At 38.5% G+C, this 65,898-nt stretch overlaps 2 protein-coding genes across 4 annotated transcripts; both read right to left on the reverse strand.

Moving 5' to 3' along the window:
* Positions 1-6,991: 6,991 nt before the first annotated feature.
* DDX46 (DEAD-box helicase 46) lies at positions 6,992-47,789 on the reverse strand. Of its 3 annotated transcripts, XM_083352686.1 has the most exons (25): positions 47,628-47,788; positions 46,112-46,144; positions 45,805-45,837; positions 43,860-44,048; positions 43,439-43,579; positions 41,328-41,424; positions 40,537-40,702; positions 39,149-39,300; positions 38,880-38,993; positions 34,133-34,298; positions 32,488-32,608; positions 31,509-31,684; positions 29,729-29,850; positions 27,890-27,968; positions 25,653-25,735; positions 25,068-25,232; positions 23,601-23,763; positions 23,316-23,509; positions 21,650-21,787; positions 19,854-20,003; positions 19,233-19,433; positions 16,121-16,339; positions 12,700-12,844; positions 8,576-8,649; positions 6,992-7,427 (listed from the first exon to the last, which is right to left on the reverse strand). In XM_083352686.1, the coding sequence occupies exons 1-25, from the start codon at positions 47,642-47,644 to the stop codon at positions 7,380-7,382; spliced, it is 3,186 nt and encodes a 1,061-aa protein (XP_083208812.1). In that variant the 5' UTR covers positions 47,645-47,788; the 3' UTR covers positions 6,992-7,379. The 3 variants fall into 3 exon arrangements, with proteins under 3 accessions (XP_083208812.1, XP_083208813.1, XP_083208814.1); XM_083352687.1 differs by lacking the exon at positions 45,805-45,837 and having other exon boundaries at positions 47,628-47,789; XM_083352688.1 differs by lacking the exon at positions 46,112-46,144 and having other exon boundaries at positions 47,628-47,754.
* A 2,716-nt stretch (positions 47,790-50,505) lies between these two features.
* Positions 50,506-59,365, reverse strand: CAMLG (calcium modulating ligand). The gene is made up of 4 exons (XM_083354366.1): positions 58,946-59,365; positions 55,302-55,753; positions 54,215-54,280; positions 50,506-53,929 (listed from the first exon to the last, which is right to left on the reverse strand). Exons 1-4 carry the CDS (start codon positions 59,130-59,132, stop codon positions 53,735-53,737), a joined length of 900 nt encoding a protein of 299 aa, XP_083210492.1. The 5' UTR covers positions 59,133-59,365; the 3' UTR covers positions 50,506-53,734.
* Positions 59,366-65,898: the final 6,533 nt, after the last annotated feature.

A 65,898-nucleotide genomic window follows, 5' to 3' on the forward strand; every position in this document is an offset into this window, starting at 1 on the left:
ACGGCAGGAGTCTCAAACATGTAGCCTCAAGTTGTTTTCTTAGGCCCACACTGATTGATACTTTGTCCAGCAAGGCCAGGATACCCTGGAAGATGCACAGGCTGGGCCATGGAAACCTACCAGGGATCTGAGGGGCCTGGGGTCGGGTTGAGTAGTTCACCTTGATTCATGCCTGAAGGACTTCTGGCTACAGGGAGTTCAGAGTTGGTGCCTTGAAGTCTATCGTTCTGGGAAAGTAAGTGCAGTTTCTGGAGCTGGTCTGGGGTCTTTGAGCAAAGGCAAAGGGAGGCAAGGCTTAGCCAGGAAAGTGGGCCAAGCGGCTGGAGGTATTCAAGGAAAGGAAGAAAGCCATAGGGGAGGAAAATGAGAAGGAGGAGGACCAGGTCTGACTGCTGAACAAGGAGCTGGAAAGATAGCAACAGAATAAAATCTCTCCTAGGCAGAGGCAGAAAAGAAGCCCCCTTATTTATTTTTTATTTTATTTTAATCCCATTTATATCCCGCCCTTCTCCGAAGACTCAGGGCGGCTTACAAGCTTAGCAGTAGCCTTCATTCTATGTATATTCCTGCTTATTAGGGCTTTCACACCCCCCCCCAAGCGGCATTATTACAAAGTCAGCTTAATTGCCCCCAACAATCTGGGTCCTCATTTTACCTACCTCGGAAGGATGGAAGGCTGAGTCAACCTTGAGCCTGGTGGGACTCGAACCTGCACTAATTGCAGGCAGCTGGCAAGAAGAGTGGGGAGAGCAAACAAGACACAGAATTCTGTTCAGCCAGAAGAGAAAAGGAGGATTTCACCATCCTTGTTTGATGGATTTGCTAGATTGTATCATTCATTCTGGGTATATCTTGGGGGGTGGGGGGAAACAACCCAGCAATAAAACCAAGTCTAGGGATCTGGTCTGAAAAATATTGCTAGGTATCACACTGAGATACTTTTCATTTTTCACCCAGTACAGCAGTGTTTCTGAAACTCAGCAACTTTTAAGATGTGTGGACTTCGGCTCCCAAAAACCCCCAGCCGGTATGGCATCTGGAGAATTCTGAAGGTTGAAAGCCTCACATCTTAAGGTTGCTGAGGTTGAGAAGCACTGCTTTAGAGACTTTTGTAATAATATATGAAAAAAATCAGTCATGCAGCCTGATGAACTTTAGGCTAATGAACTAATCCTCCTCCAGCATTTGGGAAGATTTTGGATGGACAGCCCTGCTTGATTTCAATGTGCCATATTCTCTATAGGAAACTGATAGTAGAACATCCAGGTATGTGCATCCTATACCTCTTGCATATATCCTGTACTGTGGCAGACTATTTTCATAATTTAGGTTTTCCTGTTGAAGTAAAAATAAGAATCCTTCGTGTCAATCCTTTTTTTCCATTCAGTTCTAATGGTATTGGTTCTGACTCACAAATCTGGTTTGCAATAAATTAATATTAAGTGCCTCTAGAACTTTTAATTTGCCCAGTGTCCATTTTTGTTTGATGTTATATGCAGCTCCCAGATTCTAGACATATACCAATATGTTGATTTTTAACAGCATCAGCTACAGACAAATTTAAAACTCTTCTTATGGATGTAGCCATAGGAAAGTTAAACGCAATGGAAAACCAACATTTGGAACATTTGTTTTAAAGAAATCTGTTCAAAAGAAACTCCTTTTCTCCCCTCCTATAATGCACTACAAATAAGCATTAAGATTATTTTAAAGCAAGTCATTGTAGGTTGTTGGGGTTATATTTTTAGCCATCTTGTGCTTTTGAATAGAGAAGACATCATCTGTTCCCCTGCTGGCACACATTACATTTAAGTAGCTGGATACATACAGCATGAGACAGTGGAGTCTCTGCAGCAGCAAACAAACAATTAAATATTAATCTACTGCACTTTTCATGATAATGCTTGTAGTTGAATGGAGCCAGAATGCAGTTTCTTTACTATTTTTTTTAAAGGGAAGCTTGTTACAAAATGGACTCCCAGTCTTGCTCAGCTATTTAGGATAATTGGCTGAAACACAAAATCAGTAATGCTAAACTCTTCAACTTAGTATCAAAATCTTCTTTACGGATTATATAAATGTTAATTTCTTTATGCACATTCCTGGTGGCAGCTGCAGTTTAATATTTATGTTTCTTTAAAGAAATCTTTAATATTTATGTTTCTTTAAACAAATATTTACAAATCTCTGTTCCTAATTTAATGACCTAAATAGAAACGTGCATGTATATAAATGAATATGCAGAAGAATTTGGTGAGATTTACATAAATAGACCACTATGTTAGTTTATGATAGCCAAAAAATCAGGAGGAATCTGGTAGTCCTTTTCAGACCAACACATTTCAATAAAGGGCGTAAGCTTTCATGAGCTATGGCTCACTTCACCAGATGTGTGGGGTGATTAAATTAATCAGTTTTGCCCCTGCATATGAAATGAGCTCATGAAAGCTTATAACTTTTAATAAAATGTTACATTGAGAAAGGGCTACCAGACGACTCCTGATTTTGTACAAATATAGAATCCTGTACAAATATACCTGTTTGCAGAGCTAGGTTGGTGTAGTGGTTATGGCACCAAGCCATAACAGTGTCTAACAAGAAGACTGAATTCTACTGTAAATTCTACTATAGTCCTGCTCTAGACACCAAGCCAGCTGCATTTTCCAGTCTACATTTGCAAAGGTCATTCTTGGAAACTTTTAATTTTTTTTTATTTCCTGCTACTAGAACTACTAAACATTGGAACGTGCATTGCGTCTGTCATGGGAAGGACTATTAAAACCATTTGGCTTTTCTTCAAACTGGATTCTTTTCCAGGATTCCTTGTAGCCCAAAAAGGTACCAGTTTTACTGGGAAGAGGAATTGTTCCAGCAATCAGTGTTTTAGACCATAATATTACATGCACAGTCTTGAGCCATTCTGGAGGAATATTATGGGAGGTGGGCAAATCACATATTATTATTTAAAAAGTACACACACACACACACACACACACACACACACTTATTGCTCTTGTAATGCAGTAATCTAAACCAAATCCTTGATTAAAAAATTAAGAAAGATTTGGAATAGCAATGACATGGCTGCCTTACCTATATCGGTCCACTAAATAATAGAAGCAATATAAAATGGTTTCAGCGAAACCTACTTTTGTACTCCATAATGATTTTGTTAATTATGTATGAGATCTCTTTCTGCCTCACTGATTTTAATCTCCTATCTCTGGCCTCCATTGAGGCTGCAGCAAAACAGCAAGCATTGAAATCCTACAATCAGTTGAATGTGGACATGACAACCCTGCCTCTTAGAAAAGCTTTCTCTCTCTTAAAGAGTAATATAAATCTGAAAGCCGAATGCCTTTTTAACTGTTCTTACTTTCTTGTAAGACTTGGACCACCTTGCATATTATAATCACATAGATTTCTTCCTTTTCTTAAAACAAAATTTTTCAGTGCTTCAGGCCTCAATAAAGAATCAATACCAGTTGCTGAAAATCAAAGCAGCTTTTTTTAATGTAAAGTGATCTTTTCATCATCTTGCAAATTTCTCTCTGTGGCTGGGGTTTGTGGGGGGGCCCCTCCTCCTTACAACCAGATGCTGAATTGACCTTCAATTTAGCAGATCTCAATTTTAGTTCTGAACAGTTGTTTACCTACAGTAATACTGGTTATGTGCCATGAAATCAGTGTTGATTCTTTTATCAACCAGTTTTTCCAGGATTTTGTGATGCATTTTCTTCAGGAAACTCTTCTACTGTCTGCTTCTTTTTCTTACACAGGATTACCTTGAGATAATTAGCTACGTATACTATGTAAGGCTTCCCACATGAAATTTTATTTTCAGATATTTCTAACTAGACCGACAGTGGGGATGCCCAAATTTACAGAATATTTATGAAATGTGAAATCCAATATTTAATAAAGGTTAGTATACTATATTATTAGCTGTGTAGGGCGTACCCACAGAGATTTTAGCAGTTCATTTTGAGCTAACCTATCAAGCTAAGTGACAAAAATATGGATCCATAATTATCATTTATCTAAAAGCAATCTGAAATATATAATATTGTATCTAATGTCCCATAATCTTTTTCCAACTATTGTTAAGACATATTTTTTCAGTTAACTGTGCTGAACAGAAAGGCATTCTTCCTGTCCTAAAGCAGGGTGAACCAGCAGTTAGAAATTTCTTCTACAAAAACCTACCCTTTAAGAACACAAAGTTGTTTAAGTAGATACCATATTTGGAAGTGATCTTGGTCAAGAAAAATAATCACAAGAGCAGCACATTCCTTTTCACTCATGTGACTGGGAAAAGTAAGCAAGCAAACTTGTCTTAAAAGGTGGGGCTGAAATAGATCATACAAATCACAAATGTGCATGCACACACAGGCATCATCGTACACTTCTCTTAAAATCTGTTAAATTTAAATGATTCCTGTAAGGGGAAGCAGGATAACATGAGAATATATCTATAGAATCTTCTAAGTCTAATCACTTTACTGTATAAAGGTCTCATCAGCTGAGTTACAATCTTAGGCAAAACACAGCAGGAAAAGGGACTGGAGGCAAAAGGATATATGTGTGGGATTAATAAGAAAATGCCATTGTAAAAAAAGATTCCAAAATCAGGAATTTAATTTATGTAAAAAATTGCACACCTTGCCCTTATCCAGTAGCTTCCTGTGGAAGCCTTGTCTTTACTATGCACATAAAATTTCCATACTCCGGTAGATCTGGCTCCTACCACTCATACATATGCAAATAATTCTTCTAAGCAGACATTTTGATGTTTATTTAAAATATTTTTATTCCACTTTTCTACTTAAAAAGTATTCAGAGGGTAAATCAACCGAGTCAACAAAATCTAACATAGTCTTGCATTAAAACACTCATTTGCAGATGACAAAACAAAATAGTTTAAATAGTGCTAAGGTTTCTAGATTGCAGGTTGTATCCAATTAAATCAATTGTTCTGTAAACCATTGGGTCTGTGTTGATTTAGTGGTATATAAGTAGAATGACTACAGTAAATATATTTCTGCTATAAAAACAAAATACCTCTCCCAAACCTTTAATTCAATGGACGCTTCCGTGAACAGAAAAATAGATGTTTTCTGCAAATTTCTTCTCCCATTTTACTTTCCACACTGCTCCAAAGTATTCTCCAACTCTGTGGAGTATGCTTGGAGAGAAGAAGTTTGAGGGGTTGAAGCACCAAAGGAGAATTAGCAAAAATATCTCACTGGAATCTCTGCTGAATCAGAGCTTCCCATCAACAGAACAGACACAACTGGACAGATCTTGAAGTGCAGTACAAATTTATCACTGAAGGTTTTTAAAACCAACAGACTTTTTAAATGAAATGATTGTGTATAAATACTGGTCTGTAGCCATGAAAGCAGGACATTTTTTCCCCTTATTCAATATGTACAGAAAAGAATGAGACAATTTTATTTATTTAATGAAGCAGTTAGAAAACATGTATATAGTGAAACACATTTTTTTTACAAAGACTTGCATTCCTTCTAAAACTGAAAGTGTGTTTTTATGATTAGCTTTATATTCAACTTCTAGTCCAGAAACGCAAGGCAGACACCTAATAGTCCCATCTCCAACTCCCCCCCCCAACATTAATCCTGTGTAGAAAGTTGACTTGTGAGAGACAAGACAGGGAGGCGGAGAGAGACTCAGCAGTGAGCTTCTACAGCTGACGATGGATTTGATCTGTTTCTCCCTGGTCCTAGTCAACAACTAAACCACTGTAACACATTTTTAAATATAACAAGAATTAATCCCCCCCCCCCGGCCCCTAATATTGAAGTGCCATCAGGGCTTTTCTAAGAAATTTCCCGACACAAGAGTATTTCAAATCAAAACCATACTCTCACCTTTTCTCTTTCTGGTACTTCAAAATTACGTGTTAGCTTTAGAACAAAAACATAGAAGAGCCACAATATACCACAAAGAAAGGTGTCACTGTCTAACAGCTCTCAATCTAGTTAACTTAATGTTTTGAAAAATATGAGTGTTCGACATTTTAGAGAGGACGTCCCAGTGTCATCTGCCTGGGTTGACAACAGAAAACTTTGCTGAAAAAGCTGCCACATTGGCAATGCCAGTGTAATAGGTAATAGGGACAAAAAAGTTTGAGATTCATTGGATGCACCTTCCCTCGATTCCTCAGACACCCCAGCACTTGGAATGGGGTACAAAATTAGAATTGACATATTTTTTCTTCCTTCCACTAAAATCTAAAGAAAGTTTTAAAAGCTGGTGAGCAAATGAATACCTAATGTGAATCCTCCCTTCTGTTTTTTTCTCCTGGAGAATGTGAGACAAGTAGGTTTGGGAATTGGCAATTCCTTTATCAATAATTCCCTCCCCATTGCCATAGATTTCTCCCCTTCCTTCCAATTTCTGGGAATGGTCTGTATGCTTTTAAATTTAGATCTCTGCTCATATTTTACATTGAAAATTTGTACAGAGGAACATGCTTTTTCATAGGACATTTCCAAACTGGACTATTAAATGCCTACTGATACCTCCAATTATAGAATAATACTAAAATTAAAACTACAGGAATTTGAAAAAATTATTTTGTAACAATTCATATGGGTACCGATGGTTAGGCACTCCGAAATCAAATGTGATCCTCAAATAGGTTGCTGTCTTCCAAGAAAACAGTCATCAATGCGGAAGGTACTTGAATAATTATTTTTATGTAATCATGAAAAAAAATCTGTTAAAATAAAACTACCCCATCTATGCAGTGAGTAAGATTAAATCTATACTTCTGTCCAAAAAAGACTTCTTATATTACAGAAGTACAATACTCCCCTTAATTAAATATATATTTGTATTAATTGGCCATTTTCTAAAATGTGATACTGTTATCCATCAGCATCATGCCAATTCTTTTTTGGCATGACATTCTAGATCATAACATTCTTAATATGACGAGGAAGTGAAGGAAAGGAGGAAAAAAATCTAACACACACCAGAGGAAATTTTAATCGTCATTGTAAATAATTTTTCTTTTCCTAAAAGGTGAACAAGAAATAGCTGTAACATCCCACTCCTGCCTAAAATATTTTGAACTGAGATTGTACTATATATTTTTCATGAAGATTATTAACTGACTTTATTTAGTTAGTTGAAAATGAAAACAATACAAATTAAAAATATATAATTATGCCCATTTGAAACTGTGGTCCTATATGCAGAAAACAATCCCCCACCAAAATAATTTTGATCTTGATCTTTAATCAAATCACAGTATTTTTAAAAAGCAATGTACAAATAAGCAGTAAACAACAAAGGTAAACAAAAATGTTTCACAAATGAGAAACTAGTAGAGAGAAAGTTGCTCCAAATATTTATAAAACTTTGTATCTTCCTTTGTTGGTTGGTTGGTATGAATTTTGCTGCAAGAGAACAAATGAGTATGTTATTAATCAAAGATGCAATTGATAATGATTAAGAGAACAGTAAGTCAATCTGAGTATAAAAAGCAACAAAACACATGTTTAATTCAGAGTTGCACAGAACAGACCTCCACAAATTGGATTATTGTGAAGCAGAGCTTTCATTAATTCCTCCCAATAGTCTTGAAAATCCATACTAAATGATGAAACGTCTTTAAACTATTGTATGAACTAGCATTTGGGGGTGGGGAATACTGCTGAAGCAAGCAGAAACTGGGGGGAAATTGCCATCTTCTTCCAATACAGAAAATCTGTCTGTCATCAGAAGGACCTTTCTGTTGAAACAGACAATTCTGAATGCAGTCTTATGAAAAGAAGTAGTATAAAACAAAGTTCAATAAGCATTTAATTGTGTTAAAGCTATTTTGGTCACTGCATCATCACTGGAATAAGACTCCTTCAAAATAACACTATACAGGTGAATTAGAAATACAATGATGCATAAAATAAGCATATATATTGTTACTGAAAATATATACAGAAAGAAAATTGCTCTTTTACAGAAAAATGTAATGTTATTCTAAAAACACTTCCCAGATTTTAACTGTAGAAAAATATAGTTTGTTTGTAACAAAATTCTCTTGATATCGTGCTTCAGCAGTGGCTAATATAAATTATAAACTAGAAATTCAACACTCCAAGACTTCAGGTTTTGCAATATTGAATAAGTAAGATTTAAGATGTTGCAATAGTTTTTTGTTATCTTGTCATCAAAAAATCAGTAAAAATGGCGCAATGTGTTAAATCAAGAGAATTCTGAAGTGACAGCATCATCACAGAAAAACAACATCTTCTTATTTTAATCTGCCTCAACCACTGGAAGTGCCAAAACAGCTGTACCAGCAGCTGTTCTTTACAAAATCTTACAAGCTGATTCTGTTTGGAACAGGTCGTCCCGCAGGTATCTAGGTGTGTCAAGCCATGAAGGGCTTTATAGGTCAAAATATCTTAAATTGAATTTTAAAACTGATCAACAGCCAGTGCAGGCTTTGCAAAATTAGTATTAGAGCATATAATCATTAGGAGTTTGTACATACAGATGCCTTTTAATGTTTTCTACAGAAATCATGAAATCATATGTTACCTACCAATCGAATAAGCTCTTCTTTGATAAGCCTGGTGATTTCTGCCTTTGCTTTCTGAACAGCCAATTCGTTGGCACCTGAAAATGCAAAGCAATACCCCCCCCCCAAAAAAACACATTTAACTATCTAAACATAGGAGAGTAGCCTTAAAGACTTTTAAATAATCCACACGTTGCATGTTAAATGTATACTTTAAAACTGATTAGTATCATTTTGTACTATCTCACAACAGTTGGCTAGAGTTGTTAGCAGTTAGGCAGCCTATCCAGTGTACAAACAAGCATGCAAATAGATAAAATAATCAAAAGTTCTTTTGCACCAGGATATACTCATTTAGGTAAATATAAATGACTGATATAAAGCAACAGTTTACCAAGTTTCTTATGTGGCTTTAAAAGTCTCCTTAACTTTAAAGAGCACATTTCCTGAGGCTATACATCTCTGGAAACTTTTTCTTTTCCACATCCCTTAGCACAGAAGCCTTTAAAAGCAGAAATATGGCATGTTGGTATGCACAGAAGGTTCAAGCACTTGTTTCAGATCATGTCTGAAGAGAGTGTAGCCTTAGCTCTTGGTCCATCAAATAGAGCTAAATTGATTATTCCAATTACCTAGGCCCCAATTTAAAAGGTTACTTCATTGTATTCTAATCTGTTTTATGTTTGTTGGTACAACTTTGTTAGATACTTTTTATACATATAAATCTAAACCAAAATCTTTACTCAGATTATTTTTTTATGGAATGATAGTGATGGATACATTGTAACATGGATCTACATTTCAGTATCTTTACCTTAACTCTTAATATTAATTAAATTAATTGTCTTTGTGTAATTACAAATTATAATACTGGACTTCTAGCTTCTTTATCATAGCATACAGTGCAGTTGAATAAATAATCTTCTGCTTTTTAAACTACTTATGTATCAATTTATATATGTCATTACATGTATATAGAAAGTAATCAATTGCAGAATTGTTAGAATATTGACTAGTCATGACATTGCCAAAGAGAAAAATAGATACTAATCTGTTTATGACCCTGTCCCCATGACCTAGCAATTTACAAAAAATATTTTTAGAGATACATCATCTATGGATTAAAAATATTTTCATTTATTTCAAGGGTCATGTTTTTTACCAGAGCACCGGAGGGCGGGACAAGAAACAATGGTTGGAAACTGATCAAAGAGAGAAGCAACCTGGAACTGAGAAACTTCCTGATGGTGAGGACAATTAACCAGCGGAACAGCTTGCCCCCAGAAATCGTGGGCGCTCCATCACTGGAGATTTTTAAAAAGAGGCTAGACACTTGTCTGAGATGGTATAAGACTTATATAAGTCTTATACCATCTTATACTATAAGTTCTTCTGCTTGAGCAGGGGGCTGGACTAGAAGACCTCCATGTCCCTTCCAGCTCTATTCTATTCTAAAATATATTCAGCACGCATATGTTTTTCATCAATAATTATCTCATTCCATAAAATATTCTATCTTCCCATTCCTTTTACTAAATACATTTACTCTGACTGAAAAATGAGAGAAAATGAGAAAAGTCAGGAGGCGGAGATTGTTTGTTTTTTCTCCAAATATTTAAAAAAAGTCTTAAGAATATTTTTGTGTTTGTAGATATTAATTTCTTAGTGACAGGCAGACACAGAGTCATTTTAAAGAACAGAGAGCTCAATGCTAGTACAATTTGCAACTACTGGACAATATCCGAATAAATGATAGGACCTGTCTTTCTTGAAAGGCATCAAACTAATGTTTCAAATATCATATGACTAAACTTCTATCATACTTTTGTTTATATTGAATGGTCACTTTAAATGCTGATAGAAAATTCTATCAGATCAAGATAATGAAAAATATTAACATGAACTAAGTTCCATTTGAGGGGTAAAGAACACATAAAAACCATAATCCATACTATAGACTATGTGTGTCATGCACACACATGTGAAAATCCCCCAAATTTCTTCTCCAAACAGCCACTTCCACTATTTATTACACTATTTCTATACTATCCAATACCAAATTGACTCTTAAGCATTTTACAACAAAACAAACATAAAAAGCACTAAACCAAACAGATTAAAAGCAACGATTCCATAAAACTTTCAAAATAAAAATTACATGTCCATAAAAATATTAGATGCAGGCTTATGAGCACAAAAGGTTGCTCCTGTTGCAGTTAAGTTCACTTCCTTTGTATTTACAGTCAAATTCTACTCTAGGGAATGTGCAGCTAATTCCATTTGAGTTTATATTCATACTTGAAAATAAATCTTAACATATCTGGAACAGGTTGTTCTTAGTAAATAGCCATTACACTACATTATCCTTTTTTATAATTTTACAAAAGAGCAACAAGGAAATGCCCTAGGAAAAAGTAAGAAATATCCCCTTGCCTCTTACAAGTGACGCAAGAGGCAAAAAAAATAATCAGAATGCAATTGTCAAAAATGAACAGAAACCATACGCTTACTCAAGGATAAAAGCTGTGGTTCACGACACCAAGAGAGAGTAGCCTACACATCAGGTTACAAGCTAGAAATAGCCTGTGCTTCAAGCTAGAAATAAAAACAATCTGTTACTAAGCTATCACAGGAGACAGAAAAAAGTAAACTCTAGACAACAAGAAGTTTCTGCAAAAATAGACAGCTGAATCCCCAGCTGCCTCCCGTGCAGGAAGCCAGATTCCCTTATCTTTCAACAAAACTGGGAAAAGATACGTATTGCTCCCTAAGACTCCCATGAGTGAAATGTAACTTGGCTGGTACAAGAAGATGACAAGGACAGCTGCTGATTAAAGCACAATGCACTATTTCAACAATTGGGCCAGTAAGGCTGGATTTTAATGTTTATAGGCCATATTTGGGGCAGGTAGTGGAGAGACAAACCCTATGATCTTTCTCTATCCTTAGGGGGAACAATTGAGAAAATATCAATCGCTATGTAAGTTACTGGTTCCTCATCAGATAGCAAATGTGACCAGTGCCAAGAATGAAGAAAACCAACAAACCAAACCTGCTGCCCTGCTGCTATTCTTTGGTTTACTCAGCTGGACAGAACTTACAACAAAAAGGACAAAACAGAGTTAGTTCTCTCGCAGTCAAAATGTGCAAGCTTGCTCTGCTGAAATGTAAAACTGCCCGTTTTTGTGGCTTTTTGTCACCCTGTCTTGATGTCTTTCTCCATTTCTGTTGTGCCTGTGCACACCCTGCTCTCTTCTTTAAAAGAGCATACTGAATCATCAAAAGATTAACCAACAGGGAAATGGAATCTGGGGCAGAATTGAAAGGGAAAGCTATTATTGTTTATTTTGCTCAGAGCCTTGGTGGAGCAGTGGGCTAATGCCTCCTTAAGTAACACCAGCTGCCTGCAATTAGCGCAGGTTCGAGTCCCACCAGGCTCAGGGTTGACTCAGCCTTCCATCCTTCCCAGGTAGGTAAAATGAGGACCCAGATTGTTGGGGGCAATTAAGCTGACTTTGTAATAATGCCGCTTGGGGTGTGTGTGTGAAAGCCCTAATAAGCAGGCATATACATAGAATGAAGGCTACTGCTAAGCTTGTAAGCCGCCCTGAGTCTTCGGAGAAGGGCGGGATATAAATGGAATTAAAATAAAAAAATAAAAATAAAATAAACTTGATAATTTTCTTTCTTCACAGCAACACTTTCAAGATTCTGGTTAGCAGTGGACCATTTACCAATGGGGAGGGCGCTTATCATAAGCACTGAACACCTGCTTACGTAACGGGTAAATCAGGAAACATGCAAAGCAAAGTTCAGTTTCCCAAGCACCAGCTTGATGCCGTAGTTGACATAACGTATAATAAATACTATACTTTTTCTCCATGCCTCTTTGATCAACAGCATATACCGTCTCGGGCTGCTTCAGACTCTTCTAGAACAAGTTCAGATAACTTTACTTGTATTTTATAGAAGCAGCCAGAAATGGGTCTAAGCACTCTTCTTTAGTAATTATTTTCTGAGGAACAACTTGGCTCGACTTTTGTTAACTTCATTAAGAAAAAAGTATTTCTTAACTTCCTTTTCAGATTACGTAAGAGAGGGTATTAGTCATACTCACTCTAATATTCAACAATGTTAGTCATACTCACTCTCAATAGCCAAGTAAATTTTTCTTTCCCCCTCCTTGGGTTCTTTGCCTGGGGGAAAATAGGTTCCTCTGATTGTAATGGCAGCTTCAGAATATTCACTTATTCTGTGCAATGCTTCCTTTGAAGTCACTTTCCATCTAGCAGTCTGCAAAAGAACGTGACACAAAATAAGAAAATGCCAAGGAAATTTAAAATAAGATGAATTTTGTAAAGTTGCATGACAAAGTTATCAGATACTTAAAACTGCATCTATGTATTTAAATTCTATTCATTGAAAAAAACTAATTAAGATCCATCTGCACAGCATTTCATAAAAATTGTTAATAAAGCTTGATTTAATACATTTATCTTTCTGGAAACACTGTTTGAGCTAACTGTTAAAAAACTTTAGCATTTTTTCTATGCCAGAGTTCATCTTTGCACTGTTATCATGTTATTATTTTATAGCTTCATCTCACTTCAAAGAATAAAATTTCCCCCACAGGATTTCATTTACTAAAGAGAGAATTTTTATTTACATAGTTATTTATTATATAGTTAAGCAGTTTTCAGCCAAACAGTACAATTTGGAAGTGTTAAAAGGCACTACAGAGCTTTATGCTTGAAAGAATGAGACCGGACTTTGTATTCCTGCTAAAGTTTATGTAACAATCTGGTTAAGGGCTATGTTTTGGGCATGTGTGCTGTCAAACAGCAAGCAACATAAAGTAAAACAACTGAATAAAGAGCCATAGCAATGAAGAGTGCACACTAATGATTTTGCAATACTAAAAAAGGCAAATACCTTCCTTCCTCTGTACACCGCCCCGAGTCCCTCGGGAGAAGGGCGGTTTATAAAAACTAATAAATAAATAAATAAATAAATAGGAACCACTCACATATCAAAGCTGCTTTGGATGCTAAACAAGTATCTCCAAATTGCATATTACAAACAGACCCAATTGCTTGCAGCATTTTTCTGAATACATATAAGACTGGAGGCTAGAATTCTAGGAGAGCAACTGCAATTTCCAAAGACAATGCTTTCATTGCCAATATGACCGAATTGATTTATGTGCTGCTGAATGGCATCCAAGTGCCCCTCATCATAAAGAGAATCTTTTGTCTTTTAAACACTCCACCATTCTTCAAATTTTATTTAGGATAATAATAATTAATAATAATAATAATAATAATAATAATAATAATAATAATAATAATAATAATAATAATAATAATAATAAAATTTAATTTCTATACCGCCCTTTTCCCGAAGGACTCAGGGCGGTGTACAGGGCAATACAATAAAATACAATATACAAAAGTTAAAAAAAATATTAAATACTACAGCCCAATTCAATAAGTTAATACAATAATATTAAAATACCCTTAAATCCATCAGACCAGGCCGGCTTGTTCAAATAAGTATGGTTTTAGGTCACGTCAGAAGGAGCGAAGGTCGGGAGCCATCCGGAGCTCAACCGGTAAACGGTTCCAAAGGTCTGGCGCGCCCACAGAGAATGCCCTCCCCCTGGGGGCCACCAGTCGACACTCTTTGACCGACGGCACCCTAAGGAGGCCCTCTCTGTGGGAGCGCACTGGACGAAGGGAAGTTGATGCCGGCCGCAGGTGCTCCCGTAAGAAACCCGGACCCATGCCATTTAGGGCTTTATAGGTCATAACCAGCACCTTGAATCTTACCCGGAGGACAACCGGAAGCCAATGCAGCTCGTGGAGTAGAGGTGTTACATGGGAGTATCGGGAAACCCCCACCACCACTCACGCGGCCGCATTCTGCACCAGCTGGAGCTTCCGAGTAGTCCTCAAGGGCAGCCCCATGTAGAGAGTGTTGCAGTAGTCCAAACGGGAGGTCATGAGTGCATGAGTGACTGTGCGCAAGGCATCCCGGTCCAGATAGGGCCGCAACTGGCGCACCAGGCGAACCTGGGCGAAGGCCCCCCTAGTCACAGCTCCTATATGATCTTCCAAAGAGAGCTGTGAATCTAGGAGGACACCCAAGTTGCGAGCCCTATCTACGGGGGGGGGGTAATATCTCACCCCCCATAGTTAACGATGGAATAATCTCTCATATTGAGAGCAAGTCTGGTCTAGTGGTTAGGTCATCAGACTAGGAAGCAGAAGACCATGAGTTCAAGTCCTGCCTTAGCCATGAAAGCCAGCTTGGGTGACTTTGGGCCAAACACTCTCTCAGCCCAACCCACCTTACAAGGTTGTTGTTGTGGGGAAAAGTAGAGAATAATATTCTACTTAAGCTAGAAAATCTGAAAGAAAGTGAAGTACATTTGCTACAGTTTAGCCACTTATAGATCTTGTTTCCTTTTTCTTTCTATCTATCTATCTATCTATCTATCTATCTATCTATCTATCTATCTATCTATCTTTTTCTTTCTCTCTCTCTCTCTCTCTCTCTCTCTCTTAATTTTTATACTGCTCATTTCACCTATGTGAATCTACACACTTTGCAAATAAAACCCTGGAACAGATGATTTCCCCTCAGTAGTGAAGGCAATAGTAGTATATCATCTTTTAAAATATAGCTCCCTAGACCCTCATTAGCCAGCAGGAGAGCATGGGAGACAGTGTCAGGCTATCCATATAACTGAGGAGTTTTCTTCGTTTAGTGACACTGGTTGCAGAATTGTTGATTAAAATAAAAGGTTCTTCAAGGCAACCCTCATTGGATGCTGCTAATTTTGATTACCTAGGCCAGGGGTAGGCAACATTGGCTCTTTTATGACTCGTGAACTTCAACTCCCATGCTGGCTCAGGAATTCTGGGAGTTGAAGTCCACGAGTCATAAAAGAGCCAAGGTTGCCTACCCCTGACCTAGGCCAAGATCCCCAGGCACAGATGCAGGATCTGTAAGAAATAAATGTTAGCAGAGACCTGGTTGCCTGTCGCTGGTTTTAAAATCATCACAATGACTTTACATCTCTAGCTTGTGAAAATCAAGCCACACAACTGGCCCTGAATGATGATACAATCTCTTTTTTTATCCTGGAATATTGCAGGTTGGTCAATAACATTAGAAGATCAATTTTTTTTGAGGATTTATCATGTGATATTCTTTTCCCGTAGGAATTCTATGTTATATCAGAGATGGTATTGAATAATTACTGGATTAACTCAATCCTTCTACATCTAGAAAGACAGAAGGAAGACCCAAGGGCAGTATTGTGAGTATAGTTAGTACTGCCTTACAAGCCAATTTTTATTCTGATACTAAGCTTGAAAAATGTGATTATAATCAACAACATTCTTTAAAAACTAAATGTGCAGTTGAATTATACAAATCAAACAAGCAACATAAACACAACAGAAAAAAGTTACACGGGAGCAGAAAAGCATTATTATAGGACCAAGAGTTATAGCAATTAAGAACCTCTGCAATTTAAATGAAAATGAGAAAAGCAATCCTTGCCTGAGGGAAATCATTGATCTCCAGTTCTTCCTCATATCTCTTAAAAGATTCATTTTGCCCGCCCTCCTGCTTCTCCTCTTCTTGTTTTTCGATGGGTACATAATTGAGTTTGGCATTGATCTTCTCAGCAAGTTGCTCCGCAATAGTTTTTGCAGAAACTGTTGGCGCCTGAATTGTGCCACCCCTCAGGATAGCGTTTGTAGCTTGCTGCATCACATCCTGAAATAGGGTATTTAAAATAAAATAAAATAAACTAATTTCAGAAACATACCACTTGCAATTTAATATATCAAGATTTTGGTAAAAGTTATAAAGCAATTGAGAAATGGAAAGCTTTTCAAATAAACAAAGCTGGACGTGGATACTACCTAAGGGTAGTATGCTAATATGACTTTGCTTGCAGAAATAAAGGCCTTTACAGTGTTTCAGTCTCTTAATTATTCAAAGATCACTGTGATTTAAAAATATGATACTTCAATCACCGATCTGTCAATGCTGGCAGATGGGAATAGGAAACAGATTGCTGCTTCATACTGCAACCATAGCATCGGCTCCCATGCTGTCTAGTACAGAGAAGGAAGATGTAAAGAACAAGCAAAATTGGAAAAGTCAACTCTTTCCCTTCTCTACTTATAACCACAATGATAGTTTCAAATCAGAAACCTGCTTTCAGAACTTTTCATATAACATTATAAGCAACAGTTGCCAACTCGTGTCTCTATTCCAATTATCTCATTTCCCAATCTCCAAATAGGTAAGAAAACAGAGATAAAACAAAGGGTTTTATTATAAATAAATCACCAGTTGTACAAAGAAGAACAGGGCTTGCAATACCTTAGAGACCAACTAATTTATTCTGGCAGAAATTCTATCTATTTCACTAAAATAAATTTGTTAGTCTTTATAAGAATCTTCGTTGTTTTTGCTGTAACAGACAATATTACCACCCCTCTAGAAATTAACTGGCTGCAGATAATTACAGCATTCAAATTGGCATTTTTTTTTCAGGCAAGAAAAAACAGGCACAGCACAAGACACGTAAACAAATCAGGTGCAGGGCCACCAGAAACGCACAATGTTAAGAAACATCACACACGCTCAGGGCTCGGCAGAATCAACTAGGGGGAACACCGCAGGCCTTGTTTCCTTCACATTGTCAGCTAAACAGCTCCCAGGAAAGGCCCAAACTCAGCCTGGCTAAGACCTCAATGAAAGATTAAGCTTTTCCTCCAAATAATTACCAATGACTTTGGGGAAAGCTGAGAGTAGTTTGTATGTTCTAAATAAGAAAAACAGTGACAGAAGTGGTGGGAACTGCAAATAATGAAAGACGATGGCTAAAATAGGGAGGAAATAATGGAGGAAAGGCCCTACGGTCTCTTCAATGGCTATGCAAGGGAGCATCCTAGCCTTTTCCTCCTGTTTTTTTTGTTTGTTTTGCCTTTTGCTTGTGAGAGTCTCACACTGAAGAATTTTGCCTTTCTGTGGAAGCTGTCCACATGAATAGGTACTCTGAAAAGTCAGAATCCCTGATCGCTAGGCAATCTCCATGCAAGAAGAGGCTTACTACTGCAGACATTCACCATATCTATGGAAGGGGACAAGAGAAAAATGAAGCCGCTAAACTGAATGTTATCCTAAATAGACTTACGAGAAAATAAGATTCATGATATGATTTACTTACAACACAACTTATCCTATAATAAATAAGAAAGCAGACACAGGGCCCTGTGCTTACAGCTTGACACATCTAACCAAACTGTACAGATACATTATGTGTATTGATATCCACAGGAGGAGGAGGAGGAGGAGGAGGAGGAGGAGGAGGAGGAGGAGGAAGAAGAAGAAGAAGAAGAAGAAGAAGAAGAAGAAGAAGAAGAAGAAGAAGAAGAAGAAGACAAAATAAAATTTTAGAATTGTTTTCAGAGAGAATTGGCAACCCTAGCTGTCAAGGTAGGGAAGCTGGACAGTATATAACAATGCAAGGCATGAAAAAAATTGAAAAACTCTTCTTTTTATATCCACTTATTTGTGGTGTAAAAATACATGCATAAATATGTGCAACTAGGCCATCTTATCAGGTTTAGCTCTTAAAAGGTTCTCTACTTGTAACCTTTTCCACTTAAACATTGAAAACGTAGGAAAAATAGTCCCAAGCTCTTATTTACTTTGGGACAGATATAAAGATACGTGCACTTTTCCAAACTAATTCACAATGTAAGAAAAATCTCGTGTGTTCAAGCCAAAAGCTACTTATGGGAAGATCACAGATTTTGCAAAGGGCAGGGAGAGGTCCTGAAGGTAACACAGACATTTTTGCACAGTATGGGCTTGGTTCAAAATCAAATGGCTCTTCAAATTAAGAAAAAAAAGCCACCTGGTATAGTTTCAAACACTTCCCAAAACAAAAGTATTCATATATAATTGTAAATGTAAATTCTTATGCCTATTTATCAGTGGTTGATCTCAAGCATGTAAACAGCCATCTATAAAAATGTTCATGCAAAAAATAACATTCCAGTTTCTTTTTATATCAGAATAGTTTTCCTTCCAAAAACATTTAATGCCAATCAAATCATGTTTATTAGATATTTTTATGTCTTTGCAAAGCAGTAAAATAAATTTCTTTTGTTAATGATAAAACTATATTTTGAACTTACGGATCAACAATCAGATTAACAGCATTTCAAATATTACCAATAAATGCATAGTAAAATTTAAGTTATCTGGACCTCCCATGTACATGTTTTTGAATACCAACCCATATACCTATATGGTGCTTTGCTTTTATACCAAATACATTTATTACATAGATGTTATTCAAAATATTTTGAATTATTTGTGATAATTTCATGTATCTACACAGTTAAGAGGTGTTTATAATTTATAATGGAGTGATTCATATTTTTCTGAATACAAATTCAAATTGTGTTTCTAGTTCAACAGCAACAATTTTTTAAAACAAATGAAATAAATAATTCATCCCTCTTTCCTGCTAATGTCTATGTCTGCAGAGCTGTCCAGATAGTGAAGATTGTACTATACACAATTAGCAAAACATAAAGCATTTAATGTAAGACTATAATAAAATTGATTTGTAGAAGAGGATGACCTTAAACTGAAAAGAGACCAATACTTGTGCTTCGGCTCCAAGATTCTTCTGTGCATTGATTCTCAATGCCAATCTCTTAGCAATTTCTAATTTCTCTGCATTTCCTGCTGTTGGGGCAGGAACGTTAGATGAACCACCGGATGATGCCATGTCCTTCACTCTTTTCTTTGAATTGAACATGCTTTCAATCTGCTCGTCAATCTAGCCAAAAAGAAAAGTGAAAGTTCATACTTTTAGGGTAAACACAGTAAATGATTAGAAACAGCATGCTAACTATTTAGATACCTAAGCAACTGGTTTCTTTTTTCAAGCACTAACCTGAAAAAAAATCATCCAAAATAAAAATTGCTCAAAAAATATCCAAAGTAAAAAAGTAGAAAAAACTGCGGTTCATTTTTGTGGCAACATCAAATGGTTCACAGATTGTGAAAATGATAGACAGATATTGATGAATAAAAAATAATACAGTATTTGACTACACTTTAAAAGAAACGGGCTCACAAATTCACTCCAATATAACAAATGCCCATAAGATCAGTCAGAGGAGGGGGGGGGGGAGTGGTATGCCAGCACGTTTTGCATCCGAAATATCTAACTAAAAGTAATGTACGGAATACTTACATCAACTGCTGTATCTTCATCATCTGAATCCTGCAAGCCAAGTGCCGCTTTTTGTAACTTCTTCCGCTCATTAGCCAAAGCTTCTTCTGTTTCATCAAACTTGAATCCTTTACCGGAGAAGCCGCTACTCTTTTTAATTGTTTTTCCCTCCTGAATATGCATATTAAAAAGTCAGCCCCAAAATATAAAAATGTTCTAAATGTTTATTGGCGAAAGTTTTAAAATTTACCATGTGAGGTATCTTAATGTGGCATTTTAAAGAAATGGGGGTGCCTTGGGTGATACCAGCTTGGCTGCACATACTTAATAAGTTGGGTTCTCTGGGCTTTGGGAGATGAATACTGAGGTACTGATGAGATTTCCCGCCAGCGTTTTGCACTGCATCCCAGAGAGTCTTCCTCAGAAGCAAGGGTTTGCCTTGCAGTCTTTGTAGACTGTAAGATATGAACTCAGAGAGTTGGTTGGTGATTGGAGGTTTCCTGGGAGCTACTGATTAATGATTGCTGGAAATTTGACTAGTTCACTTCATCTCTTTGTTGTGTCTGGTTTGGATCAGCTGCCTATGTGGCAGATTCCTAACAACCTCCCAACTGGGCCACAGATGAAACATCTGGAGAAAACCCGATCAGTACCTCCGTATTAATTTCCTGAAGACCAACTATTAAACAGATGAAGAAATGTGATAATTTAGTATCTACCATAAACCTAAAAAATTATACATTTAAGACTGGAATTTTAAGAGATAAATTAAATTTAACCATCATTCAAAGAACAACATATATTAGTTGAACAAATTCACCTACCCATTCCTCCCTGCCTGTTGGGCTCTCCTTCCATAGCCTCTTCTCTGTCCCCTTCTTTCCCTGTCGGTTTTTTTTGTCCCTCTCCTGCCAAAATCTGCTCCTTTTATATCCTCTCCTCTCTCCCCCCTCCTTTTCTCTTCAGTGCACCTCCAGCTGACCTCTCTCCTCAAGAATGCGCTTCTCCATCTTTCTCCATCCCCTTCTCTTTTCCCCATTGTCTTTTTTCCCCTCTCCCTTTCCTGCCAAAATCTCCTTTTATATCCTCTCCTCTCTCCCCTCCATTTTCTCTTTGGTGCAACTCCAACTACGCGCTGCTTCTGGAAGCGCCAATCAGCTGGAGCCTGGTGCTGATCCTAGATGCTCGGTAGAGCCCCGAGAACACCGGAGCTCCAGCTGGCTCTCCCACAGGCCTGTGCGGTGCTACCACTACTTTAGCTCATCCCCCTGCTACACTTTTTACACTTTTTTACAGGTTTTTTTAACAGTGCTTTTCAACCCGTTGTACGTGTACCACCTACCAGGTGCTGAAGTACCACCAGTAGTACGTGTACTGTGGGTTGAAAAGCAATGGACTAGAAAACCTTCTCAGGACCAGATCAGGAAAACTTAGAGAGATCATCGGGAAGAATGAAAAGTCAGTTGTTAATACTAAATGCAGTTAATGATGTACAATGTTTTATGAGTTACCAGAGGAGCTACCATTCTTGGGTGCTCCCACATGAAGAAAACTTCCTAGTCATACAAAAAAAAGCATCACCCCAAAGTTCTAGCATAATCCATTCCAATACCATGTGTAGAATAGGCCTTCTGTGATCAGAATGCTCTTTCTGTTTACATAAGAGTTCCTTCAATCAATCTGAAAAGGTACAAACTGTACCCCTAAGGCACCCAACCGTTCTGTTTAAGAACTGGGTTTTTTTGCATACATAAAACATAATCAGGATTTAAATAAGCAATCTGAAACCAACAGCATCTGTAAAATGGGTAACTCACAGCTTTCTGTTGATCTTTGAAATCGGTCCAAAGTTTCTCTAGCTCTTGAGGAACTGTGGTACCTGACAACTCCAAAGCTTTAATTATATCACCAGCATACCGTGCTTGATCTTCAGTTATGAAAGTATAGGCATAACCCTGTAATAAAATACTAAGTATAAACATAACTGAAAGTATATTGACTTAAATTTATTTTTCTTTCTGTGAAGTTTCCACTACGCTGGGATGAATTTGTGAAGTCCAATTTCCTTCTTCCAAATCAGTTATCTTTCTCTACCTTCAGAGAAACAGATCCACACCAAAAATAATTTGCACTGAAACTTTTAAACAAGATAAAAACTAATACAACTAGTACAAACGAAGAAGAAAAAATTAAAAAAAATCAAAGAAAAAGAAAAAAGATCCAGGAAAGATACAAGAAAAAGATATAAAGAAGTGGCTTCCAATATCCTTCTCAGCAGTTATAAGTAGAAATATGTTTGCACTTCTCTCTTTATAGTTACATCATATTACTCTTTGTATAATTTATGCTATTTACCAGAACCATAAATCTCAATTTTTTTTCATTTTTATGCAAAGTCCTTCAAAGAATAAATTATGTTTTCATATTTTTACATAGCCAGTGAGATCAACTAAATTTTAAGTGTCTGTGAAAGATGTGCAGTATTTAATTCATGGTTTCAAAATAACTAAATATATACCATACAAATGAAGTAAATAAAAAACAATCACAGCATAAAGGGTTGAGTATTAATACTGTCGCAAATTTCTGAGCTGATAAAAATCAATTGAAACAAGCCATTAGTTTCTAAAGGATTAAGCAATATTCCAAAATGATTAAATATGTTTAGTTTTAAATAATAGGATATCATGTATTTCTCATCTTCATTTTATTCTTTTTTAAAAAAATAGATTTAAAAAGAAACCTGAAATCAATGCAAATATAGAGCATGATCCAGAATGCATATCATGTAAATGAAAAAGTGATACCTATCTTCAGTGGCTCAAAAGTGGAATGAGGAAAAATATAATTTTGTTAACATTTTTTCCTCCTGCAACCTGCATAATCAGGAACTGGTCCCCCCTGGTTCAATGGGACATTTCCACACAAGGTTTCACAGAACTGAATACTTAAAGAGATTCACTCAGGATCTTTGCACGTACACATATCGACATGTAAACTATCAGACATATATTATAATTCTACAGTGCAGTCCTATTAAGCACATGGTCAACAATTTTCAATTTGGTTTCAATTGCAAAATCACTATTTAATTGAAAATGAAAGGTACAAATCACTGAGTCAATGCAATTAGGCCAAGGGTTGAAGAACATTAAATCAAGGATCAGACACAGTCTGAGGGCTTCAAGTTATTCACCACTGTTCAATTGGAAAAGAATACATTTTTATTCATATTTCTGCTGATCTTTGAAATCATTCCTAGGTTTCCAAATTTTAGAGCAAATGGTTGCTCAGAAAGTGTATAAATTTGAAAATGGGGAGCTTGATGCAAACAAATAATTATTTTATTCTTAACATAAACAGTGATTTATAATAATAATCTGCAAATCCAATACATCTGTAGCATTCCATATTTTCAACAAAGCAATAACCCATCCTAATGAGACCTTATCTTTAAGTCATTATTGAAAAAAAATTACATACTTTGTTGCCTGCACGCCCAGTTCTGCCTGCCCTGTGCACATAATCTTCATAATGATTAGGACAACTGTAGTTGATTACAAGCATAAGATGTTTTACATCAAGACCTCGAGCTGCTACTGATGTAGCCACAAGCAGTTTGCATACTCCGCTCTTAAAATCATTGATTATGCTGTCTCTGTCATATTGGTCAATACCTGCAGAAGAAAACATAGGCAAAGGATGTTGATAAACATTTAATGTTCAATTATTTTGTCAAATAATTAAAAGACAAGGAATGCCCACTACCTCCATGAAGTGAAAGACAGGGGTAAGAAGCTCTCATCAAGTCTTTCAGCAATCCATCAGCATGTTCCTGTTTATCCACAAATATAATGACAGCTCCTTTTTCCTGATAATGTCCTAGTAGCTCAAGCAATTTCAAGAATTTGTTCTCTTCCTCTATGACAATCTGAAAGACCAGAATAGTTCATGAAGGAAGCAGCAGTTATCACCAATGAAACGTTAGGAAAGTATGCTTTATAGTAGCAATAAACCTAATTCAAACATTATAGTAAACATTCTCAGTGGAATCTTACATTAATTTTACAATAAAAAGGATTTTTTAAAATAAAGAATCCATCATTGGAACTAGCAAACAGAGCAGAATTCTGCTTCGTTTTTCTTGTCTTTGGGAAAAAAGACTGCCTAACTACAAAGTGAGTACTACAAAGCTATACCATTATTTTGTGGTCAAGTCATTCGAAGATTACTTTGCTCATTAAATGATTTATAGGACTGTCACTTAACTCCTGGAACTCCAGGCAGCTCACAATATGTCAACGTTGTACAATAATATCTAAATTAACCATAACGCAAATTAAAACTGTAATGGCAGACGACTATATAAAACAAGGCCACATAAATTAGTCAAATCCATAATAATCTGATTGTTCAACCTGCCTTATCCAACATCCTGGCCAAACGTATTAGCCCATGAAACTTCTGAATCTATATTTTGGACATCTACAGCATACTTGAAATTATTTCTGAAATTATCTCCAATTTCTATATTTACTATGTAGCATAATGGGCTACTTTGAAAAAAACCTAAGCTTTAAACTGTATTTCACATCACCTAAAAAGTGAATTCTGGCTTCTGATTCTAAACTCATAAATAATAGCTGAGCAGTGGTAGTGGCCTCAAGGTAAAGAAGCTCGCCTCCCACTTGGAAGGTTGAGAGTTCAATCCTATGTAGCGGCAGATGTTTCTCCCTCAGGGCACAAAGAGAAAATATCTGTTACAAACTTAGGTGTCAGGAACAGCATCATGCCAGTAAATGTTTAGCTGCACCCAGTTGCCCCGACTTCACCCCATAACAAAGGGATTAAAGGGTCATAAAAAGAAAAAGAAAGAATAGCTATGGATAATATTTAGAAAGCCAGCCTTGGACCAACTTTTTTTTTGATAATACCACAGTCACAAAGTGCCAGTTCCTATTTGAAGATGTTTTTTATAATAGCATATGGTTTCCTTTGATAATTGTTCTGTATGAACATCTTAGCACAGCAGATTATTGGATAAACTTTACAATAAAAATTGTATACAAGTGCTATCAGTCTGCCGCACAAGATACGTATTAATACATCTGAGAGGTCAATGCCTGCAAAATATTTACAAGCAAAGCTTCTTGGATATATAACTTTGTTCTTATGCTATCCTTTGAAGGCTGTCATTAAGACAGGAAATACAAAGGTTACATTTCTACATCTTACCACACTCTGTTCAACATCTGAACAGACAACACTCCGGCCACCAACTTGGACCTCAATTGGTTTGCTGAGAATACGGCGAGCTAAAGCCTCCATCGCTCTAGGGAAAGTAGCAGAAAACATCACGGTCTGGCGATCAGGTCTCACATTGTCTACAATGCGCATAACCTATTAGGAATAAAAAGGTGGGTTAACAGTGAATTTCCCAAATCAGCTACCTCTTGTTTGTCTGAGGAATGAAATTCTTCTATAATGCTCAGTGTCTATACCAGTGGTAGGAAATTATCTACTACTAAGATATTCACAAGTGGTTAATATGTAAACTCTATTCTTTTTTTGTTTGTTTCATAGAATCTTGTACCTAATTTAATGAATCGGATAACAGGCAGCAATGTAGCATAAGCAGGTACCAGGCAATACTTTGGACTCTTCCCTGCCCATTTTGGTACCTATAATCATACATTAAACATTTACTAGACAAAAATAACATTCTAGTAATCAATACCTATGCCATCATGGAGCAGAACATGACATATACTATTTAAGCCATTGTTAGGAAATTTGTTAACTAATAATCCCTCTGGTTACCTGAGGCTCAAAGCCCATGTCAAACATTCTATCTGCTTCATCAAGGACAACATATGTCACTCTCCTAAGATTTGTCACCCGCCCTATAGAAAGGAGAAAAAACAACAAAAGGAAACAAGAATAAATCTAAAAGCTATTTTTCTTCATAAAATATGTAAATAAAATGGTACATATTCTGACTAAAATCTAAAGAAAGATTTAAACATTTATTTATTTTAGAAAAAACAATTCACTAAATGCCTTATCTCTTTTTGCACTGGCAAATGTTTTGGCAATTGTGTACTGATGCACAAGGCTGATTATTTTGTCAATTTCTTCTCTTGTATACCAGTACAGAAGAACCTGCAAAATTCAGAAAACAGCCCTCACCAAAACACATCATAAAACTAAGACTAAGGTGAAGCAACGAGCCACATCAGCCATTATCTGTGAGCGCCACCTAGAAAAAAACATATTAGAGATTACAGCGCATGTGTGGAAAGCAAAATTCAAGTGATAATTGAAGAAACCTTAAAAAATCTTAATGTCATAATTGGAAATACTTATGGTTCAAAATTTAATTTTACACTGAAGTCAGGGAGAGCTTTATTTCCAATTTTCTAAGCAGAAAGTCTCATACTGGTTCATAGAACTTATTCATAGAAACTACCACCATACAAATATAAACAGAACTGCACTATTTTTTCTCATTTACGAATATAGCTTAAAATTAATGAACTCAATCTTAAGGATAGTGACAAATATACCCATGCAAAGGCTATCTTTGCCTTGTGTAATGATCTACACAAAAAGATTTCCTTTAACTTAAACTAGAAAGTTTCAAAGGTGCTGATATAAAGTGTACATAATTGTGTTTGAGAATCAACAATTCTATGCTAAATCTTGTGTCCAAAAGAAGAATGAGCATACATCAGTGATTCTCCATTACTAATTAATATACTATCTATTCCCTCCTTGTTGGTTTATATGGCAAAGAAGAGAGAATATGCATGAATACTTAACACATATGTTTGTTTTTCTTTTAGAACTTAATTCTATGACTTTTTTAAAATAGTAGAAAGCAGTCTGAGGATTTGACCTGAGAAGCCATGAACCCCTAAACTGGAAAAAAAATTAGAGATTTCTGCTGTAGGTTTCTATTGATCTAATATTTAATGGAACCAGAGAGAGTAAAGAAAACCCTTCTATCACTTTATACAAACTGATATCCCCCTTTGAATAAAATGATACCACAGCGAATGTATTAAAAACAATAAAAGCACTTATAAAAAATCTGCAGATGCCCAAGCCGTGTCACTTCTATTTTGCTTAGTGAATATACAGGAGGTCTGAGTTTCACCTCAGCTACTGATGCTTATTGGTTGGAAGCTGGATTGAGTTAGACCTTACTGCAGCATCTTCAAGCAAGTGGATAGCTCTTTTTAAAAATCTGAAGGAGGAAATGCTATTTTAATGTGATGTAAAAGTAACTAATTCAAAGTAAACATAAAATTTCTATTTTTTTCTTTACCTCTAAATGCATTATGTAGCATATTATTCCTAATAAGCAAAATAAAATATGTGCAACACTTTTTTTATTTGACTCTTACCGTACAAGTTTACATTATTTTGGAACAGCATTGCTGTACCTACCTTTGATGACTTAGTCTTTGGAAGCCCAGTTCTATAACTCTTGAAGGAACTTTTTCCACAGAAGTCAAATGTCAACAGTTTAGTAAGAGTTTTTACAGTAAAATACATAAACAAACAATCAAATATTATGTGATAAGCACATAATGTGGCAGTAAAATGTATTGTAAAGCTGCAATATCTCCGTTTAGGCTATTATTTATCAAAACATTTTGAGAAAAAAAGCCACTTTTTAAACTCAAACTGTTATGTTTTATACCCAAATTTAGAGCTGTAAACTTCTTTGTACAAAAAGTGAACAATCAGTATCAACAAGCCTTAGACAGGGAACGTGATTTCAATATAAACGATAGATATCAAACATCTGCTTTTAGAAAGTTAATTCTGAAGTTAAGCTATAATCCCCAAAAGAGTATGTTTATATTAAGAAATACTTCAAGGGTTTCCATTCATTGAATACTTTTGAAATCTATAATGAAGGATATTGAAGAGAATCATTTTTAAGACTAGCTTCTCTATTAGAATAGATATCACAGCTTCAACAGATCTATGAATTTCATTATTAAGGGGGAGGGAAACAATGGTACAAAGAAAAAATATTTTCTTACCATTATTAGCTGCTAACATATCAATCATACGGCCAGGTGTGCAAACTATTATTTCCGCACCTCTTTTCAGTTCAGCAATCTGATTATAAAGTAAATAGAAGACACTATTTTAATGTGTAACATTTATAACAAGTAACATTTAAACTATCTATACCAGTGATCTCCAATTTTTCCGGCTCCGTGCACTGGCAATGGCGGGGGGGGGGGGGGGCGGGGCAGTGGTGGGATTCAGCCGGTTCGCACCTGTTCAGTAGAACCGGTAGCTAAATTTTGCTCCATTCAGAGAACTGGCTGGCTTCCAGAAGTCCATTCTAGGCCTCGGAGGACTGGAGGAGGCCTCCCAGGCCTAGAACAGTCTGCTGGAAGTATGTGGATGCCACTCCCAGAAGTCTGTTCTACGCCTCGGAGGCCCAGGCCTGCATTGAATAAGAGAACCAGTTGTTCAGGTATTTGAATTCCACCACTGGGAGAGGGGATGGTTTTGTGTGCACATGCTGCTTGCACAAATGCAGCTTCGCACGTATGCAAGTGGATTAGCCCATTTGTGCAACCCAGTTCCCAACAGACTGCAGCCTGGCACCAGACCAGGGGTTGGGGACCCCTGATCTATACTATTAATATATGGTTTAAAATATGCTTCCCCGTTCTCAATTATTAAATTGATACATGTCAGAGAAATATACTGCTACCGTACAGAGAGGGAACTGGGTGCTCACATCCACCGGGTTCCTCTACCTAAGCCCACATTTTAAATAATGCCCATTTATTTAGCCTTATACCACCCTTTACCTAAATGAATTACCACTGAAAAAATGTGTAAAAGCAGTTAAAGAAGAACGAAGTTTTCACTTTCTGCATGCTGCCATCCCATTGTTTCAAATCAGTAATTTTTAAAATATAATTGTTGTGATATGTAGACCTATCTCCAATATTATTTTGCTACCAGGTAACATTATCAGTCACCAGGTAATGTGAACCTTAGATTGAGAAAACCTCACTATTCAGGTTTTGTAGCATCTGTCACGACAACTGACTAATTCAAATCCACCATTCTCTTTAGAATATTGTAAAGTTGTAAATATTCTTTCTTTATGGAAAGTTGGCTAAAACAAATCTGTATGTTTTCCAGCCCCTGTGAATATACAAAGTAAAACTGTGCGTTCAAATTTTAGATTCAATTTGAAAATGGTACTTTGAAATACAAACATTGCACCTGTCTGCAAGGTAGCTGGGTCTTTTCCTAGAATCAACCGAAGAGTGCAGAGAAGCCCAATATTTATATTTGTAATTTAAGCATATTTTTGGAATCTGATGCAAAAATAATCTGATTATTTTGGAAAAAAGCCTATTTTTGTTTCTAGAGAAAGAATATTTTTCTGATAATAAAGCACTATCTATCTAGGCCTTCCTATATCTCTTAACCATCAGAAGCAGCCTGAGGAAGTAGGGTAGATACAAGGACAGTTGGGAAAAATTACTGTAGGAGTTGATTTGTTTCAGGTATCTAGTCCAATGCTTTTAAGCACAGAAAACAATAATGAAACTATGAAGGAACTACCAAACCTGACTGCAAAAAAGGCAAACGTTGTTTATCACATAGATGGCAATATAATCCGTCATCCTATGACAGCTTTGCAGCATTTCAGATTCAATCTATGAAAAATGCTTCAATATGTCACCTTATTTTCTAAGGTTCAGATGGCTGCCTTTATGGCTATTTAAAATGTTCCACATAAGTGCTGCATTGGTACTGCATGCTCCAAAGCACTTTTTGAAGACTGAATCCAAAGTTCTGGCAATCCTGGATTCTATAAATATGATGTAAGTTTGATAACATACCTGTTCGCTTATTCCCGTTCCTCCATATACACATACGACTCTAACCCCAAGGGTCTTTGAGAATTTCTTACACTCCTTTGTAATCTGTAGAGCTAGTTCTCGAGTAGGTGTCATAATGACAGCTGGAAAAAAAAACCACCCAGAACTTTTAGTGCAAAAGCCCTCATCATGTACACTCTAGCAATTTCGATAAAACTGAGACTCTCCTCAAAGATTTCTGTACATAATGTAGTGACAAGAAAAAAGGCCTTGTTTTGTTATACTTTACAGAACTCTCTTTCCACTAAAACAAGACCATCACCATTTTTTTCAGCATGAAGTTAAAACTGTGGTTATTTTCAATTGATTAGCTTGTGCTCTGCATTGTTTCAAAAGCTGTTTTGTGATTGTATTTTGTCTCCTTTTAGGAACATTTTAAGAGCGTGTGGTATATGGATGGCATGCATATTTGCTTTATGACAAGAAGGTGGACAGGGCTTTTATATCCCATATTCTTAGAAGTGCTTTATTGCGTGTCGGGAAAAAGTATTATTATAAGTTAAATTATAAAATACCGATTTGGGGAATCCCTGGACACGCGATAGAGGGCGTATCTATGGGAGTGAGTTTGGATATGGTTTCTTATAAGGAATTACTTAGATTGGAAGGGAATGATTGGCAACTTAAATCATTAGATGAGTTAAGACAAGAAAACATAAGTCACTCTTGGTTTCAATATACCCAATTGAAAGCTAGGTGGAAGTTAGATCAAAAGGTTGGCATCACAATTACAGATCAAAATTTAGTAAAACAAATTAGAGACTTAAATTGTGCACATATAAAGAGGATATATAATGCTTTAATTGAATTGGATTCGGAAACGGAATTAGTTAAAGATTGTATGATGAAGTGGGCACAAAATATTCAGGAACCAATTTCGCTGGACACTTGGGAGATAATTTGGGTCAGAAATGTTAAATTTACTCAGGCTCAAAACTTAAGAGAAAATTTTTAGAAAATGTTTTATAGATGGCATCTGGATCCCAAGAAGTTGTCTAACATGTATCCTAACTTACAGTCTAAATGTTGGAGATGTGGTAGTTTAGAAGCCACCTATTTTCATATGTGGTGGACTTGTAGAAATATAAAAGCTTTTTGGATTAAAATTTGGTGGAACATTCAAAAGATTTTTAAGAGAAAGATAAAGTTTTCTCTGCAATTGTTTTTATTGGGTATTGTTGTAGATTGTGATGTTAAAGAAACTAACTTGATGTTGAATATGATAACAGCAGCACGGTTACTGGTGGGACAATATTGGAAGAAGGATAGTTTGCCTACTATAGAAGAATGGGTGTTTAAAGTTTCGAATCTTGCAGAAATGTCTAAGATTTCTGCTTATTTGAAAGATCATTCACAGGAAAGATATATTTCAGTTTGGAGGAGATGGATAGATTATATTCAGAATAAATATGGGACTAAAAAGTTCCATTTAGCTTATGAGTAGATTTTAGAGGGATATTGTTATTGATCTTAGTGTTGGTACTTTGTATGTATCTATGTTAAAGGGGAGTTAAAGCACATTATGAATTTGGTTAATTGTATATTATGCATAATTTTTATTTAGAATATGATTATTATAACTATAATCCTGTATTTAGCTCTGGGAAGTGAAGTGGGGGGGAGGTGGGCGGGTATGGGGGGGATTTGGGGATATATTGTAAAATCTTGTTTTTATAAAACTCTTTAATAAAAAAAAAGAGCGTGTGCTCTACATGAGTGATTGGACTAACAACATCCGTACCTATTGGACCTTCGCCTTCTTCTAATGATCTCTGATCCATGATGTGTCTGAACATGGGCAGCAGAAATGCAATAGTCTTTCCACTTCCTGTTTTAGCAATGCCAATTAAATCACGTCCACTCATAATTGCAGGTATAGCTTGGGTCTGAATAGGGGTGGGCTTTTCATAGCCATGTCTTAAAAAAAAAAGGTATTTTATGGACATGAACAACATCATATATGGTTCTACAAAAGTACCGATTTTCAGTTTTAATATCACATATTTTAGAAAGTACAGCTACAGATTAGTGAAGAAGTGATAAATACTAGGAACTATTACATGTTCTGATACCTTTAGATCAGACATGTCAAACACAAGGCCCGGGGGCCGGATCCGGCCCGCGAAGTGGTTTCATGTGGCCCGCGAAGCCATCCTGGAAACAGTGAGGGAACGGCCCCCACTGCCTTGGCCCTGGCCCAGAGACCCTCCCTTCTGCCAGAGACCCTCAGATCTGTCCCACTCCTGCCCAGGCCCCCATAGGCACCCTTGATGCGAACGATGTAGAGCTGGCCATGCCCACCCAGTAGGCCATAAGCACTCTAGCCATGCCCACCCAGTAGGACACGCCCACCCTGGCCATACCCACCCGGCCCCTTGAGGGCAACCGCAATGCTGATGCGGCCCTCAATGAAATTGAGTTTAACACCCCTGCTTTAGATGATGTCAAGCTGTAATTCATAGAAACTGCAGCCAAGCCTAGGAGATCCTGAGGATTATACTTCAGCAACACCTGAAGGATCCCAAGTTCTTGATTTCTGGCACGTGGGTTTGTAAAGCAGAAACTGCCTTATAAAATACTTGACTGAAGCTAATAAGTGTTTAGCAATATATGAAGCCCTGCACCCCTCCCCCCATTTTTGCTGTACACTGCAAATCTCTTCACAATTTTTTCTAATCCTAAAATATATAAGCTGTCTATTTCCATACTTGCTTGCTTACTTTTTCAGGGAATTCAGGATTTTCATAGAAATACCACACTGGACCCAGGTTTTGATCGGCTTGGGACATCCTTTACCCTTGACTATAATTCCTTCCATTTCCAGTCTGTATGTATTTACCTCTGCAACATATAACCTGAATTAATATATGAATCGCTCATTTGTTGACATTTACTAATGTGTCTTCTATATGAAGAATGCTACTTAATGTTTGATCACTTTTTTACAAGATGGCATATTCAGGTATCTTTACGAGCAATATATAACAACGCATTAATATAAAACTGATGAAACTCATGCAATCAGCATCATTATCTACAACCACTGTGCATCTTCTTTTGTAATACAAAATAATATTTAGCAGCTTTTTAATTAGATAGCCTGTTAGCCTGGTTAAGACTACAGTAAACCATAACCCGATTAGATTGATTCTGGATAAGTAAAGTAGACACTCTCTTATGGCTTGCACAAGCAATGCCTAAAAAAATCTTGGCTTTGCATTTCACGTGACTGCAATTACTGTGGGAAGCTTTTAAAACTCTGAGACTAAGCAAATAACGTTGAATAATAATTCCCTCTCCATACTCTGTTTTTTAAATAAGAAGGAAAACTGAATATTTTTATTAGGGCAGCAGGCATTTGGGACTTAGGCAGGAAAGAAGAGAAAGCACCTACTTTGGGCTCTTCAATAAGGAAGCTGTGGGCAAGGATCTCAAGCTGACTTTCCCAATATGGGAAAAGGAGCTAAAGGCTCCAAATCGTATGAATCAATGGCTCATAGTACAAAAGAAAGAAGCCTGTTTGTGGAATGGCTATTTTGAATCCAAACTAATGACTTCATAAAACATTCTGACTGTTTTTCAATAGAAGTAATTTGTTCTCCTGTTAGATTTGGGAAAAAATCAAATATTATGCAGATCCATGAATCTCTGCTTCCTGGCTATGGGAAGACTTATTTTCCCCATTTTTTTTTACCCTGTTGCGATTTCATTAGATGCTAAAAAAAATCTTGGCTTTGCCTTTCACGTAACTGCAATTACTGCTGGAAGCTTTTAAAACACTGAGACTAAGGAAATCACTTTGAATAATAATTCTCTCTCCATACTATATTTTTTTAATAAGAAAGAAAACTCTCATTAATCTTTTCACATGTAAGAGCAGGAATCTGTAGTTGTGGTGTAGAATATACCACACGTATTAATAATAATACATTTGTTTTTAGACCAATGTTTCTCAACCTTAGCAATTCTAAGATGTATAGATTTGCACTCCCAAAATTCCCCAGCCAGCATGCTGGCTGAGATAATGGCTGGTTAAGGAACTTTGGGAGTTAAGTCCACACAGTTCAGAGCTGCCACAGAAAAACTGTATTACAACACAACAAAGACAGACAATCCAGAAAAGACAGCAGCTCACAGGAAGAGTGTAGAGGATTCTCTGCAGCCTCCTACACTGTTCAGGGAGCTTCCAACCTGAAAAATTTAAGAGGTACCAGACTAGAGGGATAAAGAAACTGCCACTTCCTCATTTAATGAGGAATTAATTTAATGAGGAAGTAGAAAATTTCTTGAGATGAACCCAATTCACAATGTCTCACAATTTAATTTACTGAATTTAGTATCGGTTTCTTTGACACTGCTTATTACCTTCCAGAGTCATTTTGGCTAGCTCAGGAACTTCAACATAGAAATTTTTCCTGTAAGGCTCATATTCAATCTTCCCATGATCCACTGGCTCCAGCAATTTCCTATGTTTCGTCTGGTAGCCTGTCAGTGCAGTCTGGAGATCAACTTCCTCCTCTTCAGAAGAATACTGGTGAGTTACAAAGCAAGAAAAGTGATCTTTAGGAAGACTTTTTTTTCCTGCAAAGCTTTTCTATATATTTTTTAAAATGTTTGAAATTCTACAAGGCTACACATTATAAAACCAGAGAATAAAAAAAAAACACAACTAACCAAGTAACTACAACAGCATGACAGTAATGGTTTACAGAGATTTGCTCATTCTGAAACTTGTGTTATAATGACCCACTAGATATTTCATTAACTTATATATTTAAAACTTCAGCTGCCTTTTACAAAGTACCTTTTCCCAAGATAGCTTGCACGCTTCTTTTCTTCCAAATTTACAGTTACTAGCTTTATCCTTCCTTGGTATCTGTACTTTTACTATGAAAACTACGTGTCTCACCTCTCTCGTTTTTGCTTATAACTGTTTTCTGCCACTGTCGCATTTCTACGTGTTGTCTTACCACCCTGGTTCCACATGGCTACTGGGTAACTACCCATTTTGCAGAAGCTGAGGTAAGGAGAACTGTCCTGGCAGCTATGGTGAAAACAGCACTCAACACGTGTTGTGATTCAGGGTCAGCCTGTGGGTTCGGCAGTTGGGTCGGACGACTCAGAGGAGGAGGGGAGTGTTGAAGACCTTGCTGAGGGGGTTGAAGATCTTGCTGATGAGAGCCCTCAGCCAGGCCCCTCCCACTTGGTCACCACGGAGACCCAGCTGTGTGAGCCTGACAGCGTGGATGAAGATGACCCACAGCTGGCCCTGTTCAAGGACGCCCTACGCAGGAGGCAGTCAAGTAGGAGTAAACAGAGGAAGGCAATGGGGCTCCTCGGAAGGAGGCAGAGAGAAGCCATGCCCTGAACTCTATATAAGGGGAATGTGTGGGAGGGCTGGTTTGCTGAAGGCAACCGCTTGGATAGTTCCTGTTTCTTAAAGCTCCTGTTTCTTGGTTCGTGTCTTGTTTGTTTTTGTAGCTATAAATTTGGCAGGCGTAATTCCAGCCTCTTGCCTTCTTGTAAAAGGGGTTGTCCCTGCCTTTTCTGCAGGGCCGGTAGCAGGCTGGTACAGAACAACATGCTCCCCTTTTAGAAGGGGAAAATACAGCCTCTTCAGTTGCTCTCTCTAGAGTTATATTGACCAACGGAGGAACATGAGTAGCCTGTGCAGCAAAATTTCATTTCCCATAATATTAACAGTATTTCTGATTATGGTGAGCACGATCCTTCTGCTCCCTTTCAGGAATGCCTCATTCTGAAAAAAGTATAAATCTTAAGCATTCACAATACACAAGTAACGACAAAACAAATTATTGGATTCCAATGCAAATATGTTCATTATTATATAGATTGGGAAACTGAACAAAATAAATTTATTTGTTTGTTTGTTTGTTTATTATTTATTTATTTATTTATTTATTTAGACTTATATACCGCCCTTCTCCCATAGGACTCAGGGCGGTTCACAAGGTTTTTTAAAAACAATACAAGATGTTACAAAAATTAAAAACAATTAAAATGATTACACTAACCTTGAACTAAAAACCCCAATTACAATTAAAATACAATTAAAACCCCAGTTAATACTCTCAGTCCAGGCCAGAAAGCTCGAAGAGCCAGGTCTTCAGGTCCCGGCGGAATGAACAAAGGTCAGGGGCAGTCCTAAGCTCTACAGGCAGCTGGTTCCAAAGGCCCGGCGCACCCACAGAGAAGGCCCTCCCCCTGGGTATTGTCCGCCAGCAATCTTTTACCAGCAGTACCCTGAGAATACCCTCCCTGTGGGAGCGCACAGGACGAAGGGAGCTTGATGTTCCCTCAGATATCCCGGACCCAAGCCATTAAGGGCTTTATAGGTCATCACCAGCACCTTGAATCTCACCCAGAGGGCAACCGGAAGCCAATGCAGCTCGCAGAGTAGAAGTGTTACATGGGAGTATTGGGAAACCCCCATCACAACCCGCGTGGCTGCATTCTGCACCAGCTGAAGCCTCCGAGTGGTCCTCAAGGGCAGCCCCATGTAGAGAGCGTTGCAGTAGTCCAATCAGGAGGTCACGAGCGCATGAGTGACTGTGCGCAGGGCATCTCGGTCCAAGTAGGGCCGCAACTGGCGTACCAGGCGAACCTGGGCAAAGGCCCCCCTGGTCGTGGCTCCTATATGGTCTTCAAAACTGAGCCGCGAATCCAGGACGCCCAAGTTGCGAGCCCTATCGACGGGGGGGGTAACACCTCACCCCCCCATCATTAAAGTTGGAATGGACTGGTTAATCCAAGATGCCGGTATGCACAGCCACTCAAGTCTTGGCAGGATTGAGACGAAGCCTGTTTCTCCCCATCCAGACCTGGACTGCCTCCAGGCAACGGGACATCACGGCGAGGGCATCACTGGGTTGGTTCGGGGTGGAGAAAAAAAGTTGGGTATCATCAGCGTACTGATGATACCCCACCCCGAAACCACAAATGATCTCGCCCAGCAGCTTCATATAGATGTTGAACAGGAGGGGAGAGACAACCGACCCCTGAAGAACTCCACAAACGAGAGGCCTTGGGGCAGACCTCTGCCCTCCCGTCAACACCGATTGCAAGCGGCCCAGGAGCTAGGAGGAGAACCACTGCAAGACAGTGCCTCCCACTCCCAACCCCCTGAGACACCGCAATAGGATACCATGGTTGACGGTATCAAAAGCCGCTGAGAGATCTAATAGAACTAGGACAGAGGAGCAACCCCTGTCCCGAGCCCGACAGAGATCATTCACCAGCGCAACCAATGCTATCTCCGTGCTGTACCCGGGCCTGAAACCCGATTGGTACGGGTCCAGATAATCAGTTTCCTCCAGGAACAGAGGAAGCTGATGCGTCACCACACTCTCAACAACCTTCGCCAGAAAGCGAAGGTTGGAGACAGGACAATAGCTGTTTAAAATCGCTGGGTCCAGGGCAGGCTTCTTGAGAAGGGGCCTCACCACCGCCTTCTTCAAAGCGGCGGGGAAGACACCCTCACTCAAAGAGGCAAATAATTACTGCCTGGAACCAGCTTCGTGTCTCCTCCCGAGCCGCATAAATTAGCCAAGAGGGACACGGGTCCAATAAACAGGTGGTGGAACTCAGCCACCCCATAATCCTGTCCACATCATCAGGGGAAACAGGATCAAACTCAGTCCAGATAACATGCTCAAGACCGTCCGATTCCTCCATATCAGACTCTGAGTCCAAACCGGCCCGGATCTGAGCGATTTTGTCCATCAGATGATGACTAAACTCCTTGGCCCGCCCCTGCAAGGGCTCCTCTCTCACCTCCTGATTAAGGAGGGAGCGAGTCACCCTAAACAGGGCGGCCGGGCGATTATCTGCGGACGCAATGAGGGCAGCAAAGTAATTAGCCTTCGCTGTCCTCATTGCAGCAAGATAAGACCTTATGAAGGTTCTTAACAGCAATCGGTCAGATTCGGAATGGCTGGACCTCCAACTGCTCTCTAGACCCCGTCTCCAATGCTTCATCTCCCGGAGCTCCACAAAAAACCATGGAGCCCAACGGGATCTGCACCGGGTCAGTGGTCGCAAGGGTACAACACAGTTGAGTGCCTCAGTGGCCGCTTTTTCCCAGGCATCAACCAAGACATCAACTGGGCTGTGAGTGAGGGCGATGGGTATAGACCCAAGCGCCATCTGGAACCGTTCTGGGTCCATTAGGCGCCTGGGGTGGAACCATCTGGTCGGTTCCGCAGCCCAGCGGTGGGGGGTGGTATAACGGAAGACCAGCGGCAGAAGATAATGGTCGGACCATGACAGGGGAACAATGACCGGTGAACCCCCTCCAGGATCATCCAACCACTGTCTGGACAGGAATACCAGGTCGAGAGTGTGACCCCCCACATGAGTCGGGCCTTGAATTACCTGGGTCAGGTCCATGGCCGTCATGGAAGCCATGAATTCCCGGGCTGACTCCGATGCCCCTCCCAGGGAAGGCAGGTTGAAGTCACCCAGCACTATAAGCCTGGGGAACTCCACCGCCAACCCTGAGAGGGTGTTGAGGAGCTCGGACAGGGCTGTTGCCACACAGCTGGGCGCAGGTATGTAAGCAACAAGCCCATCTGAACCTGGGGGCCACATCTCAGGAGGAGGGTCTCACTCCCGCCAATCTGGACAATGGTGGTCTCCCGTGGACATAGTCTCTCCCTAATAACCACCGCCACCCCTCCACCCCTACCCTGAGCCCGTGGCCGGTGTAGCACACGGAAACCTGGGGGGCATAACTCGGTCAGAGGGACTCCTCCCTCCGAGCCCAACCAAGTTTCCGTAATGCATGCCAGATCTGCGCGCTCCTCCTCGATCAAGTCACGAACGAGGGGGGCCTTATTAACAACGGATCTGACATTAAAATAAGCCAGCCTAAGCTCAGGGACCTGATCACCCTCATCCCCGGGCGAGAGGGTGCTAACCGGAGGGTCGGAGTGTGCCACCGCATGAAGACAGCGGGGGCGCGATCCCAGATGTTGATGCAGCCCTCTGTGCAACCACCTGCCGCCATTCCCATGATTTAAACTAGCCATCTCTTAAAACACATAGTTTTTCCTGGAGTTTCACATGAAGTAATACAACACAATTTAATTACCTCCATTGCATCCTGATCATTCACCATGAGTTCTCCTTTCTTCTTTTCAGTCTCTGGAGAAGCTTTTTTGGTTTTCACTACAGTTACTACTTTTGTAACTGTTGGACCCGATTTCTTTAAAATGAAAAAAAAGGGGGGGGGGCATCTTACTGAATTTGGAAGCATACAAAGCAAATCAGGAAGATGAATTACTTTAATACTCTAATTTTGAATTTATGTATCATAATATTCAAAAAACTATTTCAAAACCTGAATCAAACCCAATTTACCTTTTCACTTCCAGCTCCACCTTTTACACTTCTCATATTAAACTTCTTGACCTCTTCTTTTACTTCTTCCATATATGCATCTAGTGGATCTAACTCTTCATCTTCAATTTCATTACCTTCTTTTTCTCCTTCTGCAGTTTCTTCATCGTCATCTAATGTGAAATATATTTTTAAAAACATGTTGGGATACAATCTGTCCATACATAGGTAACTCATACTTCTCTAGATACATTTTGATGGTAAAAAAGGAGTCTTCTGTGTATAAATAGCGACACTGATTTTCTGCACAGCCTAACTACTGAATGTGGAAGTTTTTACTTTTTCTACCTATAAAACTAAATACAATTTTTTAAAAAATGAAATAACAGACTCAACCTCTCTCTCTCCATAGATGCGCAACCATTGTTTTCAGACTGCCACTTGTATATTTTCATAGGCCTGCTTCTATAAAGCCAATACTGCTACATGTTTTTGAATCAAATTCTAGCGCTATTTTCCATTTCTGCTTGTGAGCAATACAATTTTAGACCCAAAATATTTTGTTGATTATTTTTTTACCTTTCCTTTAGAAGCTCAAGGTCATGTGAACACAATCCCTTCTCCAACTTTTCCTACATTAACCCTATGAAGTAGATTGTATTAAGAGCACGTCTCTGGCTTCAAATAACCTAATGAGTTTTTCTGGGACTTGAATTTGGGTCTTCTTGGCACAGTGGCTCCTTGCTTAAATCTCTGTCACCTAATAAAACTAAATCAAGGAGGTCTTGAGAATAAAATTGACCCTCTTTCAAGTTCTCTACACAATACAGACTCAGTGCATAAGAAATAAAGTGTAAAAACAGCATGCATAAACTGTTCTATGGACAGAACACCTAGTTTCAGAAGGTTTGGGAACCAAAACTTGCAACTTTGGGATGCCTTCATTTGTGGAGGACTGGTTTGCTCCACAAGCAAGAGTTTGAGAGAAGCATTTAAAAACTCCCAAAGTTTCAGCAGCTTCAAGAAGGCACGGGGAGGAGAAGTTGGGAAGTTAAGACAGGGATGTGCAGGCTGGTGCAATCAGCCATGCTACATCAGCAGCTGGTAAGTCAGGAGTGAAGAAAGAGGGACATGAACTGACTCACACTAAACTTGTTCAACTCACCCTGACTGGATTTTGTTTCATTCCAAATCCATAAAAACAAAAAGCATTTTAAATTTCAGTTGCCTTACCAATGCTGATCCAAAACAATTTGGTATAATCTCTAGAAAGCAAAAGGCTGAAACAAAATATTTTCCCCATTTCATGCACTATCTTAAGAAACACTGTGGCATATTGTCTTTGGTTATGTTCAAAAGAACCTAGCCTCTTTTCTTCACAAATCATTTTAATATAAAGACATTATTACCATCATCATCTTCTAAACTCCATTTCTTCCCCTGCTTCATCTCTTCAATTTCTTTCTTCAGTTCTCCTATATTTTCCATTGCTTTCTTGCGCTGCTCTTCTCTCCATTTTTCTACTCGTTCTTTTCGTTTTCTCATTTCCTCTTCCAATTTATTTTGATCAAAATTCTATTACAGGAAAAAAAAATCATCCAAAAGGTAGTAACCAATTTCTAACATGGCTTAAAGAGAAGTGAAACTGATCTAGATCCTAGAAGCATACAATTAGTGAAAGCCTGATTATCAATTCTATCCAGTACAACAACTTTTTCAGACACTGAACTTTCTTTTCTGTAGAACTAAAATGTGGTAAACCTACATTCTAGACCAGTGGACAGCAAAGGAAAAGGAAATACATATATACAACTATTTTGTTAATTCGACTAGTATGGGTAGAAGCAAACTAGGAGCTCTTTACAAATTAGGTAGAAAAACCTGTCTTTCTAAAAGGCAACATGGTTTTGTTGAAAGATAATCGAAAATAAGTAACAAACGCCAGGAAGATCAAATAGGTTAACAGGGTGTAATTAACAACACACAATGCAAGTTATTAGGATTTTAAAATATATAATTATGAAATCAGTTATTGTCTGGCTCCACCCCTTAGAGACCTTTAAAACAGATGCATATTTTATAATTGGTTTTTTTGTGCCATTTCTCATTAAAACCTAAGAAACTCTGCAGAACCTTCAAAATTATCGTTTTAAAAATGGCTTGTTACTCTTTATACACTTGGAACTCTTTCTGTACTTACATTTACATCTTTATCTTTTTCTTCTTCCTTGTCCTCTTTCTCTTTTTTCTTGTCTTTGTTAACTTCCACACCTTCTATCTTTTCTGTAGAGCGTGATCTGAAAGACATAGAAACCACAGCGTATTGTAGAATGCTTTCTATTCTCCTGACAGACAATACCGATGAACAGAAACAATAGTTTTTATTATACTTTGTTTCACTGAATGAAATGAAACTGAATATAATGAATGAGTCTTAAGTTTCTGAACTCTTTTTTCTGACCTTCTGGCAGGCAAGACGCTTTTATTTCAGTTTTTAATTGAGATTTAGTATTATGTCTATGCCTAGACAAACTCATTTATTATAAACCGGGTTAGGGAAATAAGGCAATTTTAAATTGTGCTTCCCTAAAACTGGAACAAATTCGTTTCCCTCTTGCAGTGTTTAGACAGCATATTCATGGCTTAATAGAGCTGCCCAAATCTTTCATAGTTTACGTGTAAAACAATCTTTACAACCCGTGGAAAATTTCATACTCAGGCTTAAAAATTGCAGGTGTTAAATCTGTAGGCACTGAGAAAATACAGTCTTTAATTTATGACCAGTTGTTTAATGATGGTTCAGTTACAATGGTTCTCCCCAGAGCTAATTATGACCCAGTTCTGATGTTACCTCAGCCGCATGTATACATCTCTGTAGTGATCATGATGGCATTTTGAGCACTTGGCAACCGGATCACCTTTATGGCCATTTGCAGTACTGTGGCCACATGGCTGCAATTTGTGGATTTTGTTTTGCTAGTTTCTGGCATCTACTTTTGGTTCCTGGCAAAAAACATGCACTGCAGAAAATGGATTTGCTTTCCGATCACTGTGCTTGCTTAACGACTCTATAATTTTCAATCCAGTCATGGGATTCCTCAGCTTAAAACCACAATGACATGACTATAATTCCAGAGTTAATTACAGTCGTAAGACAAGGACTACCTGTATCCCACACACACCGTTGCCTTCAACTATTTTGTATAAAGAGTTCCTAAAGTTCGGATGCAATCTTAAATTGCAATTAATCAAAAATTGAAAATGAAGAGAAATTTCTCTCTCTTTCTTTTGAGTAGATGATAAAATAAAATTCTCAAAGACAAAATTTAGCTCTTAGGAACAAAAAAGGTGGCCATTCTATCCAATGCAGAGTTAGCCAGACTTAGGTCCATTGATTTTAAAGAATTTAAATGCATCAAAATCTGCCTAGAAACCGCTTTATGTATACTTATATTCCCCCCCCCCCACGGGACACAAACACACAAGTTTCACTGAGTTCAATGGGATTTACCATAAAATATGTCATTAGTGTAAGCAAGAAGTCTACCAACAGTACATAGATTAGTTTGTCAAGTTCCTTTTTCATAAACAGTCATTCCAAAGATCAGAGAATATTGCAGAGCAATGTTCCAGACTGCAGTTCATGAGTAAGGTTATGGTGGTTTTTTCCCCTATTCTATTCAATTATACCAGTGGTTTTCACCAGGTGACCCCTTGATATTTTACCATATTTCAAGGGGCCACCAGTAGAAAAATATGTAAGGAAGGGTATGGCATATGCCAAGGGGCCACAAAAAAGCAAGGTAAATACTGTCTTGTTGGCAGTGAAAACACACAATTTAGTGTCCTGTGTCTGTATCTAAGACATGGAATTGGGCATAATTGCCAGCCAATTTATTTGGCAGATGGTGGAAGCCCTCAGCAAACAACTGACAAGGGATTGTGCTACACTACTAAAATTATTATAAATAAAAACATATGTTCTGTTTACAAACCAAATGTGCAAGTGGGGATCTTCTTTCAATGGTAATGGGACCGGGACAGGGGAACCACAGGAGAAAATCAAGGTTGGAAGGGGGCTGCAGGCTGAGAAACACTGATTTGTATTACTGTACTCACAATAAGCATAAAACTAGGTGTACCAAAAGGATACTCTCATATAGTGAACCAGGTGTAGCAAAAAGAGATTTTTGGCATATCAGAGTACGATATACAAACAGCATTCCACAATAAAAGTTCATAGCTACATAGCTGGAATGTGATCATAACAACAGCTATATTATTAGAAAAAAAATGCATACACCCAATTACCTGTTTTCTACTTTCTTGCTCTTGCCAGGGCTGGAAGATCGAGACCGTCTGCCTCTGCTTCGGCTTCTAGATCGTCTTCTCTCTCGGCTGCGTGATCGCCTTCTCTCTCTACTCCTTTCCCTCTCTCTACTTCTTGAGCGCCTGTACAAAGCAGATGTGAGGTAAGTGATTTTTTTTTTAGTTCATAAGACATCACTCACTAAAAGGAAGTAGAAAATACTCATTTCAGAAAATAAAACAATGAATTCCAATAAAGGAACAATGAATTCTAATGAATTAAGAATCAAAGCCAATTTTTACACTGACAAATTGTAAAAGTGCAAAAGAATATTCCTTCTTCATGTCATCAACCTTTTTTAGAAAAATGTTCAGCATTTACTGAATTTTTCCTTGCATGAGTCTATTAAAGACTGCGACTTACCTCACCCGTTTTCTGTCACGCGATCGAGACCTCCTCTTGTCCCTGCTCCGCGATCTCTCACGCCTGCGGTCTCTGTCTCGACTCCTAGAGCGCCTGTCATCTCCACGTTTTGCTCTTTTGTCAGATGGAGAACGACTGCGGGAACGGCTACCAGAGCGCCCTCGTGATGAGGAGCGCTTTCGATAATGCCTACAGTTGTATAACAACAGAAGGATGAAGACAAAGAATACAGAAATTTCAGTGTAAAGGATGTGATAAACAGGTGCTCAAGACCACGATTAAAATTATTCGAAATGCTTCCAAACTATACTGTGAAAATATGTCATCATTCATTTTCAGTATTTGCACTATTGCATCAGTAAGAATTGATGTGGTATTCTTATAAGAGGGTTAGTCTGAGACTGAGACCAAGACTGAAATCTTTACAAACTCTTGAGATTCTCTGGGATAGCTTTTTTCTAGCAATCCACTTGATTGTAACCATTAACACTACTAACTGGGAAATACTAGTTATGGAGCCTTAAATTCTTCTAGGAGTAAATAAAATGAAATATAAATTGTTAAACAGAGGATATTATGTTATACATTCCAGCCTATTAATTTCTGGATTCAAAATAATAAGTGGAAGAGTTAAGAAGCACAATGGTAATAGCAAGGAAGTAGCTGATAAATTTTCCATGAAGACAAAGCGAAACAAATATATCTCCTGTCAGTTAATATGTATATATCCCCCACACTTTTCTCTTTGTATAAATACTATTTCTGGGGAAGGATACAATATGCTCTAGGTTATCGATAGAATTATAGAAAATGTAAAGGTAAAGGTTCCCCCGCACATGTGTGCTAGTCATTTCCGACTCTAGGGGCCGGTGCTCATCTCCGTTTCAAAGCCGAAGAGCCAGCGCTTGTCCAAGGATGTCTCTGTGGTCATGTGGCTGGCATGACTAGACGCCAAAGGCGCATGGAACGCTGTTACCTTCCCACCGTAGTGGTCCCTATTTTTCTACTTGCATTTTTACGTGCTTTTGAACTGCTAGGTTGGCAGAAGCTGGGACGAGTAACAGGTGCTCACTCTGCTACGCGGCACTCAGGATTTGACCCACCAAACTGCCGATCTTCTTATCAACAAGCTCAGCGTCCTAACCCACTGAGCCATCGCGTCCCTTTATAGAAAATACAACTCTATAATTAGCTACTTCCTCAGCCCAATACAACTTCCAAGAAATGTTGCTCACCACTCAAGTGGTAGCAATGTGCTCCAAAATGGAGGAGAGGAAGAATATATTTTCAACCAAGTTATTGAGGTGTTGGTCAAGCATGTATTTTACCTCTAGCACACATGAATACATAGGATATGTGTCAACAATGCTCAAATGAAGTACAGTCAGATTCTAAAGTACAGCCAAGTTTGCTAAGCACAATGTACCCAAAATATAAATATAAATTTTTACGCAAGTAAAAAAAACACATCCTCTTTCCTATTTAACTATCCTCTTAAAGCAGGGGTGTCAAACTCACCGCATCACGTGACGTGTCACGACATATCGCAACTTTTTTTTTTGCATTGCCAGAGCTGGGGTGGGCACAGCCTCCGTATGATGCAACCAGCCCACGGGCCAGCGGTTTGACACCCCTGCCTTAAAGCCTTTTGCAAAGCAGAGAGTGCTGAGAAATTAAAGACAGTTGCTTCCTACTACCACAGAAAAGAGAACAATGTTGAAACTTCTTGTGCTATATGGCACTTTACATAAAATTGGAAACTATCATACACTAAAGAAAAAAAGCATCATGAAAAGCCTAACAGACATCAGAACTGAATTATCACACACATATACTGAAAGAGGTGGCAACTATTTGATCAATACAATCATTAATCATTTACATAGTACATCTGTGTTTAGAAATTGTGAGAACAAAAAGTATTATTTTAAATAGATTAACTCACTGTTTTTGCTTGGACAACTGTTGCTTTGTTGATCTAAGGAAATGAGAGAGATTAGGTAAGCAAGGTGGTATCTTCTACTAAATCAGTTTTGGATGATTTCAGCATGAAACCGTTCAAACCTGCCAGCCACGGTTGGGCTCTGTTATTTTATACAATAATGAGTTTCCCCTATGAAGTATTCTGTGCAAGCTATTTCAAGTTTATTATGTGATTGACCAAACCTCATGTCATGTAAATCATTTACATATTACATTTGTGTTTAGAAATTGTGAAATCAAAACCTATTATTTTAAATAGATTAACTCACTGTTTTTGTTTGGACAACTGTTGCTTTGTTGATCTAAGGAAATGAGAGAGATTAGGTAAGCAAGGTGGTATCTTCTACCAAATCCGTTCTGGATGATTTTCATACCTGCCAGCCGCGGTTGGGCTCTTATTTTATATAATAATGAGCTTCCCCTATGAAGTATTCTGTGCAAGCTATTTCAAGTTTATTATATTATTGATCAAACCTCATATCATGTAAATCATGGATATTTTTCAAGATTGTGCTATGCAACTGATTTTTCATTATTACAATTATTGTAATAATTGTTCAAGAAGGATCTCACTATTAGAAGGAAAACATAAATGGTGGAGAGGAAAGTTGTGTTCTCAGATATTTGATCCAGTTGTTTTGAAATTTATTTATGTGATTATTCTGGCAAGCAGCTGTGAATGACCCCCCCCAACCAATACAAAAAAAATCATAAGAAACATTTTTAAGCCTTATTATACTTCAGTGCACAGGAAAATAAATCTAAGAAGCAGAACTAATGTATATGTATATCCTGTATATATATTCATATTTTTTTAAAAAAGTGCATTGCAAAGAATGGCAGAATAATGTTAGTACAAGGGCTTGAGGAGTCTTGGTGAATTAAGCTGTTGCAATAATGCAATTTTTAAAATAATAATACAGTAGCCTCTTTCACCAAGAGCAATCTGGCAATATTTTCCTAAACCTGGCCCTTGTCACGTATTGTTCTTCTAATATTATCAATCATAAACCGTTCCACATGCCATCCTAACTCGCCTATGCTAGACAAATTGATAAATGTGCACAACTTGACAAGGATTAGAGTGGAAAGCCACCGCGAGGCAGGAAACCACCAAATGAAAGAAAATTTGCGGTAAGACAGCGTTTCCCAACCTTAGGAACTTGAAGATGCGTGGACTTCAACTCCCAGAATTCCCCAGCCAGCATAGCTGGCTGGGGAATTCTGGGAGTTGAAGTCCACGCATCTTCAAGTTCCTAAGGTTGGGAAACGCTGCGATACGAGATGTTTGAAGCCCAAATTACAACTGTACACGTCGTAGCCTTTTTAAGGGGCATCAATACGAGACACGCCGGGGGGGAAACGTGACAATTGACTTGTCCGAATAAAAGTCGCATTTAGACCGACGGCCTAATTGGACTTGAAGGCCCAGAAAGAACGTGGCCCATCGAGGAAAAGGCCAGTGGCCAAAAGCAAAGGCAACACGGACGATCCTTATCAGCCATGTTGCAAATCGCCTGGTTGAATGCTTAGTCCTATTTCGAAGCGCCCGTGTTTAAACTCGCGGCGTTATAAGCAGTCCACTCTTGAAATCCGGCGGCCGCTCTAACGTCCGACGAGGCTCCACCCGGTTTCCTCGGCCTTCTCCTCCTATCCTGCCCCCGGCTCCTTCCTACGTCCTTCCCTTCGGCCCCAGGGACGGTGGAAAGGCCAAACCCTGCAAGGCCGCAGTAACGCGACGGCCAAGCCGGCTCCTGAAGTCCGCCGCCCCTTCGCGCCTTTTACCTCGATTCCCGACCCATGGCAGCGGCCCCGAAGCCGCGAAGAGGGACGGCGGCTTTCTCTCCCGGGTCGGCTCCTCAAAGCCAAGCGGCGCCTACGACCATTTTCCGAGAAACGAGCGAAGCGGAAATGCATCAGCGACGCCGAAAGGGGAAGACGAAGAAGAAGAAGAGGGCCCAGATCATCGCCTACAGCCGGTCTACAGCAGCCTCTTCTGCCCGGCGGAGCGACCAACAGCCGCTCTCCGGAGCTCTGCAGCCAGCGCGGCTGCGTATCCCGCCGGAATTTTAAGCGGGTGGTAGCTTTGTCCTTCCAAGATCACTGCAGATGGGGACTGTAGCCAAGAAATTAAAAGACGCTTGCTCCTCGGGAGGAAAGCCATGGCAAATCTAGACAGCACACTAAAAAGCAGAGACATCACCCTGTCAACAAAAGTCCGTATAGTCAAGGCTATGGTCTTCCCAGTTGCAATGTATGGCAGTGAAAGCTGGACCATAAGAAAGGCTGAGCGCCAAAAAATTGAAGCCTTTGAACTATGGTGGTGGAGAAGACTCCTGCGAGTCCCTTGGACTGCAAGGCGATCAAACCGGTCAGTCCTAGAGGAGATCAACCCTGACTGCTCTTTAGAAGGCCAGATCCTGAAGCTAAAACTCAAATACTTTGGCCACCTGATGAGAAGGAAGGACTCACTGGAGAAGAGCCTAATGCTGGGAAAGATTGAGGGCAAGAGAAGAAGGGGACGGCAGAGAATGAGGTGGCTGGATGGAGTCACTGAAGCAATAGGTGTGAGCTTAAATGGACTCCAGAAGATGGTAGAGGACAGGAAGGCCTGGAGGAACATTGTCCATAGGGTCGCGATGGGTCGGACACGGCTTCGCAACTAACAACAACAAGCTTTGTCCTAAGAGTGCTTGAGGTACCATAACTAACTTGCCTACAAACGGTAGCCTGTGTTGTAGCCGGCTGTGTTTTTCAGGAGAAAACTGAGCATATCTATGCTTTAATATTTATTCATAATCAGCTGCCAACTGGTCCCATGTTTATTTGTTCTACAATGGAAATGCATGAACGTCTGATCCTCGACGTGAAAGGCGAATCCTCTTTGGTTTCATACTTTGGAGGGATTTGCCTGGAATCACCATCTCTGATGACGACTCTCGGCGTGGCTTTACGTCGGAACGATTCGTCTCTGCCTGGTTTTGACTCCACTATGGCTTAAAAATGTGGATCAGAAACAATTTTTCTCTCTCGGCTCGGTTTAAAAAAAGGGTTATACAAAAATCTACCGTCAAAGCACGAATCATACGTGAACATGCAAGAATTACCAAAATACAGAGGAGATGGATTGAATATATTCAGAATAAATATGGGACTAAAAAGTTTCATTTAGCATTTGAATAAGTAGTGGACCTACATGATGTATAACTAGTTAGTAGTTATTTTATTAATATTTTGACGATGGAGAGTTAAAGTGCGACAGAATTTAATGTTTTATTGTTATTAGCATATTTTAGATTATGCTTGTTTGTATTTTTATACCCTGTATTCAGCTTTGGGAAGTCGGGGAGGGGTGGGTAGGGAGGGATTGGGGAGGGGGGAGGGGGAGGAGGGGTTTTTTTTGTATTTAAAAATGTCTTGTAAAACTTTTCAATAAAAAAAAAAGAATTACCGAAATACTGTTGGGGCAATTGGTTGGGCAACTTGGGGCCCTGCCACAGCGCAAAAGAAATGTCCTCTTGACGTCACTTAATTTTTGATGGGATCCTAATCTGTGGATCAATTCATAGAACAAATTTGTTTGAACCCAGTGTCATATGTGGTGCAAAATCATGGATTTGAAACGTTATCTTCATTTGTTAATATTTTTGTATGTATCCACATAAAACACAAATGGTAGGGATTTTTTTTACTGCAAGGAGGTATTGCAATTAGATTCATTCTTTTTGGTCCCACACTGGTGCCAAACTGGATCTGATACATGGCTTCACATGATTTTACGTATAATCCAGCTGAAATCAATGTTAACCGACAAATCAGAACATTTTGCACAGAACCAATCACCAGAATCATAGATCTGAGGATTTTTACCAATATAGTACAAAAAACTTGGACTCAGCACACAAATCCTTCTGGGCGTTAATTGTATGCAACTTTCCAGAAAAATCGCCAAGCTGTTCTCTTTCAATAGGCAGACAGGGAAAATCACAGTTGGTAGTTTGGTATTAAAAATGGCACAAAATCAAAGAAACTAGTTTTCTAAAAAACTAATTGCACATGTTTTACCTGAAATCATAGACTATCTTTACTAATATACTCTTCTATTATAGTCAGTTCTGGCAATGTCTGACATTCTCATGACAAGGTAGTATCTGTGACATATTCTCAAGAATCTTCATGGTATTCACCTTAAGATGGCTCCCCAATCCTCGGTCCATGGATCAGTACTGGCCCATGGCATGCCCACAACTGGTCCACACAAACAAGCAAAGTCCCATCTGTGGGATCCAGGCAGCACATAAAACCATGCATTCTCTGGTTCGCAGAAAAACCTTTCTCCAGAACCGGTCTCTGGTGCCCAAAAGGTTGGGGACCTCTGCCTTAAGAGATCATCAAGTCAAAGTAGATAGCAGATTTGAGGAATGAATTCTCATGGATCATATGGAGGATAAAGGATAAAGCTGTTCTTATATAACAAGTTTAAGAAGAAATGTAGAAATAACTTTCCAAACAGCTTTGTTTTATAGATCCAGGAAATGTTCTATCTAGCAGGCAGTAGGCAGGCAATGTTAAGTTCAGCTACAAAGGTTTATTTCCTTAGTCCTCTTGAAACCAAAATGTGCACTAAATTACTAAATCAGAAATAAGGAAAGTTAACAAAATCTGATCCTTGCAGACATTTTAATGTATATTCAAGTAATGCCAAAGCATAAATAATTATAACATATAAAGCTTCAATGCATTTAACATAATTAATGCAACAGTTGCAACAATTTGATTTTTACAGAGAAAGTCCAAATTGTGGAAAAGGAAACACACAAAGCAGCTTATTTTCACCATATACATATTTTTAGACAGCACAGAAGAGCTGCTCCTTCATTGTGCTTGGAGAAATTTATTTTTAAATCACCAGGCTCTCTGCCCAATGGTTTTCCTATTTGCATTTAAATACATAAAATATATTAAAAATAAGGATGCCAAAAATCCTGCAAATTTAGTGATGCCAGCAATTTCCTTAGAAAGGAGCCACACTTAAGAGGATATTTTACACATTTTTCAATGTAGTACCTATAGATTTGGGTTTTTTTAAACCTGAATCTTGTTTATATGTTTTCTACCTTTTTTTAAAAAAAAAAGTGTAGATGGGTGAATAAATGTTTTGATGTTGTTTAGAACAGGGGTCTTCAAACATGGCCCTTTTATGACTTGTGGACTTCAATTCCCAGAATTCCTCAGCCAGCATGCCTGGCTGAAGAATTCTGGGAGTTGAAGTCCACAAGTCATAAAAGGGCCAAGTTTGAAGACCCTTGGTTTAGAACATCAAAACTTTTGTTTTTATGGAGTAGGCATTTGGGAAAAATATGCAGATTTCCATCTTAATGTGCTGGCCATGAATTTTCTTACTTTTTCTTACTTTTATCTGTTTTATCTTCTGTGGAATGAGTGCATCTTCTAGAATCACTATCCAAAAACACAGTCTACCGTGTACCTGGATCTTGGATAAGATTTCACTGTCAAAAATGAAATTTTGTAATTGACTATATTTACCATGGCAGTCATTGGGCAAAAATGCCTGAGATACTATCAAAATATCAAGAGTTGGGATTGATAGTTGTATACTTTACATTGTTTTTCAAAGTAAAAATATATCAAACAAGATCTTAGATTTATGCTATTTTATCGATATTTGAAGGTCCATCATCAAAAATATTAATTATAGGAATTTAGAAAAATTAAGTGTGCAGAGTAAAAACTGAAAAATAGTTTTTCCAAGGTAGTATTTCCAGCATAGTTCATGTTGTAAAGACAAATTTATTTTTTAAATTAAAATTTTAAATTAAATGAGACTGCATTGCCAAAATATGCACATTTCTTTCTGTGTATTTCACCCATGACTTACTCTCCAAAACACTTTTTCCATTGAGCAATGTAAAATTTGGTTCAGTAAATGCAATCACTGAAATTATAATGTAAGGAAACTTATAAGTCTATTATAAAGGAAGAACCAATTTAACTTTCTATCAAATATTTAAAAACCCAACTGTGTCTTAATTTAGTCTGCAAAATTAAATTATCTGTAATAACCACAGACAAAGCAAAGGAAATTTCTAGTTAAGTCAAGCTACTTGACAGCAGACACTTCAAAAATTAAAATCCAAGAAAAAAATCAGCTCATTTATCAGAATAATGAAAATATTCCACTGTATAATTTCTATCTTAGATTAATTTCCAAATCTTTGCAAGATAGAACAACTTATGGGTACTGAGAGTGGGCTACATATATGTAACAATGACAAGATGTAGGGAAGAACTGTAACATAAGAAAGGATTGCAAATATATGACACATCTTCAGCTTGTAACGGAGTCATAAAATCTAATGCAAATTAAGATCAACTAATAGTCTGCCATATTTTATGATTTATAGTCATTGTGATTGGCTACATAAATGTGAGATGAAAACATGTGGTAAATTGCTTATATAAATACAAAACAATAAAAGGCTACCAATTTTAAAACTATGTTAAGGCTTGACAGTGGAGAAGGCCAAGAAATAAAACATTTCAAAAAGGAACATCAGAATTTGCTAAATTCAATGAAAAATGCTTCAAGTATTTTATTTTCAGATGGGTTTATAAGAACCAATTTATGTGATATTTTTAAATTACCATTCTAATATAAACAAACCTTATTCTTTGCTACCTGTTTTCTAAAATATTATGCATATTAAATACTTGACTAACATTGGGGTAAAATACTAATTTGCACCTACTTAAGCTGCAATATACCTTGGTGTTTAGGTAAAGATGGTAAACATCACATGCACATATTTTTGAAAAGATACCGAGGGCTTGACATAACTTGTAGTACAAAGAAAAAAAAGCTAAATTGACTGAATAGTCAGCGATGAATAAAACTGGTGACACTTAACTGTTCAAAGGGCTAATAACCCAAAGACCAGTATTTCAATCTGCAGTGTCCATTTAATGCAGCATATTCAAAATTCATGTCAACAAAAGTAGCAAGATTCCAATTCAAACAGGAACATATATAAATGTCAAGTTAGATTGTGCTGCTGTTTTTAAATTCACCTTTCTATATTATCAACAGAACATTACCACCTGTAATGAAGAAGACAAAAAAACCAGTTTGACCCAGTCTAATTACATTCCTAAAACCAGAAGCTTATGAAGTTATCAGCATTTTTATCAGCATATGCCACTTGGCTCAAAAATATGAACTAATATATTGAAGTGGTATACATTAACACAGAGATCATTCTGGTTGGATCCACAGTAGATCTGTTTCCATTGGTGGAAAAGATCAAGATTCAAGCATGGGCTTCTGATGGGAGGAAGAAAGAGAAGCATTACCCATTATCCCATTGAACTGTCTGTGCCATTTTATATTGCAGAGGGTACTTATCCCAGTGTTTTGAGGGGCACATGAAATGGAGGAACTGGTCAAAATAGCTTTCCCACCTTTTCTTTAACAGGGGCTTCAATGTAAATTCTGCAGACAAGAATTCTGGAACAAAGCCATAACATGTAATTTGGTCAACAACACAATAGCTCAGCTGTCTTGGGGTTTCATGTCCAAAGAGAAACATACAACAATGGGAAAACGAATGTCTTCCCTAGTAGCAGGAAAGGCCCACTTTTGAAACAATGTTACTGTTTTCCATGTTTGAGACCACACATATGAAACCTAACCTGTAATAATTCACCCTCATAGTTGGGAATGTGGCTTTTCCTTCATAGCTGTTAATTCAAGTACACTGAATTAAGAAAGAAGAAAGAACTGATGAACATTTAACCCTGTTTGTATATTTACAGAGGTGTATGAATGAACTCAAGACTAAATAGTCCTGCTGATGTATTGAATCCCACAGCTATTACCATGGCACTTCTGAGCCAAAAAACAAAAGCAGTTCATGACAGAAAATGAAAGTAAAGAAATAAACACAAAGGTCTGTAAAGACATCTCCCATTTTGCTGTAAGTGTCCATGGAACGACTAATTACTTCTGCAGGGATTCCAGACAGTAAAAGAGCAGCAGTTAATACTGTAGTTTTTGTCTTCTTTTCACTCTGTGCAGAAAAAAAAGAACAGTTTAATTTTTTCAGAATTTTCATCTTAAAGCATCTTATTTCATTTTAAATGTTATAGAACCTATCCTTCTCCCACAACTTATTCCAAACATCTAAAAGGAAACAATTAACTTAGGATCGCCCAAAGAATTCTATGGTTGACTAAGAACATGAATCTCCCAGGTCTAAGTCTATCACATCAGTCATCACTAAAGTGAATCCTCCACCCTTGGTCACTCCAAGTTAGAAATGTTGAGAATCTGTTTTTTCTAATAAAACACTTACCTTGGGGAAATACTTTGACAGTCCCATATATGCAAGTTGTAAAGTAAGGAATGGAGCAAATATTGACTGTAGAGAAAAAATAAAAAATTATATACTTTAATAATCATGAGAAATCATACCAAACAGATGCTTTCGAAGAAAGTGTCTATTTCTTGTAGAACATCTCAATGATTTAACTAAAAAATGAAAGAAAAAGCACTTTTTAAAAATGCTGCCATCAAGCATATTGCATTTAAGAGTAACTCATAGGTATTAAAATATATTTAGTCACTGCTACAGAGATGGGTGGAGGGTGGTTATCTAAGATAATATTAAATATTAATACATTAATAATTAAAACCAGACCTATCACTTATTTCCAACATAAAGCTCTTTGAGCATCCAGTGCATAATATTAAAATGCATTAGTTAGGATTACTTTGAAGGGGTGTTTGTCAGCTGTGCTTTAGGACTATCCAAATGGTTAACAAAAAAGAAAGTACACAGCCACTGCTTTCTACCTGGATTTCCATCTCCTTGTAATGCTTAACTAATACCAAGAATGAAGTGCAATAATAAGTAACAATTCCCTGACACTGTTTCTAGTACAATTACATTGCCAATCAGGCACTTCACAAATGGTGCACATTTACAACAGTCACAGCATCCCATGGTCATGTAATTGCCAATGGTGAGCTTCACAGCTGGATTCTGACAAGACAACAGAGAAGCTGGCAGTTAAGTTGCAAGTTGTGGTCACAATGTCACACTTAACAATCATAGTAGAACTGACATCGTAAGTCTGGCACGATCATCTGTTTTGCTTAATGACTGCATAACTTAGCAATGGAGTAGCTGGTCCCAACTGTGGTTATTAAGTGAGGATTACCTGTACTAACTTACTGTAAAGATGCTCTGAAGAACAGACTTTCTCACAGTTCTTAACAATTACTGCTAGAAACAATAGATGGTTTTATGGATTTAGCCATGGGAAAATAATTGTTCAGCATAAATACCCCATACATGTACTACTTTACAGCCCTGTGAGCAAGGCAAACAAGGCAAAAAAAGGGAGTGAAATGAAATATTTTTAAAAACAAAAACTTACCAAATATTTGCATACAAAAACTCTAACACCAATGGCAAGGAGTGCACAGCCCACCAATCTAAAAATGTGAAAGGAATCAAATTCCTCCACAACACCTCCATTTTCTTGACTTGGCTTCTCATTCATCAGCTGGTTTCTGAGCTTCATCGCTTCATCAAACCTTGATAAATACTGATCTAATCCATGGCGTGGTGCTCTCTGTGGAACATCCAACAGTTCCCCTCTATTGCGTTGCCGGAGCTCACTGCTGTCATCACTACCAACTTCATGAGTTTTGCTAAATAAGTCTATTTTCTCTCCTTTGTGCTCTGCTAAACTGCTTGTGTGGTCAGCCGTTCCTGATAAGCTGCAGACTGTATCACCAAGCACAACCCGTTTGGAAACAGGAGCAGGAAGGGAAATTGGTTTATCCTGTTCCAGCTGAAGCTTAGTTTCTGAATGAGTGTCATCATCTAAAGAGGGCAGAACAAAAACTGAAATCATACCACAAATTTGAAGTTGATATAAATTCTTAGAGGCGTAGGACAAAATATAGGATGTCAACAAATGATACAAGGCTTCAGTTAACCGGAGTCGTCTTCTACATAACCATATTTAAAATTCATTCTTTTCCATATGCACTTCTTTAAATATAATTATCAATTGCCCATACCCATAACAGATTCAGAAAAGTACAGGAGTTCCTTGACTTGAAGGTGGAAAACGGTGATCATGAGATCCTGGGACACTGAAATAGGATAAATATATGTCAGATACCAAGCACCCAAACTTTGATCACTGAGGGAAGTGTGATGGTCATAAAGGAGAGGACCAGTCATAAGTCCCTTTTTTCAGTATTGTCATGACTTCAAATGGTCATTAAATGAATGGTTGTAAATCAAGGACTATCTTATTGTATGTGTCAGAATCCATTTATATCACATTCATAAATGTATGTTTAAAACATTATCCCCCCCATGGATCCTGCCATCTCCCGAAGAAGGAGGAGCGCATGTGGATTCAGCCTGCCTTAGGTTATTTCAAAGACCAAGGGAAACCTTTTGAACTGGGGGAACAAAAGGGAGGGTTAGAGAAGAAGGCATCTGGCCTGTGTCTCCATTTGAATCTGTAGAGGAAGAAGGCAATAACCATAAAGATTCAAAGTTCCCTTTTTCCCACGAAAGGGATGACACGAAGTAAAATGATGGGGGGCTGACCAAATGGGGTTGAGGGAAGGGGGGTTGAACCAGGAACTCTTTATAAAGTTTCAATTTGTAAAACAATACCAAGTCCTGTTTTGTATTTCCACAACGAAGCATGTCCTAGTAAAAATTCCTTTTGGACTAGAACTGACTCCAAGAGTTTTTGTTTTCCTAAGACGTGGATTGGGGTGGGTCCTGACAGTATGTATGTTCAACAATATTTTCTGCATAGAATATATGTTTGGGAATTGTGCCATATGTAATGAATCTTTTAAACATTATTAATATAACTTTTTCTAATCCATTTATAGCTCTCAGAGACATTAACAAATATATTTATGCAATAAATTTTAGAAGTGCATACTAATCTGAAAAGGATGAAAATTGTTGAAATATAAAAGAATACACAGACACTCATATTATTTTTTTTACAATTCCCTCATTTTTTATTACTCCTCAAAGAATCATATGCCCCACAGTAAATGTTCCATTGTCAATAATAATGAGAAGCCACAGAAATTATCTATGTACATCTTAAATGTCATTATAAAGCAATGTGTAGAAAAATACAGTGGCACACATCTTTCAATTGCTCAAAAGAAATGAGTAGATCTCCCCTGTAATAAACATCTCTCAACTACAGTTTCACATTGGCTTATTGGAAAAAATATTTTAAATATTAATGGTAATCATGTAACGTACTGCCTAGAGCAGGGGTGTCAAACTGCCGGTCCGCGGGCCGGATGCATCACGAAGAAACCGCGCCCACCCCATTGCCGGCAATGGGGAAAAAGCTCTGATAGTCACGCGATGTCACATGGTGTCGTGGGTTTGAAATGCATGTCTGGCCTAGAGAGTTCGACTAGTCACTCATTCTCACATCCTGGTAACTACAGAATTAAGATATCCCCTAACCATGCTTAGAAAACCTAAGGAAGTCATATTTAGTGCATCACCAGCCCTCAATAAAGTCATCTTGAAATGATACCTCTTCTGTCATAAGGAATACGTTGGCTTACACAATTCTGATCTTTGTAGATATAGACAGATCATGGTATTTGAACCTATTTTCCAAGGCCTTCATGGTTGCTCCAACCTATTCTGTGGAATATCTCTTGACTGCCGATTTCTTTACTGTTGATGGTTGATCCAAAAGGCAGAGGCTATCCATCACTGCACTATCTTCTAAGGCAGGCATGTCAAACTCACAACGTCATGGGATGTCGCGTGATGTATCGTGACTTTTTCCCCATTGCTGGCAATGGGGTGGGAGTGGTTTCAGTATGATGCATCCAGCCCGTGGGCCAGCAGTTTGACCTGACTGTTCTAAGGATGGTTATTCTACTTATGTCATTAACTTGGTCTTCTTTATATTTAACTTTAGTCCCATTTTTCCACTAGGGTACAAGTAATCCTCCACTTACAACCATTTGTTTAGTAACTGTCTGAAGTTACAATGGCACTGTAACTTATGACTTAGGACTTGTTTTCACACTTATGACCACTGTAGCATCCCTATGGTCACACGATCAAAATTTGGGCACCTGGCAACCTACATGTATTTATGGCAGTTGCAATGTGCCAGGGTCATGTGTTCACTAGCAGGCTTCCAACAAGTCAAGGGGGGAAGCCAGATTCATTTAAACCTCGTATCATTCTGTTAAAACCCATATGATTCACTTAACAACTGCAGTGATTCACTTAACTATGGCAAAAAGGTCATAAAATGGATCAAGTCACTTTACAAATATCTTGCCTATCAATGGAAATTTTAGCTTCAATTGTGGTTGCAAGTCAAGGATTAACCTTGCTTGATTTTTATTACTACAGCTTGCAAATCCTTTGCATTTTCAGCTGCAATGGCAGTGTCCTCAGCATAGCATGCATTGCTACTGGCAAGACTAAGAATGTAATAATTCTCTTACAAATCTCAACTCCTTTGCCAAATTTAATATAGAAATTAAGATACTACCAATTACGCTAAAACGCTATTTACTAATGTAAGGTTTCCTTGAACGGATTAACTCACAGATCTTGCGCTTTTATTAAAGCCATTCAAATTTGATTTTTTTTTTGTTTCCAAAATGAGAATGCGGTTCCTGAACAACCTACAGTATAACTATTTACAGACTATCAAGTCTACGTGACTGTGCTGGTCCCATTTAAACAAATAACGGGTTTAAAATATATCAGAAAGCAACTCAACATTTCCTTCTACATTTGAGCAGCTTGAAACGCCAAATATCCGGCCGCTAACTAAGTCAGCCGTTTCCAGTGTTTCCAAAAAATAAAGTTTTCCTGCAAAAAAAAGCCCGATTTTAACCTCGGGAGATGACCAAGCGAGGACCGGGCGTGGGGGTTTGAGAAGATGAGGAAAAGGGGAGCCCGCCGTATCCCCTCCTCCCTCCGGCCGCGGCTTTCCTCGCCGGAGCCCCCCGATCCCAGACCACGCCCCGTCCTCACCCGCCTTCGGCCGATGGAAGCCCATGATGCGATTGATCCGCTCCTCCGAGTTCATCAGGAGCTTTCGCCTGCGCATCTCGGCCCGCCGCTGAGAGGCGGTGAGTCCGCTCAACGGTGGGGAAGATCCGCCGGCTCCTTCGTGGTGGCTGGTACCACAGCCCTCTCTTTCCACAGGATCCGGCTCCATGACCCCTCGGTCGCCGAAAGAGCCGCAACCACCTCAAGGCTTTCTCTCCTCAGGTATACAATGGAAATCACCAGGCCCTTCTCCGACAGCCGCTCTCTAACGCGCAAGCGCCGCTGGCGCCATTTGAAGACCGCCTTCAGATGCTGAAACGAGCGACGCCATCTTGGATGAGGCTCTCCCTTTTAGAGCGAGCGCGACAGCGCGGCGACGACGGCAAGTTGAAGGCAATTGTACGGAAGCTGCCGACCCTTAGCAAAGATGGCGGAAAAGGCTTCGGGAGTGAAGCGGGTGAAAAGGGTGAAGTTGTGTATGATCTCATCGGTTAGGTTAGGAAAATCATAATTGCCTCCGTCATGATGAACTCCGGGCTGCTTCATGTGGGGCTCCGAGGATTTCAATTGGGCAGCCACTTAACAGCGGCAGTTGATGGTTAATCCCCAAAATAATTAAGGAAGTACCGAAATTATTTTCTATTCTAATCCCAAAAATATTTGCAAGGAACCGGCAATAGTGCCGCTAAGCTAAAGTCAAACCACAAGGTGATTTTTTTTTAGAAAAGTGTTATTCCTTAGCCTGGTGATAAATATTAAAGGCCTATTTTAATGTAATAAGAGGCCATGGATAGATATTAGAATTTTTTGATAACGCGACCGAATTATGAAAGAACTTGATTCAGAATTTAATAAGCTCCTAATTACGGTCTTGTCAGTACTTAGACAAGGATTTTGTTTGCCAAGTCTTTGGTTTCCATGTATTTATTTTAATTCGGGCACTAAAAATTATTTTGCTCTTCATCTTTAATACTGAGCTTTTTTTAAAAAAAAAGTGATTTTGTGCTAGACTTAATAGAATAACAGTTGGAATGGACCTCGGAGGTCTTCTAGTATTTAGTCCAACCCCCTGCTCAGGCAGTAAACCAGGTGTAGGCAACCTCGGCTCTTTTATGACTCATGGACTTCAACTTCCACAATTTCTGAGTCAGCATAGCTGACTCAGGAATTCTGGGAGTTGAAGTCCATGAGTCATAAAAGAACCGAGGTTTCCTACCCCTGCCCTATACCATTTCAGACAAATGGTTGTCTAGAGCATTCACAACTTCTGGAGGCAGGTTGTTCCACTGATTGTTCTAACTGTCAGGAAATTTCTCCTTAGTTCCAGGTTGCGTCTCTCCTTGATTAGTTTCCATTCATTGCTTTTTGTCCTGTCCTTAGGTGCTTTGGAGAATAGCTTGACCCACTCTTCTTTCTGGCAACCCAAGATATTGGAGCACTGCTAGCATGTCACCCCTAGTCCTTCTCTTCATTAAACTAGACATACCCAATTCCAGCAACCATTCTTTATGTTTTAGCCTCCAGTCCCCTTAATCATCTTTGTTGCTCTTCTCTGCACTTTTGTTAGGGTCTCAACATCTTTTTTACATTGTGGTGACCAAAACTGGATGCAGTATTCCAAGTGTGGCCTTACCATACTTGGTAAGTGGTATTAACACTTCACTTGATTCTATCCCTGTTAATGCAGCCTAGAACTGTGTTGGCTTTTTTGGCAGCTGCAACACACTTCTGGCTCATATCCACTAGGACTCCCAAGATCCCCCTCAGTTACTACTATACAGGTACCACCTTAGTGGTGGGAATCAGCCGGTTCGCACCACTTTGGCAGAACCGGTAGCTAAGTTTTGGCTGCCTAGGCCCAGAATGGACTTCCCGAAGCGGCATCCACACAGACAACCAGTTGTTTACATATTTGAATCCTACCACTGTACCAGCCCACTTCATGGATTACTGCCTTGTGGCAAAGGGGCTTGCGTAATTCAATGAAACTATGAGCTATGCCGTGCAGGGTCACCCAAGATGGACAGGTCATAGCAGAGAGTTCTGACAAAATGTGATCCACTGGAGAAGGAAATGGCAACCCACTCCAGTATCTTTGCTGTGAAAACCCCATGGACAGTACCAAAAGGGAAAAAGATATGACGCTGGAAGATGAGCCCATCAGGTCGGAAGGCGTCCAATATGCTACTGGAGAAGAGTAGAGGGCCAGTACTAGTAGTGCCAGAAAGAATGAAGCGACTGGGCCAAAGCTGAAAGGACGCTCAGCTATGGATGTATTGTGGTGAAAGGAAAGTCCAATGTTGTAAAGATTTTTTCTCCATAGGAACCTGGAATGTAAGATCCATGAATCAAGGAAAGCTGGACGTGGTCAAACAAAAGATGACAAGACTGAACATCGACATCTTAGGAATCAGGGAACTAAAATGGACAGGAATGGGTGAATTTAATTCAGATGACCATCAGGTATACTACTGTGGGCAAGAATCCCTCAGAAGAAATGGAGTAACCTTCATAGTCAATAAAAGAGTAGGAAAAGCAATACTGGGATACAATCCTCAAAATGACAGAATGATCTCAGTTCGAATCCAAGGCAAACCATTCAATATCACAGTAGTCCAAGTCTATGCCCCAACCACCGGTGCTGAAGAGGATGAAATTGACCGGTTCTATGAAGCCCTACAGCACCTTATAGAACTAACACCAAAAAATGATGTCCTTATCATCATGGGGGATTGGAATGCTAAAGTAGGAAGCCAAAAGATAACCGGAATAACAGGCAAGTTTGGCCTTGGAGTACAAAATGAAGCAGGGCACAGGCTAACAGAATTTTGTCAAGAGAATACGATGGTCATACCAAGCACTCTTTTCCAACAACCCAAGAGACGGCTCTACACATGGACATCACCAGACGGTCAATACAGAAATCAGATTGACTATGTGCTCTGCAGCCGAAGATGGAGAATCTCTATACAGTCAGTAAAAACAAGACCAGGAGCTGACTGTGGCTTAGACCATGAGCTTCTCGTTGCAAAATTTAGGCTTAAACTGAAGAAAGTAGGGAAAAGCACTAGGCCACTCAGGTATAAACTAAATCATATCCCTGATGAATATACAGTAGAGGTGACATAAATTTAAGAAATTAGATCTGATAGACAGAGTGCCTGAAGAACTATGGACGGAGGTTCGCAACATTGTACAAGAGGTAGCAACTAAAACCATCCCAAAGAAAAAGAAATGCAAAAAAGCAAAATGGCTGTCTGAGGAAACTGCAAATAGCTGAGGAAAGGAAGGAAGCAAAAGGCAAGGGAGAAAAAGAAAGATACACCCAATTCAATGCAGAATTCTAGAGAATAGCTAGAAGAGATAAGAATGACTTCTTAAATGAACAGTGCAAAGAAATAGAAGAAAACAATAGAATAGGGAGGACCAGAGATCTCTGTGGGAACGGCCAGTTTTTGGCCTCCTAACCTTCAGCTTTCCCAAACGTTTCTTATCGGCCTCTATGTGAATTACAGTGATGAGCACACTCTCCTGGTTCGCACAGGATGGCATGTGGGAGGTTTGGGAAACGCTATGATAGAGCTTTCACATATATCTTTAGTATCTTGTTTTTGTAATGATCTCATAGGCACCTGAGTAGTTCTTACTACGTATCCAATTATCACTATGTATCCTATTTTTTTTGAGATTGATGGGGTTTATGTAATGTTGTATTTGGTATTCAGAAAAAGGAGGTGAATAAAGTTCAGCGGGGAGTTGCTCAGGTTTTTTTTTTAGAGAGACGAGGCTGCCTGGCTGGTTCAGAGCATCTCTATCGACACGGTCTGAATTCTTTTAACTACAGATCTCTTCAAGAAAACTGGAGAGCTGAAGGGAATGTTTCATGCATGATAAAGGACCAAAATGGCAGGGACCTAACAGAGGCAGAAGAGATTAAGAAGAGGTGGCAAAATTACACAGAAGAACTATATAAGAATGAGCTTAACATCCCAGATAATCATGAAGTGGTCACTGACCTCGAGCCAGACATCCTAGAATGTGAAGTGAAGTGGGCCTTAGGCAAGCTGAGCAACAACAAAGCTAGTGGAGGTGACAATATTCCAGCTGAGCTATTCAAAATCTTAAAAGACGATGCAGTAAAAGTGCTACGCTCAATTTGCCAGCAAATTTGGAAAACTCAACAGTGGCCACAGGATTGGAAAAGATCAGTTTACATTCCAATTCCAAAGAAAGGCAGTGCCAAGAATGTTCAAACTATCGCACCATTGCACTCATTTCACATGCTAGTAAAGTTATGCTTAAGATCCTACAAGCTGGACTCCAGCAGTATGTGGATCGAGAACTACCAGAAGTACAGGCAGGATTTTGAAGAGGCAGAGGAACTGGAGATCAAATTGCCAACGTACGCTGGATCATGGAGAAAGCTAGGGAGATTCAGAAAAACATGTACTTCTGCTTCATTGACTATGCTAAAGCCTTTGTGTGGATCACAACAAACTGTGGCAAGTTCTTAAAGAGACGGTAGTACCAGACCATCTTATTTGTCTCTTGAGAAACCTATATGTGGGTCAAGAAGCAACAGTGAAAACTGTACATGGAACCACTGATTGGTTCAAAATTGGGAAAGGAGTCCGGCAAGGCTGTATATTGTTGCCCTGCCTACTTAACTTATATGCAGAGCACATCATGAGAAAGGCAGGGCTAGATGAATCAAAAGTTGGAATTAAGATTGCCGGGAGAAATAACAACCTAAGGTATGCAGATGATATCACTCTAATGGCAGAAAGTGAAGAGGAACTAAAGAGCCTCTTGTTGCGGGTGAAGAAGGAGAGTGCAAAAGTTGGGTTGAAACTTAACATTAAGAAAACCAAGATCATGACATCCGGCCCTCTTAATTCCTGGCAAATAGATGAGGAAGAAATGGAGGTAGTGACAGATTTTATTTTCCTGGGCTCCAAGATCACTATAGATGGGGACTGCTGCCAAAAAATTAAAATTGCTTGATCCTGGGGAAGAAAGCCATGGCAAATCTAGACAGCACACTAAAAAGCAGAGACATCAACTGCCAACAAAAGTGTGTATAGTCAAGGCTATGGTCTTCCCAGTTGCAATGTATGACTGTGAAAGTTGGACCATAAGAAAGGCTGAGCGCCAAAAAATTGAAGCGCTTGAACTATGGTGCTGGAGAAGACTCCTGCGAGTCCCTTGGACTGCAAGGCAATCAAACCGGTCAGTCCTAGAGGAGATCAACCCTGACTGCTCTTTAGAAGGCCAGATCCTGAAGTTGAAACTCAAATACTTCGGCCACCTCATGAGAAGGAAGGACTCACTGGAGAAGAGCCTAATGCTGGGAAAGGTTGAGGGCAAGAAAAGAAGGGGACGGCAGAGAATGAGGTGGCTGGATGGAGTCACTGAAGCAGTAGGTGTGAGCTTTAATGGACTCCAGAAGATGGTACAGGACAGGAAGGCCTGGGGGAACGTTGTCCATAGGGTCGCGATGGGTCGGACACAACTTTGCAGCTAACAACAACAATATTGATCTGATTTACATGTCATTCAAATGTAGTTTATATTACTTTTCATCTTTTTAATTTTCCCCAGTTGTCACATTAAAAGTTAAAATTTGGTAACTTTTAGAGAGAGATGAACACAAAGGCTTTCATAGGCCACATGCTTCCCTACAGTTCATGTGTTATATTTCTATTTTCATATTTTGCTCCCCCCAATTTCAGAACTATATTCCACCTTCAGTACTCTCTTGGGGACAACACAAAAGATTTACAGTTAATCCTCAATTTACAACTATTCATTTAGTGTCCATTCAAAGTTACAATAGCACTGAAAAAAGTGACTTATGACTGTTTTTCACACTTACAATATTGCAGCATCCCTGGAGTGATGCTCGACAAGTGGCATGCATTTAAGATGGATGCAGTGTCCCAGGGACATGTGATCACCTTTTGCAATCTTCTGATGAGCAAAGTCAATGGGGAAGCCAGATTCACTTAACAACTGTGTTACTAATAACTACAGTGATTCACTTAATTGTGGTGAGAAGGATTGTAAAATGGGGCAAAATTCACTTAACAATTGTCTTGTTTAGCAATGGAAATTTTGTGCTCAATTGTGGTTGTAAGTCAAGGACCGCCTGCATAGGGGAAGGATACATAGGATTATAGGGGAAGAAAAACAATGACCTATTGAATCTATAGCTGAATCCAATCATATGTGTTCAGTTAAGTTTAGCAACCTCAGAAACATAGTTCTAAATGTTAATTTTTGCCTTTGTTCCTTGATATGAATACTTTTCCTCTTATATAGTATATGTAATGTGTATTTTCAAGGCTGAAGGAATTGGTAATAATTTATCATAACTTTGAGACTAATCATTGTACAAAGATCCTTAAATATAAGCTTTCTACCAAGTATATCTTTGCAGAAGAGAGTAGGGTCTTGACAGCAAAAGAGGGGGGAAAACAGTGCAGGTAATAATATACTACATATAACTGATAAAAATCCTACAAGCCAAACTAAATTCCTCATGATTTTATAGATAGGTGTTGATAACGAAGTGATTTGCTATTGCTTTTTTGTGAGATAACTTCCCAGTCTAACTTTAAGCCTTAAAGTTAGACTAATTATAATGAACAAGCTATTTCATGCTATCTAAGAAAAGATTGGCTGAACTACCTTTGTGAAAAATAATAAAATACTTACAAAAATGTTAATCTTTCATGATTAACTGAAACAATGAACAATTAATTCTAAGCTAATTTAATAAAATGCTATACTATTCCAAATACTGAAGTTTTTAATTCACTTTCCGAAGTTTTTATGTACTGGTTATTGTGGACAGGTTGATATATAATATTTTCTGATATTGTGCTTTATCCCTCAGAAAACGGAAGAGCCTAATATGATTAGTGAAATTTTAA

This window comes from Vipera ursinii (genome assembly GCF_947247035.1).
Source record: "Vipera ursinii genome assembly, chromosome: 2".
NCBI classification, from domain to species: Eukaryota; Metazoa; Chordata; class Lepidosauria; order Squamata; family Viperidae; genus Vipera; species Vipera ursinii.

Excerpts from the sequence above, each read along its gene's own strand:
- DDX46 (XM_083352686.1), bottom strand. Across the intron at positions 39,301-40,536 it reads GAGTTTAGAAGATGATGATG|ATGACGATGAAGAAACTGCA; the intron begins GTAATAATGTCT and ends ATTTCACATTAG. Across the intron at positions 27,969-29,728 it reads GAACGGGAATAAGCGAACAG|ATTGCTGAACTGAAAAGAGG; the intron begins GTATGTTATCAA and ends CTTTATAATCAG.
- CAMLG (XM_083354366.1), bottom strand. The coding sequence starts at position 59,132 with ATGGAGCCGGATCCTGTGGAAAGAGAGGGCTGTGGTACCAGCCACCAC. Across the intron at positions 55,754-58,945 it reads CTTCCATCGGCCGAAGGCGG|ATGATGACACTCATTCAGAA; the intron begins GTGAGGACGGGG and ends TGCCCTCTTTAG. Across the intron at positions 53,930-54,214 it reads TGTCAAAGTATTTCCCCAAG|AGTGAAAAGAAGACAAAAAC; the intron begins GTAAGTGTTTTA and ends TTTTCTGCACAG.